We start from the raw sequence: 72,089 nt of genomic DNA on the forward strand, positions 1-72,089 counted from the left end.
TAAAGGGACCCTTCCTGAAAAGGGGTGACGGAGAGACGACTTTATCCTGAAAGAAATGCGTATCAACGGATGACATCTGTTTGTGCTCTGATTTTTGTTTTTGTGTTGTACTTCTATGTCTCTGTATTTTTACTTTTGATGTTTTTTTCCAAAGTATATAAATGTTTTCATTTTTTTATACTACACTGACATTGTAATTGTGAAAAGAAAAAATTGCCTAAGTTTCTATACTGATTTTTACAGTTCAAGGAAATTTTCATTGCTGTATGAGGTTTATTGCAGGATTCTGGAGAGAGGTAGGTACTTTCTGTCCATTGTTTCCCTGATCCAGATGGTACTGAGCAGGAGCGAGACGCATCATCAAGAGACAGATCTCAAGATACAAGTGATCTTGTTAAGTAGTTAAATTGCTGTTTAAATAAGTTGTCTTGGGTTTAACCTATATATTGGGTTATGGTTTCTACTAATAGCGGGATTAGGACTGTGACGTCTTACCAGACGTTCTCTACAGAGCCAATGTCTATTTACATGAATGCTACAAGAGTACGGTTATACTATACAGGGTTGTACATGTCACTAGAGAACATTGTGGGGATAGTAAATATGTGATAAGGACTGTATATTTGGATGCTATGTTTGTGAGTATACAAAAAATAAAATTTCTTTTTACTTCTAACCTTGGTGATTCGCACCTGTCGGCAAATTCCCAGTATAGGATCTCCGGCAGAGCTCGGCATGAGAGTGGAGTGGGGTCTACAGTAGGATCCAGTACAGACAACGGATAGGGGAACAGGAGGAATAACCAAGGAAATCTTCCATTTTCAAGGACTTGGTGAGATCATCCTTTGGAACTATCATTTAACGATATACTTTACAGAGTACAGCACTAACACTTTTGAACATTTTTCTTGCCTAATGTGGGAATGTGCCTAGTTAATGGCTCCATAGGTTCCAACCCTTATTTCCCGGGTATCAAGCTCCTGAAGATTATGATGTCAATCTCCTATAGCGCCACCTACAGGAGGAAGCAGTATGACCAGAGTAATGTAACTTTACTATAGTGCCACCTACAGGAGGGAGCAGTATGACCAGAGTAATGTCACTCTCCTATAGCACCACCTAGAGGGGAGAGCAGTATGACCAGACTAATTTCACTCTTCTATAGCACCACCTACAGGGGAGAGCAGTATGACCAGACTAATGTCACTCTTCTATAGCGCCACCTACAGGAGGGAGCAGTATGACCAGAGTAGTGTCACTCTCCTATAGCGCCATCTACAGGGGAGAGCAGTATGACTAGTTACTGACATGCTGGGTGTAGTAGTCACTACTGGGGTCTATAATTGGATTCAGTGGTGACTTGCCCTCAAAAAGCACCAGGATCATAGAAGCTACATCCATGTCAAACGTAACACTATGATTAAAGGGGTTGGCCACTTCACAGAAATCTATAGTAACTTGTATAAAAATATTGGAAAGAAAGTGTCAAAGTTAGGCCCCATTCTTGATCATTTTTGGATGTCATCTCTGTTGGGTTCTGGGTTCTTGTATTTATGAATTTTTGTTTAGTCTCTAAAAACTGAGAATCAGACTGTGGGGTACCCCTGACCATTTAGGGAAGGTTTCCCAGGACTGGAGGCTGGGGTTTTTAGGGAATAATTTGGTAATGGGATATTTGGGGCTACTAGCACTTGAATAAAAAAGGTGGTGGGTGGTTGTGCTGGGTCACTTACCCCCCCCCCCCCCTCCTCCTTAGGCGTAGGCCTTTATAAGGCTGGTTCCTTCCATGCTCGGCTTCTTGCTGATAGCGGCACCAGAGCGGCCCCCCCTCCTACCCTATTTTTGAGATGTTTTGTTCAACTAATTTATGTTTTTGCTTCACAGCTTGCGGAAAGTTGAAATGTGGAAGAGAAGACTCGGCTTTCCGACTTACCAGATGGGAGTCCATCTCGGATACAGCGGCTGAGCAAGATGAACCTGAAGCAATCAAGTGCCTTAAGCGTTTTGAATTGTTAAAATGTAGAAATAAAGCTGTGACCATTTTTCACCCAGTAAAGGATGTGGTCTGCGTTTTTTATGGTTAGGTTGTATAAGAGGGGTTCTGTTATCATTGAAGGGCCCATGGTTGTTTTATATGGTATTCTGCAATATCATGCCATCCAGTCTGAATGGTTTGGCGCCACATGGCCGGATGTCCGTCCCAACAACGGCCGTGTGGCAACGTACTATTCTGTCTGATTAGCATATTCTTATTGAGATTTTTTCATTCTTAAAACATTCTTAAACACAAGAATCTTAAAACCCAACAGAAATCACATCCAAAAATGATCATTATGTCCATTGTCACAGCGTTCCTCATTCTAGATCAATAAAGATCTGATCCATGGGCTCACAAAATTATTAATATACACACCTCAGGTTTAAAATGCCAACATCGTTGTATACCCTACGATACAACAGAGGCTGGCCCAGGCATCCTATGTGACTCGTAATATGTAAAATCACATGAGACCAGGTCAGAAGCGGGTAAGCTCTCTAGAAGCTAAGCCAGAGTCCATCCATGGCAACCAAAGTTTCTCACATTTCTTCAAGGCCCCACGTTTGTGGATATCAATAAATTCTGACAGACCAGTTCCAGCCAGTGTTGGGCAATTAGTTTACGTGCCATATATATATTAAACGGGCCACTGCCGTTTTCCCTCCCTCCGTGATTGTTAGGTCCTCTGCATATCCTAACACACAAACAAAGGGAGAAAGCAGGGCCGGCGCTATGGGTAGGCAAAGGTGGCAATTGCCCAGGACCCCCTGAAAGGGGAGAATCTCTTCTTTCAAATGAATCTTGAATTGTGTTTCTAGGTGCTATGGATCCAGAGATATTCAGGTTTAAAGTGAGAATATCAGGTGCCATTTTTATATATAAAAATCACTCCCAACGGCAGTTCAACAGTTAATATCTCCATTTTCCTAAAACTTAGAAACACAGATTCATATAAAAGAGGAGACTCTCTTCTTTCGTAGGAAAAAAGAAGTGAGGTTCTGTGTCACAGAGCCAGAGATACAGCCCCCTGAAATGTACCACCCCCCAATCCAGATTCTTAGCCATCAGGCTGCAGGGAGCATTTGCTGCACACAGGAGCTGCTGCACCTCACAGATAATGGAAATATTCACTTTATATGATACTACATTTTGAGAAGGAATAATATCAACTAATTCATGTTTTTAACCCTTCTTCATGCAGAACTATCTAAGAAGACACTTTCTCTCTTATTCCCTTCTATTTTGTGATAGTTTTTTTTGTTGGGAAAATTGACTGATACGATGAACATTTGATCCTCTTCGCCTAATGTGACTACACCGCGACCAGAACATGTCCATAAAGTTATATGTAACACCAAAAACACTCACATGTTCTGGAATAAAGTTTTTATTTCACACCATCCTCCATTACTTACACCTATGTTATGAGGTTCTCACTCTTATTCTTATGAAGCGCGGAGGGTTCTGTTATTGTGCGGCTAATACAATGGCGCACATCTAAATGTGACTTTTATTATCTCATTAGCTTGGGTTATGGATATATAGTTATTTATTTGGGTTACCATAGTGTAAGGAGCAGACAATGATAGATCTGTGTGAATTTTCTGCAGTTCCCTGTGCTGCATATTTTGGTGAATATACATATGTGGGGTCTGTATGATCTCCTCACATCTTACTGGTTTAGGAAAGTAGATTTTCTTTATGTAAGTATCTGGATTTGTACATATTTTAGAGGAAATTTTGAATGTTAATTGCCAAATGCATCACCTCTTGTCTGCTTTCAAAATGATATAGGTTTTTTTTGGTGCCTTTACTTTTTAATCTGTTTTATTGCTATATTTTGCAGGTTGTGACTGTCTAAAAATTTCTAGCTGAAAAGCAGATATCTAGTTATTACAGTTTTAGTGATATTACCGTATATACTCGTGTATAAGCCGAGTTTTTCAGCACAAAAAATGTGCTGGAAAACGTCCCCTCGGCTTATACACGAGTCAATACGAGTAAAAAATATTAAAAAATGGACTTAAAAAAAAATAAACTTATATACTCACCCTCCGGTGGCCCCGATGCGCAGCGCTGCTCCCCCGATGTCATCGCGGCTCCTCTTCTGGCTTCCCGGCTCCTCTTCTGTCACATCGTGCTGGGCGCCACCATTGTTCTCTCCGCCCGGGAGAGAACAATGGCGGCACCCAGCACAAAGTTAAGGAAGACAGAAGACTGCGCTGAAGCAAGAAGAGGAGCCGCGATGACATCGGGGAAGCAGCGCTGCGCATCGGGGCCACCCGAGGGTGAGTATATAAGTTTTTTTTAAATTCTGGGCTGCCTGTATACTACTGGGGGCACGCTGTATACTACTGGGGGCAGGCTGGGCTGCATGTATACTACTGGGGGCACCCTGTATACTACTGGGGGCAGGCTGGGCTGGCTGTATACTACTGGGGGCACACTGTATACTACTGAGGGCAGACTGTATACTACTGGGGGCAGGCTGTATACTACTGGGGGCAGGCTGTATACTACTGGGGCACCCTGTATACTACTGGGGGCAGGCTGGGCTGGCTGTATACTACTGGGGGCAGGCTGGGGTGGCTGTATACTACTGGGGGCAGGCTGTATACTACTGGGGGCAGGCTGTATACTACTGGGGGCAGTGCTGTATATTACTGGGGGCAGTGCTGTATACTACTGGGGGCAGTGCTGTATACTACTGGGGGCAGGCTGTATACTACTGGGGGCAAGCTGTATACTACTGGGGGCAGGCTGTATACTACTGGGGGCAGGCTGTATACTACTGGGGGCAGGATGTATACTACTGGGGGCAGTGCTGTATACTACCGGGGACAAGCTGTATACTACTGGGGGCAGGCTGTATACTACTGGGGGCAGGCTGTATACTACTGGGGGCAGGCTGGGCTGGCTGTATACTGCTGGGGGCAAGCTGGGCTGGCTGTATACTATAGGGGGCTGGCTGGCTATATACTGGGGGGGTCTGTGACCAATGCATTTCCCACCTTCGGCTTATACTCCAGTCAATAGGTTTTCCCAGTTTTTGGTGGTAAAATTAGGGGTCTCGGCTTATACTCGGGTCGGCTTATACTCGAGTATATACGGTATGTGGATTCATTTATGTGAACATATCAATAGGGCACATTTGTGAACTCTACACATGTCCATCTATTACATTTAGGAGATGTGAAGGTAAATATTTTCTGTTTGGAACAAATTTTTTGCCATCAAAGTTTAAGTATTTTTTATAAAATGTTTCAGTTTATATCAAAATTGTGCCTATGTCTATAAACTCTTTGATGCAATTTTGAAAATGGGGCAAGTGTCTGCTTTCAGAAAATATCGGTCCCTCTCCCCAATGGGCCTCACAGTCTAATCAACCTACCAGTAATTTTTTGGAATGTGGGAGGAAACCGGAGGACCCGGAGGAAACCCACGCAGACACAGAGAGAACATACAAAATCTTTGCAGATGTTGACCAGCGCTGTAAGGCTGTAGTGCTAACCACTGAACCACCATGCTGCCCATCAATCTTCCTATGATCTATCTCCTATAAAATAGGAGCCTCTTGCTGACTGTGACTGGTCATAAAATAGTTTTATTTTGGGGCCCCACTTTTAGTTTTGCCCAGGGCCCCACTTTGTCTAGAACCGGCCCTGGGAGAAAGCACAATCTGTACTGAATATACTTTATTAATAATCACCACCTCCCAGAAGCCCTCTAAATTTGGGCAGGACTGGATCATGTGGAGCAAATCTGCCATCTCAGCATGACAACGAGAGCAGTGGGCATCAAACCTTCCTACTATGTCAAACAAAAATCTGGGGGTCCTATGGACTCTGTGGAGAAGGTCTAGTTGTAAGGAGAGAGGGAGCGTACTCTTTCTAAGATTTCATTACACTGATCTTCCTCTATAGGTCCTATATCCTCCTCCCAACATCCCCTACTTCAGGAAATCCTTCCAAAGGTCCTTTAAATACTCATGCAATAGGCACCATACCATTCCATACCCGGGGCAAAGACATACAATGGCGAGCATACATCCATGTGAACGCAGCCATAGACAGTGTACAGTTGGACTAGACTGAACCTTATACTGCTCCAGATTTATCTCACTCCCTGTTATTAGTTATCTTCTCGCTTTTGAGCAATTTTGTGAGGAAATGATAACACTTGGTGGAGGTGGCAGACTGGCGGAGGGTTTTTCTTAAATGTATTTCTATGGTGATAACTGGCTCCCTGTAGTGTGAGGGGACGTGTTATTTACATTTTAAGGCTTGTTATTAGAGATGAGCGGACTCAAACCTCAACTTGGGGTCCAGGGTTCGGGTGTGTCCCGCGTGACCCTAACATATATATCTGGATTAGCAGCTGTGCAGCAAATCCAGCTAATTCACGCCCCTAGCTGCTAGCAATACTGCAGGATGAACCTTAATTATTAATTAAATTTGACCAATAGGGGCAAATACTGATAAACAGGGTAGGGGTGGGAGTCATCTATTTATATTTATATGCGGCCACAATCCTTTTATACTGGGGGAAGGGAGGGGGGCTGTAGATATTATATGGGGCCAGAATCATTTATACTGGGGGAAGGGGGGGGGGGGGGGTGTATATATTATATGGGGCCATAATCATTTATACTGGGGGAAGGGGGGGGGGTGTATATATTATATGGGGCGAGAATTGTTTTATACTGGGAGGGGTTGCTCTATATATTATATGGGGCCAGAATCATTTATACTGGGGGAAGGGGGTGTATATATTATATGGGGCCAGAATCATTTATACTGGGGGAAGGGGGGGGGTGTATATATTATATGGGGCCAGAATCATTTATACTGGGGGAAGGGGGGGTGTATATATTATATGGGGCGAGAATTGTTTTATACTGGGAGGGGTTGCTCTATATATTATATGGGGCCAGAATCATTTATACTGGGGGAAGGGGGGGGTGTATATATTATATGGGGCCAGAATCATTTATACTGGGGGAAGGGGGGGTGTATATATTATATGGGGCCAGAATTGTTTTATACTGGAAGGGGTTGCTCTATATATTATATGGGGCCAGAATCGTTTTATACTGGTGGGATTTGCTGTATATATTATATGGGGCCACAATCCTTTTATACTGGGGGACGGGGGGGGGCTGTATATATTATATGGGGCCACAATCCTTTTATACTGGGAGGGGTTGCTGTATATATTATATGGGGCCAGAATCGTTTTATACTGGGGGGAGGTGTTGCTGTATATATTATATGGGGCCAGAATCGTTCTATATTGGGGGGGGGGGTTTGCTGTATATATTGTATATATTATTTGGGGCCAGAATCGTTTTATACTGGGGGGGGGGGGGGGGGGTTGTGAAAGGAAAGACTTGAAACCAGCATAGCACGGCAGCTCAAAGCCCTATACTGGCATATGGGTCAAATCTAGACTGAATCTAGAGAAGCATGAATATTGCGGTTTGGATGGTCAAATGATCCTGCCCATACCAAATGTGGATTGCTATCTAGGTTTCGCATACGAAATGGATTTCTGGTGAATCTGTAAAAGAAATCGACATAAAGTCTAAAGAGTACAGGATTGCATCTAGCCTGTACCACCTACGTTTTATCTTTCTATGTTTGGGGGGAAGATTATTTATTTTATTTTTTATTTTTGTATATCAATAAAAGTTAAATTTTAATCCCTAAGAAACTACGTCAGTGAGCCCTTTTGAAAAAAGTGCGGTTGGGATAAAGTATCAGTTACGCTCTTCAGTGAATATATATCTGACATTTAGAAAAGGAGAGATGAGACGGATCACAGTCTTGAGATAGATATAAGACACAATGACACACTCAGCACTGCTATCTCACCTATAAAACACCCTCCCCTTGAATACAAAGCTTATCTTGTCTGTAGAGCTGCTGATGTCTCCTTCCCAGGCTGCTGCTGGACAGGGAGTGCCTGTGTCTGTAGTGCTCTATGCCTCCTGTCCCTGCAGAACAAGAGAAGCTATTCATGCCACAGAAATCTGACAGTCCATAATGAGGAGTTTATGGTCGTATCCAGGGACAACCAAAATTGTGTACACCAGAACTGATAGAGACAGGTTGGAATGATATCTGTAAAATGCTGTATTTTTGTTAATAACAGTGATTTAGAGAATGGGGCAGATTTATCAAGCTTCCTGAAAGTCGGAATATTTCTAGAGCACTGGTAAAATGACTCCCCATGTCCTGCTGGATTCTGGTGGATGGAGGTGCAGTGACCTGGACATGCCCAGTATACATCTGGCAGTCTGTCACTATATGTTTGGTCACCTGCATAGCTTAAACCCCTGTTTTCTCATATATGTACTCCCTTACCTAGTCTTTCATGCATCTTTTGTAAGCACATGTGAAGGTATAGGCCCAAGCCTAGTGTGGGAGTAGTTCATTCTCCATTTTAGATTTCCATGTGGTTTGTATAATTGTATTATATCACTTAGCCCCATCTTGTGGTAAAAAAATTGCTAATTGCATCTGCCATTGACACTAACGTTAGTGCCCTCCCTTCTATATTACGCAATATTACTGTAATATTACATCATCTGCACATGGTCAAGCTGTGGGAGTGGATCTTCTGAATCACCTGACCTCCAGGGCCAGTCAAGGCTTTGATTGCTCTGGAAGGAGGAGTCCCAGGAGCAGCCCTCTGGATAGAGGGTCTGTAACCCTGTAGTTCTAGAGAAGACACACTTCGGTGTGTGCAGTGTGTAGACACACTTCAGTGTGTGGTCAAGTAGGTCTGTGAGGAGAAAGAGCCATAGGCCATATCCTTTGCAAGCCTGTTCATCACCTGTTTACCCAAGTTAGCAGGGATTACTACGTGCATCCTCTTTAACCGTCTGTGGGACAATACATAATATATATACAGAGCCCATAGCAAGCTGTCTTGGAAGTTTGAGGGTCATCCCGCCAGCAGCGCCAAAGTTTGTTCGTATTTAAGCACGTACCCTGTCTAATAGGAAGTAAAGTCATTGGGAGCAGGTATTCTACTCAGCTCAAGCAAGCATAGTTATTGCTAGTCCAAGCCTCTGTGAAAAGACTCCGCTCATCTGCTTCAGAAGACCACTTACCATCAGCTACACCATCCAAAACGACTGTGATCTGGATTTCTCGTGTCCTGCCAATAAAGAGCAACGGTTACCCCCGAGACTGGGCGTCTGAAGTCTTCATTGCTACAGGTACCTACGTGGGGGCGGGTAATCGGGACACACAAGGAGTGTGAGTGCCACCTGGGATTGGGGCCCATATATTCCCTCGGATATAGACTACCACCGTGTGACACCTTAAAGGCCCAGCACTCCAAATACAATCCCGGGTCACCACATGTTCTTTTTGGCGTCCCCGAACAGGATCAGCCCAGTGCGCCTAAGAGCCACAATGAAGACTTCCGATTAATCGGTGGCGTCACGAAAAATTGTTAAAGAGACATTACAAGTTATCTAAAATCATTACTGTGCTTGTGAAAAAGTGAGGGTGCCGTCCCTTTGAGATTGAGACTGCATCACTTTAAATCTGTGTGGTGTGAATTGCAAGCATCTCCTATTGCGGATTACAATTGCTCACTGTGGATTACAATTGCCTATTGTGGAATACAATTGCTTATCTTCTGAATTGCAAGCATCCCCTGTTGTGGATTCCAGTTGCCATTGTTGTGGATTACAGTTGTTGCTGCCGCTGTGCATCTTCTATTGTGGACTGCAAAAGTTACCTATATTTGTGTGAAGCAAAGGATTGTGCTGCTGTGTTACTGTGTGACTATCTACTGCCATTGTTCATTGTGCTGCTGCCAGAAGAGCATACAAGAGGTTAATTGTCTCCCCCAGCAGCTCTGCACTGTAGCTCCGCCCACCTGCATCGTGTTCAGGTCCTCCTCTCTTCATTCCTGCAAAGTGGAACTATTCTGTGTTGTTCCTGTACTAAAGGGGAAGGATTTCTTAGCTGCACCATATACAGTTGCCAGGCACTGCCATCTTGCACAGAGTACCAGACCCTCAGCTCTGTCACCACTGCTGCATTGCTCCATTCTACTGTTTTCCTATCATTCAGTCTGCAGCTCCAGTTGTTTTCTTCAGCCTGTTTGTGCCTGCATTTTCTAGTGATTGCTGCTGTGAGCGCAGCACCTGTCATTACAGCTATACAGATAAGTGCAATTTTTCTTAAAGCGACAGCAGCCATATTTTCCTTAAAGAGCCAGTACATTAATTTTTGCAAAAAAAATGTCTACTTCTTCTCAAAATGATCAGGCTTGCCCTAGCAGCCCTGCATCTTCATCTGCTACTGCTCCTACACCACAGGTTACAGCTGCTGCACCTGTTCCAGCCCCTGTTATAGCAACAGGAATGCCTTTCTTCATAGGAACCTCTAATCTCCCAAGTTACAGAGGGGATCCTCATACCATTGAGGCATTTAAAGAAAAGATATTGCGTACCATTGAACTTGTGTCACTTTCTCCCAAACAGCAGGTACAGCTTCTAATAGGACAACTTGATGGTCCTGCTGCAGAGGAAGTCCGTTCCTGGCCATCTACAGAAAAGACCAGTGTTGACCAGATTCTCAATCTTCTCAAGAAGGAATTTGAGGTCCAATCACCAACTGAGGTTCGTCTGAAATTTTATGACCGACGTCAGAAACCTGGAGAAACGCTCAGAGAATATGCCCTCGCCCTCCAGGCTGCATACAGATCTTTGTGCCAAGTAGATACCATTGACCCTGTTGCTGCTCAAAGCATGATCACTGATAGATTTATAGAAGGCGTTGATTCCAGGCTAATACAGAGCCAACTCCGCATGCTGGCAGCCCAGAACCCAACCATGTCCTTTCTAGACTTCAAGACTTTAGCCTTACGAGTAGTAGGAACTGACTCACCCTGTGCTAGTTATACTTCTGCCACTAATTCTCCAGACCTGGCTGGTGGAATTTCTACTGCATCCCTACTACCTCCTGTTTTACCTATGCAGGCCACTCAGACTGTCCAGTCAACCCCTGTTACTACACCTAATACCACTGATGTACTTGCCCAAGTTGTTGACTCTCTGTGTCAAGCCTTAAAGGAGATAAAGGTTCAGCCCTCATCCCGTGAGTCATCTTTAGCCAGGACATTGTCTCCAGAACCACGTCCTAATCACCCGAGACCTGATAGGCCCCCTCCTGAAAGGTCTCCACGACATGAACCTCCTTATTGTACTTACTGTGAACGTCCTGGGCATTACAAATACCAATGTTACCAGTTAAACGGGCCACTCCCGAGGCCAAGGGCCGCCCCTCGGGTAGTGAATCCAAGGGCCCAGAGGGACAATCGCAATGGATTTCAAAGTTCATCTCGAAATGCCCGTACATAACTGTTTGTATAGATGGTGTACCCTTAGAAGCCTTAGTGGACACTGGTTCACAAGTCACTACCATCGAGCGACAGACATTTGAAAAGTATTGGGACTCTGACATTCTAAATCCTGTGGGTAAAGCCAAGTTACGTTTAATAGCAAGTAATGGTCAACCTATTTCCCAGCTAGGCTACTGGGAACCCACCATTCGTATTGGTGATCGTCAGTTACCAGGTCAAGGTGTGATTGTTACTGAGGCTCAGGGAGATACAACAGCAGTAGTGTTAGGCATGAATGTGATGCGTCATGTTTTTACTGAATTGCTAGCTGCTTTGCACGCTTCCCTCCCTTCTGCATCTTCCCATTACAGACAAGCAGTTCAGCGGACCATTAAAGTGCTCTGTGCCCAGCAGAAGTTCGCCAATCGCAAAGGTGAAATTTGCCGTGTCCGTATCCAGGATGTGAGACCAGTAACCCTAACTCCAAACAGCGAAACACTAGTCTGGTGTCGAGCTCGTCCAGGGATAGATAATGCAGATTATGAAGCTCTTCTTGATCCCATCCAAATTGAAGGACAGCCACTGGTAAAAGCTGCCAGAAGTATCGTCACGGTCTCAAACGGTAGAGTACCGGTACGGCTAGTGAACCTCAGCGATGCCCCTGTAGACTTGTACAAATTCAATTCAGTTGCTCAACTATATCACCTGGATCCAGAAGACATCCTGGATGAAGAAAATCTTGCACACCAAAAGTCAATTAAAACCACCCCCAAAGGTAACCACACACCAACTACCTTTTGGTGGAACGAACTCAATGTTGGAGATGCGAACACTCCTATTGAAGATATTAATGGTGTCATCAAAGTCGCTAAGCGACATAGTGAAGCCTTCAGCAAGCATCCACTGGACTTTGGGAAGACTAATTTGATTCAACACAAGATCAATACAGGTGATCATCCTCCTATCAAGGAAAGGCACCGTCCCATACCTCCTGCCAACTACCAGCAAGTAAAGAAACTGATTAAGGAGATGAAAAACACCAAAGTCATTCAAGAAAGTCAAAGTCCTTGGGCTGCACCTATCGTCTTAGTGAAGAAGAAGGATGGCAACATCAGATTCTGCGTTGACTACAGAAAACTGAATAATGTCACCCACAAAGATGCCTATCCTCTTCCCAGGATTGAAGAATCCATCACTGCTCTTGGCTCAGCTGCATACTTCTCCACTCTGGACCTAACCAGCGGTTACTGGCAAGTACCCATGGCTCCTGAGGATAGAGAGAAGACAGCTTTCACTACTCCAATGGGACTCTATGAGTTCAATGGCATGCCATTCGGATTGTGCAACGCCCCAGCAACATTCCAGAGACTTATGGAAAGATGTCTAGGCCACATTAATTTCCAGAGCGTCCTGCTGTATCTTGACGATGTCATTGTTTATTCTCGCACATATGAAGATCACTTAAATCATCTAGCCGAAGTGTTCCAAGTGCTCATTGAACATGGTCTGAAGATCAAGCCATCTAAATGTCACCTTCTAAAACCAAAGGTCAGTTACTTGGGTCATGTCGTCAGTGCTGAAGGAATACAGCCTGATCCAGAAAAGATTTCTGCTGTGAAAAATTGGGACACCCCAAGAACTGTGAAGGAAGTCAGAAGTTTCCTAGGATTTGCGGGCTACTACCGCCGCTTTATACCTAACTTTGCCAAAGTAGCAGAACCACTCACCGAACTTCTACGTGGTTGTCCTAGAGAAAATTATAACCGAAGATTTCCTATTGATTGGTCTGAGAGACAAGAAGCTGCATTCCAGACTTTGAAAGCCCTGCTGACCTCTCCTCCAATTCTAGCGTACCCTGACTACAGCCATCCTTTCCGTCTCTACACGGATGCCAGCTATCAAGGCTTAGGAGCTGTATTGTCACAAGTCCAAGACGACAAAGAGAGAGTCATCGCTTATGCCAGCCGAAGCTTGAGAGGTGCCGAGAAGAACGATAACAATTACAGTTCGTTCAAGTTAGAGCTACTAGCTCTTGTGTGGGCCGTTACCGAGAAGTTCAAAGATTACCTCGCAGCCACACCATTCACCGTCTACACGGACAACAACCCTCTCGCTCACCTTAATACTGCACGGCTAGGTGCACTTGAACAAAGATGGGCTTCCAGATTAGCAAATTATTGCTTTGATATCAAATACCGCAGTGGTAAAACCAACATCAATGCAGATGTATTATCCCGTTTGCCCATAGGAGAAAGACCTCCTGATGAAGAAGACATGTGGGAAGACGTTGAGATGCCTCCCTTCTATCAAAGGTTTGCTACGCAGAATGTTATTGCTGCTACCCAGACTGATAAAGGTCCTCAACAGAAACATGATTCACTTCAAGATCCATCTAGATGGCAAACTCTCCAGAATGAATCTCGAGTTTTAGGTGAGATCTATGATTTCTTAACTACCGGAAGAACACCTGTCAGACTCAGAAGACAGTATCCAGATACTGAACTCAAGCGTCTATGGAGACAGCGAAAAAGGCTCTTCATTCAAAAGGGCCTCATCATACGTAATACCTTGGATCCTGTCTCAGGAGAGAGAATACACCAAATTCTCATTCCCAGAAGAGATGCAAAAATTGTGCTTGACGCTTATCATGACCAATCAGGACATTTTGGCGTACACAAAACTGAAGCTACCATACGCCAGCGCTTCTACTGGATTGGAATGCGAGCAGATATTGAAAACTGGTGCAGCGAATGCCCAGCTTGCAACCTGACTAAAGCCGGAAAGAAGGAGGCTAGAGCGCCATTGCATCCAATCAACTCTCACCGACCAAATGAGCTAGTTGCTCTGGATCATGTGAAACTGGCACCTACACGTTCAGGATATACTTATGCTCTCACTATGGTGGACCACTACTCTAAGTGGGTCGCAGTTGTTCCAGTGAAGGATATTACTGCTCGCACTACAGCTGCCGTCTTTTATCGTGAGTACGTGAGACATTATGGTTGCCCTGAAGCAGTCCTAACAGATCGTGGACCTGCCTTCGAATCACAACTCTTCCAAGAGCTTTGCCAATTCCATGAGTGTAAGAAGCTACGTACAACAGCTTATCATCCACAAGGGAATGGACTTTGTGAAAAAATAAACCAAGTGTTCATCAACATGCTGAGAACTGCATCAGTAACCAAACAAGCAGAATGGCCACAACTCCTAGATGAACTAGTGGAGATTTACAATAACACCATTCATTGTTCAACAGGCTACTCGCCATATTACCTTATGTTTGGTCGCCAAGGTCAACTCCCTAAGGATCGAGCTTTAGGAGTTCAAGTACCTGATGTGATTAATCCCTTACCTAGGACCAACTGGGTCTCTGAACATCAACGTCGCATCCATGAAGCAAAAGAAATAGTTGATCACAGGATGAATGAAGCTCATCGTAGGCAAGAAGAGTGTTATAACCGAAGAGCCAATGCCACACCACTACAAGTGGGAGATAAAGTATGGTTGCGGAAATACCATCGCTCAGACAAACTTGACTCACTCTGGGAACAAGAACCCTACACTGTCACAAGTATCCCATACCCTGATTCAGATGTCTACGAGGTCAAGAAGCCGGGAATGGCTCCTCAAACAGTTCACAGGAATCGCATGAAACTCTGCACTAAAGAAGACCTTATGGTTATGTCCTCTCCTCCACAACCAGTCATGCCGGTCTACACACCAACTCCTGTAACGGAGACACCACCAAGACAGCCCACTGTGGAAGAATCAATTAATAACTCTCCATTCATAATTCCAGGCTGTTATCAATGGGTACCAGTTCCTTTTCAAGCTCCTGTACAAGTTCCAGTTCAAGTTCCTGCTTCAATTGCTTCTCCTGTTCCTGTACCAGCATCAGAAGAACTACCTCATCACCAAATTCCAGATTCTGAGGAAAGTCAAGTGCTGAGGCGTTCAGAGCGAAGTACTAAAGGAACTCCTCCTGTCCGTTACAGAGAATAAAGAACTATATCCTTGACATGTATATATAATGTTTTGCTTGTATACATATATTACTGTTTATTTAACTAGATAGTTAGCTAGTTTGCAACGGTTTAAGCCTCGAGTACCTGGTTAACTACCATGCATATTGTTTCTGGTTAACTTGCATATTAATACAGTCTATGGACTACTAAGGACTGTGTCTGTTCTCAAAAGTGCCTTTTACCAGAGCCTTCCCATGGACAATGCCTAATTGCTAAAAGAGACTCTACCTAAAGTGCACTATATCTACTGTTCATATTGTTTTGCGCATTTTCATTGTTATTTTCATGTGTTATTGCATTGCTCTATGATATATTTTCCAGATCATTCTAACTTTACATTGTCATTGTATTTCAGGTGCTACCCCACCTAAACATGTGCATTTCCTCCTCATATAGACGCCGAGGACGGCTTATTTTCAGTGAGGGTGTTTGCAGTGACCTGGACATGCCCAGTATACATCTGGCAGTCTGTCACTATATGTTTGGTCACCTGCATAGCTTAAACCCCTGTTTTCTCATATATGTACTCCCTTACCTAGTCTTTCATGCATCTTTTGTAAGCACATGTGAAGGTATAGGCCCAAGCCTAGTGTGGGAGTAGTTCATTCTCCATTTTAGATTTCCATGTGGTTTGTATAATTGTATTATATCACTTAGCCCCATCTTGTGGTAAAAAAATTGCTAATTGCATCTGCCATTGACACTAACGTTAGTGCCCTCCCTTCTATATTACGCAATATTACTGTAATATTACATCATCTGCACATGGTCAAGCTGTGGGAGTGGATCTTCTGAATCACCTGACCTCCAGGGCCAGTCAAGGCTTTGATTGCTCTGGAAGGAGGAGTCCCAGGAGCAGCCCTCTGGATAGAGGGTCTGTAACCCTGTAGTTCTAGAGAAGACACACTTCGGTGTGTGCAGTGTGTAGACACACTTCAGTGTGTGGTCAAGTAGGTCTGTGAGGAGAAAGAGCCATAGGCCATATCCTTTGCAAGCCTGTTCATCACCTGTTTACCCAAGTTAGCAGGGATTACTACGTGCATCCTCTTTAACCGTCTGTGGGACAATACATAATATATATACAGAGCCCATAGCAAGCTGTCTTGGAAGTTTGAGGGTCATCCCGCCAGCAGCGCCAAAGTTTGTTCGTATTTAAGCACGTACCCTGTCTAATAGGAAGTAAAGTCATTGGGAGCAGGTATTCTACTCAGCTCAAGCAAGCATAGTTATTGCTAGTCCAAGCCTCTGTGAAAAGACTCCGCTCATCTGCTTCAGAAGACCACTTACCATCAGCTACACCATCCAAAACGACTGTGATCTGGATTTCTCGTGTCCTGCCAATAAAGAGCAACGGTTACCCCCGAGACTGGGCGTCTGAAGTCTTCATTGCTACAGGTACCTACGTGGGGGCGGGTAATCGGGACACACAAGGAGTGTGAGTGCCACCTGGGATTGGGGCCCATATATTCCCTCGGATATAGACTACCACCGTGTGACACCTTAAAGGCCCAGCACTCCAAATACAATCCCGGGTCACCACAGAGGGGGCCTTCCACTCATTACTGTATGCACACCCCTCTCTTATAATCACTCCCATATAAGTGGTTGGTGTGTAGTACTGATATGTAGTAGGCATGCATACAGTAATGACTGCACACAACCCCCCCCCCCCTCCATTCATCAGAAACCAGCAGGACACAGGAAGACCTGCTGCTGATGGGTCATGTAAACCACATGTACAATAGGAGTGACCCAATAGTACAAAGTTTTGTACAAGTGGCAAACTCCTTTAATTAGCAAAGTCTGTGGACACATTTAGTATGTACGCTGAGAACTGTCCTGGAGTTTGCGCTAAACGTATACAAAAAATGAAATGTAAAACCAGCCTTACAAACTTTCACTCTCCCATTATTGCTGCCAGTTCCCTGTTTTTTTATAGTGAGAGTCGCTGTGCCCCTCATTTATAACAGTGTGTGTGCAAGGGCAAGATAGCATGGGTTTCAAGCCTGGAATAAAAAATGGCGGTCTCATACGTGCACCTCTCCACCCTCATTGGGTGCAGAAATTAATAGCAATGATTGCTGATGCAAATCTTAAGACTGGAAAAGTGAGTAAATCCATGCAATCATGAATATCTGAGTTTAAAGAAAATCAACTACTGCAAAAACATTAAAAAACCTATATATACTCACCTCCGCCTCTCTTCATCTTGATCCCAGCGCTGTTCATTGCTAGCCTTGACTCGCCATGATCACCTAGTAAAGGAAGCTATAATTAGCAGCCCGGAGCACAAGGACAAGATGTCCAGCGCTCCAGGCTGCTAATTATGCAGACCCTCTCCAATGCTGATTTTTTTTGTTCCTATAAAAATGTTCATAATATTAGGATTTCATGGGAACAAAGATTAACCATAAAGCTTCATAACTCTTATGCTGAGCACTGCAGACTGGATTCACCACAGATCACAATAGCCAGAAAGGTCCATTTGTAAGTAGGGGTTGTTAGTAAGCCGAATGTGTCTGTAAAGTGTCTGCGCCAGTTTTGTCTTGCGGCTGCTCTGTGTCCGACAAGACAGAAACCATGGGGCTTATTTACTAAAAGTCCCGGATTGCACTTGTGTCGGACTGCTCATGGTTTTTGGAATTTGCGCGGCTGGGACAGGTATTTAGCAGGGGACTGTATTGCAAGGGATCAGATTTTAGCGCAGCTGGGCTGGCTTTCATGTGACAGAAAGCCCAAGCACTTACATGCACCAGGAAGAGAATAGAGAAATCCGGCATACCTGAGCGGGGAAGCAACACATGCAGGATATTGTGCGCACAATCTTAGTGAATCGCGGCAGATGTGCATTCAGGCCGGACAATGCACTTTCGGGAATAGTGCAGGACGGGTAAGTAAATGTGCTTCAATGTGCACCTAAATGGGCTGTTACAGCTTTGTCGTATTCTGCAGCATGAACAAACTGCATCAAAAACAAAACTGTGCACACTTCCCGAGCAGTGTAGGGGGTGCCAGTTTAATGGAGACTGTGAGACCCCTGCACACACCACAGGCAAATTGCACTTCACTATTATTGATAAATGTGGCCCATTGATTGTAATAGTGGCACACAGGATAAGTGAATCACTTAGTTAATTGCTTGGGGTCCTGAAAGGGGGATAGTAATCATGAGACCTCTCTCATAACGGTCCAAAGCAGAGAACCTTTGAGTGGAGAGGACTGCCAGACACAGCTACATTCGGATATATGCCGCCATCCCTGGATTCACAATCAGGGGGCTATGCTGCAATAGAGCAAGCTGCAACCCCTTTATTTTCATGATTGACAGGGGTCCTAGGGGTTGGACCCCTACTGATTGAATTCTAATAAAGGTTCATTAACTGGAAAGCTTCACGTATTAAATAACACACTGAATAAACGTGTTTTCTTTCATTTCAGAGGATGCAAGAGGACCTCAGGAGTCATTTGTGATGATCTGGTGACCACCCTGTAATAAGCAACATAGGCAAAAGGGTGGTTTAAATTGTACAACTAAGTAAAACACAGTAAAAAAAAGTGACATAGTTACACGATAATCAGACTTTATCCTTGGAATTGAGTATTGTATAAATGTGTATATCTTGGACATGATGTGACTGCGCTTCCCATGCTCACAGTCAGATGCCTTTATACCCCATGAGGCAGCACAATATTAATTCCATATTAATATTCATTTACTCGTTAATACATAATAAACTTGGATGTTTCAAGCTTGGAAAACATCTTCTTATGGGCAATAATATTTTTCATAGATGCAGGGGTACAGGTGACGGCAGCCCTGGGAAAGTAGGGAGTTGTGTAGCGATTATGCATATGTGGCGTTGGTCTTTTGCTTCCTCCTAATACGATTAGTCGTGCTCTGCCTTCTCTCTTTATGCCCCTGCCTTGTGGCTGTCTCGTCACTCTCTCGGTAATGTGATTAGTTTTGGCTGTGCAGAAATTGCGAGCTGGTGTCAGGAAAAGCTGTGCTTACACGGGTGCACCTCCGCGCTGAATGCAACGTCTGCTAGCGGTCACAAGAGCGTTTGTTAACTTTTGGGCCACGACAGAATGGGGGCATTTATAACCCCCTCAATAAAAGCTAATGTCAGGGGACATTTAGGAAATAGATAGACAGGAGGCAGATGTTTTCTCTCCAGCAGATACTGCGGAGGTCCCATTGTTTTCAATGTGTAATGACTTTTTATGGCAATTTACAAACGCTATTTATCCATGGCAAGATGGTGTCTAAAGCCAAAGATGGACAGATACTCCCAATGATGTCCTTATTCAATGCAAATACAATCATTACAAACATGGCGCTTTATAGGTAACCCAACCCACACTGCATAATCCCCCCCTATTGCTTTATTTTAGCCCTGTGTCTCAAGTGGGGGCTGATTAACATTTTGCATTTGTAAGATCCCCTTAGTCATATACAACTAATACAGCGACTCCGTTTTTCATAGTGACAACCTCCGCATTCACTAAAAACAATGAGCAATTGTCCGGTAAAGCCCCCGTCTCTGTTACTTATTATGGGGGTAGATGAAGAGCGTGATGCTGGACTAATTCATTATGTTAATTCAATTACATCTTAATCCATTATTGATTATTTTTTATTTTCTATTGCATCTTGAGCACCAACGTATTCTTTGGCGTTGTATAGAGATTGTCACCATTCACATCAGTCATTCTCCCCAGTGGGGGTCACAATCTAATTTACCTACCACAAAAACATATGCAAATACACAAAGAGAAGATTTTAGATATATTAATATATTGTGTTATAAACCCCTCGGCATTGACCACACCATCTGAATAGTTAGAGAAAGGGAGGTGGTTCCCACCTGGGACACAATCGCGGGGTGCCCAGGGATTGCCAGGACAGCCAGGGGTCTAACAACAGTCAGATTTGCAGAATTTGGACATACTATACAGCTATACAATTGTATTGTACTAGAGTATATAAAGAGATAGAGGATTGCCTGTTTAAATCTCCTAATGAAGGATAAAAAGTTGGTTAAGAAAAACTATTTGGCACAATAACAAAAAACCTTTAGCTTTTTCACAAAGTTTCTTATTTAAGAGCGAATAGAAAGTACAAATTGTCTTGCCAGAGAACAGGCCTTCAAAAGAATATGTAGATACTGGGGCAGATTTACTTACCCAGTCCGTTCGCGATCCAGCGGCGCGTTCTCTGCGCTGGATTCGGGTCCGGCCGGGATTCATCAAGGTAGTTCCTCCGCCGTCCACCAGGTGGCGCTGCTGCGCTGAAAAGCATCGGAACGCGCTGGAGTTCACCGGGCTGGACCAAGTGAAGGTAAGCGCGTCCCAAGCGACACATTTCTTTTTTTTAATGCGGCGGTTTTTCCGAATCCGTCGGGTTTTCGCTCAGCCACGCCCCCCGATTTCCGTCGCGCGCATGCCGGCGCCGATGCGACACAATCCGATCGCGTGCGCCAAAATCCCAGGGCAATACAGGGGAAATCGGCGCAAATCGGAAATATTCGGGTAACACGTCGGGAAAATGCAAATCGGGCCCTTAGTAAATGACCCTCAATATCTAAAAAAAGAGTTTGGGCTTTTTAAATAAGCCAAAAAGAGCTGCGTCCTTATAGGGATAAAGAGAACCTATCACCATTCCTGATATGTCTATTTTAGTAAATACAGGCAGTCCCCAGATTACGTACAAGAAGGTAGGTTTCTTCTTAAGTTGAATTTGTATGTAAGTCGGAACTGTATTCTTTATCATTGTAAGCCCAGCCAAATTTTTTTGGTCTCTGTAACAATTGGATTTTAAAAATGTTGGATTCTCATTAGAACCGGGATTAACAATAAAGCTTAATTGCAGACACCTTTGATACTGTTACAGCTGTTTATTGTAGCCTTAGGGGTAAAGTACAGTAAATTTCACACATCCAGAGGGCCGTTTGTAACTAGGGGTCGTCTGTTAGTCGGGTGTTCTGCACGGACCTTTTGAACATAAATGAATATAGTAAGAGCTATTGTAAAAAAAAATGTTATTTATGTTTTCTGTGTTACCTTTTCTTCCTTGCCAAAGGTGTGTGTCCCTATGCAATTTAGAAGTAATAAAATCATGCAGTGTCTAAAAGGAGTTGTTTGAGATAAAAAAATATATATATTTTATATGTGGTAAAATAACAAAATTTACTTACCCCTTTTTCCAGCGGGTGTTCCAGCCATGGACCTCCCACAGCACTCTTGGTCTCAGTTACGAGTCGGGAGGCTCGATCAGAACCTCCTGACTCATAACAGAGTGCAGGAGCATCTTGAGAGGTCCAGCACTGGATCACTATCATATAGCACCCACCACTAACAGCTATTGACCCGTGGAGTGATGTGGTTGAGATGGCACCTAAACATAAGCACCCAATAGATGTCATTGAGGGATGGGGGGGGGGGGGGGGTCGGCGTTCAGTGGCCATTAGAGCCTCGAAGCAGCAAATTGACAATATACTGCAATACTGTATGTTAGCAATATTGAATGATCAATGAGACCCAATAAAATGTAATCACCCTAGGGGGCCTAAGAAAATAGAAATGTTTAAAAAGTTTTGTGCCAGAGTGCCTGGAGAAGTGGTAGATGGGGTATATAATTGTCCCAGGTACCTGTCCTTGCATTAGGGTTTGGCATTAAAAACCTATTAAGGGCCTGTGTTACTGTGGTAGGTGCGGAGCAGCCTAACTTATTGACCTGTGTTTCTTGGAGTCACAGGGTACATATCCAAGGTATGTATTGTGTGCAGTAGCAGATTTTATGGCTTACAGAAATCGAGGATCACTTTAATTCTGCCAAGGTCTGGAGGCCTCTGTACAAAACAAGTTGTTTTTGTGAGGACCTGCACTCTGCACTTTGGATATTACGGTTACCCTTTGTGGACGGGAGAGTAGCCTACTACAGCCAGCTCTTTTTAAATCTTCATTGAAGGATCCTACTTCAGGATACATGGTCACCATCGAAGTTGATTTGTTCTTCATAAGTTACCTTCAAACATTTACCTTAAGATTCAGATTTATTAGTAAAAGTTAGTACTGATTTTCTCATGTTTCTGTGTCATAATTTGCACCTAACAACCCAGAGCCTTATAGACCAACACCAGCCAAAATGCTCAAAAATGAGACAAAGATCAGATTTAGGGGCACAAAGGGGCAGATTTACTTACCCGGTCCATGCGCGATCCATCGGCGGGTTCTTCGTCGTGGATTCGGGTCTTCCGGCGATTCACTAAGGTAGTGTGCCCGATGTCCACCAGGCGGCACTGCTGCGCTGAAGTCCGTTGGAGTTCACCTTCTATTTTTCCTATGGCCAAACCCCCCATTTCCGTCGCGTGCATGCTCGCGCCGATGCGCCACAATCCAATCGCGTGCGCCAAAATCCTGGGGCAATTCGGCGCAAATCGGTAATTTTCGGGAAACCCGACGAAAAAAAATTATTCGGGCCCTTAGTAAATGACCCCCAGTGTGTTCTCATCACTACAGCAGCTACCAGGGATGATGGGAAGGTTAGTTGAGACATTATGCAGACACCATGACCCTACTACTTACACCTGCCTCCAGTGGCAAACTGAGGTTCCCTGGGTCCACCAGATAAAATGATTTGGGGGGTCAACCATTTAATCTCAGGGAACAGACCCCTGTAACCACCAGGTTAGTTGTCTTCTTACTAGATCTCTAAGATCCATTAATGGGTTAGATCCAAGGCCCTTCAGGATTGTCTGATGGGCCAGTCCAACTTTGCCAATCTCCATGTAAGTACTATTCCCATCAATTATCTCACTGGGTAGCTGCATTGCGCACCCTAATTTGGACTTGTCATGCTTTTGTATGTATATTTTCAAAAGATAGACCCTATTTTCCTAAAACTGAAATCTTATTTTCATAACAGATATAATTAACACCCACATTGAATCAAAAAGTACTTCAGTGTGTTTCATTTATCAAATTCGGATAGCAAATTACATGGAGAGGCAGTAAATGACAAAATGTACTTAATGGCTTGTAAAGTCATCGGCATAATTAGTTTAGAGCCAGGAACATTTTTGACCTACTGAGTCGTATGGAAAGGCTGCAATTTAAGGTTAATGATTTCATTAATTTGATATGTGCTCATCGTGTGTTCAGCATTCCTCAGACTGCACAAGGTAGTCCTCCTGGGAGAGACAAGTCCAAGTTCTGGCCTAAGGGCTGAAAATAAGCTTTTGAAAAATGTCTGATTGGAGATTGCTGGTAAAATACACAAAAATGTACTGAACACATAACAAATCCTTTGTGCAGTGCCCGGGTTAGGGGTGACCCCAATGCAATACAGGGCTTGCTAGGCACCTTTGAGGTGTTACTACGTGTTGCTGCTCTCTAGAAGGGATGGATAGGCGTTGGAAATATGTCCAGAGAGTCAGGGTCTGCAGTGAACAGTTTTCTTCTTCACTGTAGAAATTCAGGTGCAAAGCAATACCAGCAAATCAAAGGGATAAAGAAGGGTCCTGTGCTGAGGAAAGGCCTGACCTAGATGTCTCTCTCTTCCACTGAAGGCTGGTACCAGGGGCGTAACTACATCGGCAGCAGCCATAGCAGCTGTTATGGGGCCCGCAATGTCAGGGGCATAAAGTTGGGGGGCCAAGAGCTGAGCAGTCTGCAGCACAGACAAGTCACCTGTTGTTTTGCACACAATAATATTGTAACACAAATATTTAGAAAAGACAGATTTGCAGTGCAGCTGTGATGGGCTTCTGTAACCTTTAGTGAAAATGAGGTCCCTGGTGACAGGTTCCCTTTAAGGACTCCCTTTAATGCAGTTTAAGCCTCACCTTTACTATTTATACAGTGCCTACCCATACCTATTCATATATCGCCTGCCCCATAACTATTCATGTAGAGCCTCCACAGCACCATCCATATTGTGCCTCCCCCATTACTATTCAAATAGTCCTGCCATATTACCATTTATATAGTACATCCCCATTCCTTTTCATACTGTACCTCCCTATAGTTCACGTAGTGCCTCCCCATACCTAGCCATATAATGCCTCCCCATAACTATAATGCCACCCCTTTCCCATTCACACAGTGCCACCCAATAACTATACATATAGTGCCTCCCAATAACTATACATATAGTGCCTCCCAATAACTATACATATAGTGCCACCCAATAACTATACATATAGTGCCACCCAATAACTATACATATAGTGCCTCCCAATAACTATACATATAGTGCCTCCCAATAACTATACATATAGTGCCTCCCAATAACTATACATATAGTGCCTCCCAATAACTATACATATAGTGCCACCCAATAACTATACATATAGTGCCACCCAATAACTATACATATAGGGGCACCCAATTACTATACATATAGTGCCTCCCAATAACTATACATATAGTGCCTCCCAATAACTATACATATAGTGCCACCCAATAACTATACATATAGTGCCTCCCAATAACTATACATATAGTGCCACCCAAAAACTATACATATAGTGCCACCCAATAACTATACATATAGTGCCTCCCAATAACTATACATATAGTGCCTCCCAATAAGTATACATATAGTGCCACCCAATAACTAAACATATAGTGCCTCCCAATAAGTATACATATAGTGCCTCCCAATAACTATACATATAGTGCCACCCAATAACTATACATATAGTGCCACCCAATAACTATACATATAGTGCCTCCCAATAACTATACATATAGTGCCACCCAATAACTATACATATAGTGCCTCCCCATAACTATAATGCCACCCCTTTCCCATTCACACAGTGCCACCCAATAACTATACATATAGTGCCTCCCAATAACTATACATATAGTGCCACCCAATAACTATACATATAGTGTCTCCCAATAAGTATACATATAGTGCCTCCCAATAACTATACATATAGTGCCACCCAATAACTATACATATAGTGCCACCCAATAACTATACATATAGTGCCTCCCAATAACTATACATATAGTGCCACCCAATAACTATACATATAGTGTCTCCCAATAAGTATACATATAGTGCCTCCCAATAACTATACATATAGTGCCACCCAATAACTATACATATAGTGCCTCCCAATAACTATGCATATAGTGCCTCCCAATAACTATACATATAGTGTCTCCCAATAACTATACATATAGTGCCACCCAATAACTATACATGTAGTGCCTCCCAATAACTATACATATAGTGCCTCCCAATAACTATACATATAGTGCCACCCAATAACTATACATATAGTGCCTCCCAATAACTATACATATAGTGCCACCCAATAACTATACAAATAGTGCCTCCCAATAACTATACATATAGTGCCTCCCAATAACTATACATATAGTGCCACTCAATAACTATACATATAGTGCCACCCAATAACTATACATATAGTGCCTCCCAATAACTATACATATAGTGCCACCCAATAACTATACATATAGTGCCTCCCAATAACTATACATATAGTGCCACCCAATAACTATACATATAGTGCCACCCAATAACTATACATATAGTGCCACCCAATAACTATACATATAGTGCCACCCAATAACTATACATATAGTGCCACCCAATAACTATACATGTAGTGCCTCCCAATAACTATACATGTAGTGCCTCCCAATAACTATACATATAGTGCCTCCCAATAACTATACATATAGTGCCACCCAATAACTACATATAGTGCCACCCAATAACTATACATATAGTGCCACCCAATAACTATACAAATAGTGCCTCCCAATAACTATACATATAGTGCCTCCCAATAACTATACATATAGTGCCACTCAATAACTATACATATAGTGCCTCCCAATAACTATACATATAGGGGCACCCAATAACTATACATATAGTGCCACCCAATAACTATACATATAGTGCCACCCAATAACTATACATATAGTGCCTCCCAATAACTATACATATAGTGCCTCCCAATAACTATACATATAGTGCCACCCAATAACTATACATATAGTGCCACCCAATAACTATACATATAGTGTCTCCCAATAAGTATACATATAGTGCCTCCCAATAAGTATACATATAGTGCCTCCCAATAAGTATACATATAGTGCCTCCCAATAAGTATACATATAGTGCCTCCCAATAACTATACATATAGTGCCACCCAATAACTATACATATAGTGCCTCCCAATAACAATACATATAGTGCCTCCCAATAACTATACATATAGTGCCTCCCAATAACTATACATATAGTGCCACCCAATAACTATACATATAGTGCCTCCCAATAACTATACATATAGTGCCACCCAATAACTATACATATAGTGCCACCCAATAACTATACATATAGTGCCACCCAATAACTATACATATAGTGCCACCCAATAACTATACATATAGTGCCTCCCAATAACTATACATATAGTGCCACCCAATAACTATACATATAGTGCCACCCAATAACTATACATATAGTGCCTCCCAATAACTATACATATAGTGCCACCCAATAACTATACATATAGTGCCACCCAATAACTATACATATAGTGCCACCCAATAACTATACATATAGTGCCTCCCAATAACTATACATATAGTGCCTCCCAATAACTATACATATAGTGCCACCCAATAACTATACATATAGTGCCACCCAATAACTATACATATAGTGCCACCCAATAACTATACATATAGTGCCTCCCAATAACTATACATATAGTGTCTCCCAATAACTATACATATAGTGCCACCCAATAACTATACATATAGTGCCACCCAATAACTATACATATAGTGCCACCCAATAACTATACATATAGTGCCTCCCAATAACTATACATATAGTGTCTCCCAATAACTATACATATAGTGCCACCCAATAAGTATACATATAGTGCCACCCAATAACTATACATATAGTGCCTCCCATTCCCATTCATTTAGTGCCTCCCCATTACTATTCATAATGTGCCCCTCCCCATTACAATGGATATGATGCCCTCTATTGAAATTCATTTTGTGACCTCTACCTTAAATTAACTTTGTGCCTTAGCCCTTACCTCTACTGTGCCCACAAAGTGTTATCTACATACTCTATATTGTCCTCCTTAGAGGTCTCTAAATATTATAAAGCCCTGTTAATGTAACCACTGATTAGTAATGTCCCCCTTTCAGTAGCCTCCACTTATACTCCAGCTTTTTTATACCCCTTTTATAATGCCCCCATCCGTGTTGCCCCCTTCACATCCTTTATTTACTATTTGCAGTCAAATTTAAAAAAGAAAATGAGAGAAATCCTTCCAATCCTCTCTGCTCTGCCGTGCACAACGCTGAGGCCAGCAGGGGAGATGACGGATATACCATGCTGATCATTCATTACAAGAAAATATTATTAATGTATCAGACTCAGGCTTAAAGTAATAATGAAATGTAAGACATGATGGCTAAAAAATTAGTATTTTATACTGAATGTATTTTTACAATACTAAAGCATTCGAATAGTATGGTCAGGGCTGGGTGTTCTTACCTTTAGCTAAGACGACCCCTAGTTACAGACAGGCCCCTCTGCCTACTGTGACCTCTGGTGAAGCTCTCTGGATGCTATTACAGGCAGCCCCTGGGTTAAATACAAGATAGGGTCTGGAGGTTTGTTCTTAAGTTGAATTTGTATGTAAGTCGGAACTGTATGTTTTATCATTGTAATCCCAGCCAGAACTTTTTTGGTCTCTGCGACAATTGGATTTTAAAAATGTTGGGGTGTCATAAGAACGAATATTAACAATAAATCTTCATTACAGACACCTGTGATAACTGTTACAGCTGATCATTGTAGCCTAGGACTAAAGTACAATAAATTACCAACATCCAGAGGGCCGTTTGTAACTAGGGGTTGTATGTAAGTCGAATGTTCTTAAGTAGGGGACTGCCTGTACTATAGTCCCAGGCTGTAATGATCAGATGTAAGGTGTCTGTAATGAAGCTTTATTGATAAACCCTGGTCTAATTACAGCAAAATATTTTGAAACTCCAATTGTCACTGGGGCAAAAAAATAAATTTTGTCTGGATTTACAATTATAAAATATACAGTTTCGACTTACATATAAATTCAACTTAAGAACAAACCTATCTTGTACGTAACCTGGGGACTGCTTGGTATACTTTTATGTCTATGAAGGTTAATAAAGGAATACAGGCAGTCCCCGGGTTACATACAAGATAGGGTCTGGAGGTTTGTTCTTAAGTTGAATTTGTATGTAAGTCGAAACTGTATATTTTATAATGGAAGTTCTAGACAACTTTTTTTCTTTTGCCCCAGTGACAATTGGAGTTTCAAAATTTTTGGTGTAATTGGACCAAGAATTATCAATAAAGCTTCATTACAGACATCTTACAGCTGATCATTGCAGTCTGGGACTATAGTAAAGCATCCAGAGAGCTTTACCAGAGGTCACATGGGGCAGAGGGGTCCGTCTGTAACTATGGGTTGTCTGTAAGTCGGGTGTCCTTAAGTAGGGGACCGCCTGTATCAACACTTATAGGGTCTTCTTGCCTGCTTAGATATTGTCCATTCTTATAGGCTTCTTCATTGTCCCTTGGCAACTGTATAGCTAAAGACATCTTCATTATCAGGTATCTCATTCCAGGAGAAAGTACAGGCAGTCCCCGGGTTACGTACAAGATAGGGTCCGGAGGTTTGTTCTTAAGTTGAATTTGTATGTAAGTCGAAACTGTATATTTTATAATCGGAGTTTAAACATTTTTTGCTGCAATGGGACCAAGGATTATCAATAAAACTTCATTACAGACACCTTACAGCTGATCATTGCAGTCTGGGACTATAGTAATGTATCCAGAGAGCTTCACCAGAGATGAGAGGGGTCTGTCTGTAACTATGGGTTGTCTGTAAGTCGGGTGTCATTAAGTAGGGCACCACCTGTATAACATTTAATAGCAACGTACAACATATAAGAACACCCAGCGGAGGTAAAAAGGTGACACGTATCCTAGACACCGGAGGAGATGTGAAGTGATTCCTGGAGATTATAACCTGCCTATACAGATGAACCATGAGATAATTCCAGAGGGAAAATATTTCTACTGTTTCCAGACCCAAAGATAAAAACCTAAATATAAACCTGTTTACTAACCTAAATACACTCACCGGCCACTTTATTAGGTAACCTATCCAACTGCTCGTTAACACTTAATTTCTAATCAGCCAATCACATGGCGGCAACTCAGTGCATTTAGGCATGTAGACATGGTCAAGACAATCTCCTGCAGTTCAATCCGAGCATCAGTATGGGGAAGAAAGGTGATTTGAGTGCCTTTGGTTGGTTGTTGGTGCCAGAAGGGCTGGTCTGAGTATTTCAGAAACTGCTGATCTACTGGGATTTTCACACACAACCATCTCTAGGGTTTACAGAGAATGGTCCGAAAAAGAAAAAACATCCAGTGACCGGCGGTTCTGTGGGCGGAAATGCCTTGTTGATGCCAGAGGTCAGAGGAGAATGGGAAGACTGGTTCGAACTGATAGAAAGGCAACAGTGACTCAAATCGCCACCCGTTACAACCAAGGTAGGCAGAAGAGCATCTCTGAATGCACAGTACGTCGAACTTTGAGGCAGATGGGCTACAGCAGCAGAAGACCACACCGGGTGCCACTCCTTTCAGCTAAGAACAGGAAACTGAGACTACAATTTGCACAAGCTCATCGAAATTGGACAGTAGAAGATTGCAAAAACGTTGCCTGGTCTGATGAGTCTCAATTTCTGCTGCGACATTCGGATGGTAGGGTCAGAATTTGGCGTCAACAACATGAAAGCATGGATCCATCCTGCCTTGTATCAATGGTTCAGGCTGGTGGTGGTGGTGTCATGGTGTGGGGAATATTTTCTTGGCACTCTTTGGGCCCCTTGGTACCAATTGAGCATCGTTGCAACGCCACAGCCTACCTGAGTATTGTTGCTGACCATGTCCATCCCTTTATGACCACAATGTACCCAACATCTGATGGCTACTTTCAGCAGGATAATGCGCCATGTCATAAAGCTGGAATCATCTCAGACTGGTTTCTTGAACATGACAATGAGTTCACTGTACTCAAATGGCCTCCACAGTCACCAGATCTCAATCCAATAGAGCATCTCTGGGATGTGGTGGAACGGGAGATTCGCATCATGGATTATGATTACATTTCTCTGTCTCTGTGCTGTCTGTTATCAATCCCATGATGACTCAGCACCGCATCACATGGGCATCGAAAGCAAGTACCAGCAAGCAGCTTTGGCCTGATGTTGGAAGAGAGCATAGATATGGTTTGCCAACTCAGAAACCAGGACTGCCAAACCCTCCATCCGGTTCACAAGATCTGGAAAGATGGTCATACTGAATCAGCCCAGGAGAAGATTTTACTATATGGAAGATATTTGCTATAAAGTAATGAAGGATCAGCAAATGGACTGGTGAAACAAACACAATGGGGCTCATTTACTAAGGGTCCGAAACGCGCCTTTTCGTCGGGTTTCCTGGCGATTTCCGATTTGCGCCAAATTGCCCCGGGATTTTGGGGCATGCACATCGGATTTTGGCGCAATCGCGCTGGCTTTCACGCGGCAGAAATCGGGAGGCGTGGCCTTCTGACAAACCAACGGATTCGGAAAAAACGCGGAATTTAAAAAACAAAATGTGTCGCAAGATCAAGCACTTACATGTACCGAGAAGAAGCAGGTGACCTCTGGTGGACCTCGGCGCAGCAGCAACACCTACTGGATATCGGGCGCACGACCTTAGTGAATCCAGACAGAACCCAAATCCACGTCGGACAACGCGCCACGGGATCGCGACAGGACCGGGTAAGTAAATGAGCTCCAACGGGTTTTAAGACTACACCCCCTTCTCAGCTGTTGCCCTAAACAGTATTGGATTACAATATAGGCGGATTGGGCGGCTGCCCTGGGCCCAAGGCTTCTAGGGTGCCCATGACCACCTGAACCAATCCCTAAGTTTGATATTATCCTGTAGATGTAATAAAGAGATTGACCTCCAGCCATGAAATATTCTAGCTCTCAACACATATCTATACAAGGGCCCTAATAGGACTTTGGAAGGTCCTCCCAACTGCAGAACTAAAAGTGGACAGAAAGGACTCCCCTTCTTTCCCAACCTGTTTGATTCTAGTACCATATGATGTAAGTAAATGCCATTAAAAAATTATTCTTGTCCAACAATTTTCATGCAGCTCAGGGCCCATGGTCATCTTAATCCACCCCTGGGGCAATCTACCGTAGGCGGTAGGAGACTTGTCAACTTTCCTTCCTGTGCCAAAGTGCAAACACTGAGAAAAAGATGAGACAGTAAAAACAGAGAAGGACAGTTGCTGAATATGGATCAGAACCAGGAGAACAATACAGTGTAAAATCACAAGGCAAACAGTAAGAGACAGAGACTCAAACAGAGGGTCACAGATGCCAGAATACAGGATGAACACAAGTACAAGACCAAGCATAGAGCACGAGATGCCAGAACCCTGGTCAAGAAGTTGATTGGATCAGATCTCTGACATTAGACAGGGTAGCAATGAAAACGGATAGAGTTTCTGTCAATCACAGCAGATTAACTGTTAGTGATCCAGAGCAGAGTTTGCAGGTGACAGGTAAGTGTGGTGAAATTCAATCAACCTGGGAACAGGTCATATGTATTATAACAAAGCACTAAAATATCCTGCACAGCCTTTCTTATATCTCCAGGAATAATGGAGCAATCAGTAATTCTGATTCAACATTATCATTGTGGGAGGTGGTAATCTAAGTTCATGGTGGCATTATTTTCAACCACTTGAAGCACTATGGTTATTTAGGCCTAACAGGTCTAAAATGTGGTGGCTCCTCCTGGCAACACACATGGGGGCACATTTACTAAAGTTTGCAAACCACGTTTCCCGACTATTTCCGATTTGAGACGCATTTAACAGGGTTTTTTGGTGCATGGGATCGGATTTTGGTGCAATCATGCCGACTTTCATGCAACACAAATAGGGAGACGTGGCCGTCGGACAACCCAACTGATTCTGACTAAGCGCTGAATTTAAAATTCAAATTGTGTTGCAAGACATGCACTTACATACACCGGGAAGAAGAAGGTGAATTCTGGCGGACCTTAGTGGGCAAGATACAACTGCAGGATATCGGGTGCATGATCTTAGTGAATCGCGCCGGACTTCATCCACGTCGGACAACGCACCTCGGGGATCGCGACAGGACTGTGTAAGTAAATGTGCCCCATGGCAGTGGTATTGATAGTTTTTTCTATATTTTTCTACACGTGTATCATTTCCTATCCCTGTTGCCAGTGTGCGTGATTTGGTCCTCATTTGGACCTCAGCAGGTGGTAGTTTTCAGCCACCTGCATTCTCCGGTGGCTTGGATTTGTGCGCACATCCTATGTATTTGATGTTTTTAGTGCATACCAATACATTTGTAGGGGTTTTATTATTCGGAATTGATTGTCATTGGCCTGTTTTATTAACACCAGATCTTGGTGGTCTTAGGTCTTTACATATTTGCTGGAGTTAACCCTTATTTATTGTGGCCTAACAATATCTGTAATCTTTATCGTTTATTTCTACCACCGTGTTCTTCTACTTTGTACAAACATTTGTAAACTTCTATTACGATAAAGGACAAGTGCAGATCTGGAGATGATATCAGATGTCTATTTTCTTCTTTCTCCTGAATTAATAGGAAACGTGCGGTGTCTTTAGAATAGAGCACTCGCCCTCCGTATTCTCACACAAAATTGCAGGACTGCTCCTGGAACATTGCCTGAAGAGATGACTTTATTCTTCTTTGATTGTCTTTGCAGTGCGCTAAATGAAAAAGTCTTTTGCATGTTTCAGAGGAGAGCCACAATGATGAAGGTGACTTCTGGCCTTGAGTAAGGAGCCGAGGCAGAAAGACGAACAGTTTGTTAAACCTTCATTATAGCCGCCAGACACAGAACGATCGCTCCGTATTTTTATCTATGACTCAGACAGATGCTATTCAATTTTTAGTATAATTAAATAGTGAAGAGATGTCACTGTAATTGCTTATTATTATGCATCATATTTCAATTGCTTTTATAGTTACACAATGTAATTAAAGCATTTGTCTGATTGAACATAATCTTACAGTTTATAAAAGGATTTAATCTACGGAAAAAAAGTTTAGTCGGTTTGCAAATATATTGCGTTACCACCTGTATTACAGTCCGGAATTTTGCTCCTAATTCTAAGGGCTTCAGAGTTGAATTCTCAATGTTGTTTTAGAACATACATGTACTTACACAGTAGTGTGAATATATAAAACTTACTGTCAACAAATGTGTTGAAATCAAACTAACAAAAGGCAACTAACTAAAGAATACACCCTCCACCAAGCATTGTAATTTGTTAGCATCATGATGCAGAAAAAATGCACTATGATCTAAAAAATACCCATTTTTGGACTATAAGACGCTTCTTACTATAGGATGCACCCCAGATTGAGGCTTTCAAAAAAAGGAAAAATCTATTATACAGCAATTAAAATATCCCTGTTGGTTGCACTAAAGCACAACACACACGGATCTGCTTCATCCATACAATTACACACACAGCTCTGCATCATCCATACGGTTACACACACAGCACTGCATCATCCATTCAGTTGCACACACACACAGCACTGCATCATCCATACAGTTACACACACAGCTCTGCATCATCCATACATTTACACACACAGCTCTGCATCATCCATATAGTTACATACCCCCCCCCCCCCCACACACACACACTTCCCCCATTCCCCTCTTCTTCATACCCAGTCACAGGGCAGCAAGTCCCCATTCTCCGCAGTATGTGGTCATGTAAGAAGCATGTGATCTGCCACATGATTCTGACATCACCGCAGGTCCTGTAGGACACCCGGGAGAGGGGACAGCAGTGCAGAGGCTCTCCTCTCTGGAAGATCAGGTGCAGCTCTATGTCAGGGCATCACCCTATCTGCATAACAGCGGTCAGAGGGTCTGACAGTGCTGGATCCTCCTGACCTTTGGTCTATAAGACGCAGGCACTTTTCAGTAAGATTTTTTCTTGCTAAAAAGTGCGTCTTATAGTCCAAAAAATACGGTACTTTTAATACTATTATTTCACTAAACCTACCAAACACAACAGAAAGAGGGCAGAAAGCCGCACCATAAGATTAAAAATTTGTTTTATTGTTGCAAATGTAGGCGGTCCCCAGGTTACATACAAGATAGGTTCCATAGGTTTGTTCTTAAGTTGAATTTGTATGTAAGTCGAAACTGTATATTTCATAATTGTAGTTCCATACTAAATTTATTTTTGTCTTAGTGAAAATTGCAGTTTCTCATTTTTTTGCTGTAATGGGACCAAGGATTATGAATAAGATATACACATTTATTCAATTGGATGTTGACATGTTAGGGGCTATCTTGCTTATCAGTGGGGGTCTTAGAAATGGGACCCTAGAAGATCATAAGAACGAGTTACGCCATTGTACCCCATTATACCCAGAGATGAACGCAGTGGCTGGTTGCACATGCATCGGCTGCTCTATACATCTCTATGGTGCAGGCTGAGATAGCTGAGCGTCAATCTGGCTATCTTTAAGTCTGATTCATATGGGACGCATCCAAATTTAAAAAGGAATCCTGCTTATGTCTATTTTGATGGTAGATTTCCATGGGTTTGCTCATGAAAGTTCTCAAATCCCCAAGTGATGTTTACACAATAAAGACCATTTTTACCCCTTGCTTTGCAATTTTACTAAGTTTTATTGCTCAGTGGTGGTAAGTGTAAAATTCAGCAGCATGGGTGAGGACTCTCTAAGCAGACACTTCATGATTCCTCTGTGCTATGAGATGCTGTGTGCTGACAATGTGCTCAGATTATCAGCTTACACTCTCATATAGCTTCTGAACATTCTACCAATATCTGACACATAGAAAGACAGAGATAAGACAGATCAGAGTCATGAGATGGATATAAGACACAATGCCACACTCAGCTCTGCTACTTCCCCTATCAAACACACAGTCAGCACTGCTATGCCCCCTCCCCCCTCAGATCGAGAGGTTATCTTATCTGTAGAGCTGCTGCTGTCTCTTCTCTGGGACTGCTGGGCAGGAAGTGGATCTGTCTGTAATGCTCTCTGCCTCCTCCCCTCTACCTGCAGTCCATTCCAGAGGATTCTGCCCAACTATAATCAGGACTATATATGTAAACACAAAGACTGATGGAGACAGTTTGGAATTTTATCTGTGAAATGCTGCAATCATGTTAATAACAGTGAATTAGAGGATGTGTTATTTTGTTTTTCTAAGTATATTTAAGAATCTTGTCTTTGTGGGAATACCTACGAAGAAATCAGGAAGAGGGTAATTACTTTTTCACATCACTGTATGTCCAAGAGTGTCTTTGCTATCCTTTTCAGTTTAGCCCAGGAGATCATGCTATGCTGCTCTGTGTAACCAACAGGGGAGACTTGTGTCTGGTCAGTTTTGTGAGTGCAGAAGTCTCCTGCAAGGAATAGGGCCTCCCACTTCCTTATCAGTCTCTACATTGCAGTCTGTGATTCTGCATTACTTTCTGTGCCTCCGTCTCTCACGCTGCATCATAGACTCATCACTATATACTCAAGTATATATATATATATATATATATATATATATATTAACATCACATGATCCTAAATATAAATGAGAAAAATTACATACCCCACACATAAAGACGGCACACATATACTTAACCCATCCGCCCCCAAATCACCGAATTCGGTGCGTGTGCCATAAAGGAATACAGGTTCGTTCACAAAACCAGCACTTTCTGTATGTACAGAACCGATCACAAAACTAACACTTTCTATATCCACAGAACACAAGTTCCAGTACACCTCAAACAGGCCTCATATAATAACATCTCCAACTTGATGAGCTGCAGGCAGCTGTTAATCTAAAGTGCTCACACAACATAAACTACACATCATGTAACTATTTTACTGCTGGTTTCTACTACTTACTCCATGCTCCGTGCTCCTCCATGTGATGAACGCTGCCAGGCTAGTCACCATATTGATCCTGCATATATAGACTATACTGGATTCGCTGCCATGCTCCTTCATGAGAGAACACGAGCCATAATGGCAACTATGGGCAGCATGCAATTGTCTCAGCTTTAGAACAAAGACAGACAATTAGACTCTGTCCACTTCACTGCTGCTAAGAAAGATTTCTGACAAAAAAATTGAGCTATTTGTTTAGAAAGGGTCAATTTTTTGGGGTTCATTCTGTGATGAGGTGACCCAACAAATAGATGATTTATCTCATTATACACATATATGTCTGTTCTATTTAATAGTACTGTCATTTCTATGTCTAGCCAAAAACATAAAAGCACAAATTCAACAATTTTCAAGGTTTCTCAGGTCACAAAGTTCTCATTTAACAATCACTTACCGGCAATCACTATGACAACAAATTGATTTGACTTCCATCCTTCTCGATGATGTTCTGCAGGGATTTAACAATAAAAGTCAGAAACCTTTAACCAAACTTTCTAAGGCATACATAATACATATGACGGCTGGATTGAGATAAAAGCTTCACATAATTGGGTCTTACATTTCAGGGCTACCAGGGATGTCTTGGGTTCACCACAGGAAACAGTTATAAAAGGCAAATATCCATTTATGTATAATGGCATAAACAGGTGATTATGTTAGAATTGTTTATAGTTATTCCTTTTTATTACAATATACATAGGGTTTTAAAGGATAATAGTACACTTTAGTAAAGGAATCTGTCCCTGTGTCTATCTTATTGCTTGGCCTTTCTCCTTTATTTTAAAAGTTTGTGTAAATCAGCTTTCTGTTCTGTATTCACTGACAGCTAAGCTGTATCTAATGACGTTACTTTTTACAGACAATCCATGGATAGTCTAATCTTCTCCGAGAGTCAGATCAAAAAGATACAGAAAGAGTCAATCATCAGCTTTCTGTCCTGATCACTATTGCTAAGTACAGGACTTCAGATTCACTGCTCACTACAGGAGAAAATAGGAGCAGAAAAAGGCACAGAGGAGCACGACGTTACTTAAATAGTACCTGCCAGTTTAATTTGGGACACTAAACAACTCACAGATCAAGGACCTGTGGTTTTGTGTCCCAAATCGCCCTGTATAACTCATTTCTGTGGGCACTTGTGGGCTCATGAGAAAAAAAACAAACATTTACATTTATTCCAGAGATCTCTGTACTATGAGATTCTCACTATGAGATTCTCATAGTACACTCTGGATTCATCATGCACGTTCACGGAATCCAAGGTATTTTTATGGCTTCATTGAAGCAAAAAGAGAGGAGGCGCCAGCGGCAAGATCTTTAAATATGGGCCTCATATGAATCACTTCTAGGTGACTAAAAAAATGTTTTTTTAAATTGAGGTCATAGAAAGCTCTCATACAAGTAGATTTGGGACCCTAAACCACAGGTCCTTGCGGACCTGTAGTTGGTAAAGAGTCACAAATTAACCTGTTCTCTATATTAAACATTTTACAATTAGCACCTTCTCTATTCATTTGTGCAATAGAAACTTGCAGTGCAGTACATACAGAAATATGATGGGGTGCCGACACTTTAACTCCTTTCTGCTCGTCCCCTGACTTTAGATGTCAGTGGGCACAGGTTCCAGATTCTGTAGCAACATCTTCAGATGCCCGGAGACCCTAGGGAGAAGGGAGATGCGGTTTATTACTAATTAGACCCAGTACAGCTCTGATCAGCACCACCAGTGACAGGTGGTTGTTTTCCTCTGTAACTGAGGGTTCTTATAGATGGGACATATAAAGTAAAAACACACACACACAAAAATTGTGTGGGGGAAGGAGGATAGGTGCTACAATTTGAAGGGGGGAGGGGATGTATCACAATATGAGGAGTGGAGCTACATTGTTATAGGGAGGCGGAGAGGGGCTACAATATGGGGGGAGAGAGGGGAGGAGGAGAGGGGCCACAATGTGAAGGGGAGGAGAGGGGCCACAATGTGAGGGGGTAAGAGATAGGTTACAATATGAGAAGGAAAGGGGTCACAATATGAGGGTAAAAGTGGGGGCACAATATGAGGAGGAGGGGGAGAGGGTCCACAATGGGAGGTGAGGAGGACTGGGACCACAATGTGAAGGGGAGGAGGAGATGGGTCACAATATGAGGAAGAAAGAGTGGCTATAATATGAGAGTATGAGTTAAGAAAGCTAGGGCATTGTAACTAAGAACTGGAATAAAGTCTGGAGGGGGCAGAAAGGGGGATATAATTAAGTGGCGGCATTATGTGTTACATTAGGGGGTAATGTCTATTATGGTCCATAGAGAGCTGGTCACAGGGAGGGGGTTATACTATGTGGGGGCCATTATGGTGAATTTTAAACTATTCTGGGGGTGGGATCAAGAATGGGACAATGTGCATGCCATCACATGTCCCTCTTTTTCCTATCCCAAAAGTTAGGAGGTATGTATAAGGAAGTGGATAAGGCACCTGTCAATGGGCAAGGTTTATGGTAAAAATATTTTGGACCCATTGTAAGCACATTTTTTGTCCCTCTTTCTAAACTCCCCCACTTAGTGCGCCGCCCTACTAGATAAAACAGGAACACCTCCGTGTTGGCCCAATCCACCTCCAGCCGTGACCCATTTCACACACCTCCTTGGGAAAATCGAAATGCCTGGTGGTTAACTATACCTCCTAGCTGTCCCAGCAGCTCCCTGCACTATGACTGTTCCTCCGGTTCTTCTGTATGTAGCCGAACCAGCATGTGATGACATTGCGTGATGATGTCGGCCCTGCCTGCCTTCTTTACTGCTACATGCAGCAGAAGCAGATTAGAGAGGTGCTGCTGCGGGGAGTTGTGAAAGGTGAGTATCTGAGTTTAGTATTTTACTGTGGGGCACAATTAGAGGGGGAGCTGCAGGGGGGGGGGCATTATAAGAAGGGGGAGTCGCTGGGGGGCAATATAAGAAGGTAAGCAGCTGGGGGCACAATAAGAGGGAGAGCTGCTGGGCGGACACAATAAGAGGAGGAGCTGCTGCGGGAGCACAAAAAGAGGGGGCTTTAATTTGAGGGGGAGCTGGGGACACAATAACGGAGGAGCCACAATGTGACAGCAAGATGGGGCACAATGTAAGGGGGGAATGGAGGGCACTAAACCTGATGTGTGGGGGTGGAGTAATGGGCAGAGCAAAAAGCATGGTTTAGGTAAAAAAAAAAAACTTTTTTGTCAGTCTTTGTCTCTGACAAAATTTGGGAGGCTTATGATTCATAAATCTCCCCCAATATAAAGTGTCAGAACGGTTCTAATTGCCAATGGCAACCAATCAGAGCTCGGCTTTCATTTTACCACAGCTGTTTATAAAACTAAAGCTGAGCTCTGATTGGTTTCCATGGGTGACTAGAACAGTTTTACCTCAGACATTTCTGATAAGTCTCCCCCAATTAGTTTATTGATCTCTCCATAAAAAAAAAAAAAACATTCTGGGTTGCAAAATTTTAGAGACACAGAATCACTAATTCTGTTTTAATAGCCATTTCTGGAACTTTCACATTTCCAACCTGTCATCTCTGCCTTCAAAAAATATGGCGCGCACGGACTTCAAAGCTTTCCACGTGATCTGCCAAGCACGAACCATTAGAGACTTGTTAGGGGGGGGGAGGCGGTGAGTTGATACTGCGAGAGCTTAAAAACTAATGTACGATTTTAATAAAAATCACTTACAACACTAATAAGCGATCACATAAAATGATGTTAAACGTAATATTGAACGATGTGTAAATTGTAACTTGTCCGCGGGCCGACTCGTCCCCCCCTCACATAATGTGTTGTGATGGTACGGTCCTCTTAGAGAAAGCCGGACAATGGCGGTGTCCGTAGCTTCACGGTGTAACGTGATTGCGCCGCTGGAGCCAAGGGGCAGAATGGGGGAGACAGCGCCGCCGGTGGTGTATAAGCGCTACATCTGCTCCTTCTCGGATTGTAATGCCACGTACAACAAGAATTGGAAGCTGCAGGCCCATCTGTGCAAGCACACGGGCGAGGTGAGGCACGGGGGTAACTCCCTGGCACCGCCAGGGGGCGCTACAGAGGCACTGGGGGGGCAGATGGAAGTTGCAGCTATTTGGGTAATTCCCCTATATGGCACAGCTTTGGGGCGTCCATGGTCATGTCAAGGCTTGTCCACTGGCTGATCTGATCCAGCCAGCAGTCAGGTGGTGTTGGTTGTGTTCACATGTTGCGTTTGAATAGCGTTTAGAAGCGCAATTCAAGTGTATGTGTGTGAGAGAACAGGAAGCTGCTCCTGAACGCAGCAGTCTAGACCTAATGGCTTACACTCAGGAACTAGTAATGTAGGGTCAGAATACAGTTGTTAGTGTCTGATTGTAAGTGTTGGGTTCAAATGCATCAATGATCAGGTGCAACACTTTTAGGGTCATGCCACACGTCCGTTTTTGAAAACTCATCAGTTTTTGACCAGTTTTAATTGAGATAATTGAAATTTAAGTGGCCCCCTACTTAAGGACCTGTGACCTCTGAATCTCTCTGGATGTTACTATAGCCCAGACTGCAATGATCAGCTGTAAGGTGTCTGTGGTGAAGTTTTATTAATAATCCTTAGTTCCATTATAGCAAACATTTTTGAAACTCCAATTCTCACTGGGCAAAAAAAATAAACTATGAGCTACAGTTATAAAATATACATCTTGCCTTGCATACAAACTCAGCTTAAGAACAAACCCAAGTTCCCTATCTTGCGGTGGTGTAACTAGAAGCTGATGGGCCCCAGTGCAAAGTCTGTGCCAGGCCCCAGACTATAATCTATACTTTATAGTTCTAGTCTCCTCATATGGGAAAGTGACATCTTATGGGCCCCCTAAGCCTCTTGGGCCAAGGTGCAACCTCTGCACCCCCTCAAGTTACACCCCTGATATCATGTATGTAACCTGGGGACTGCCTGTAGTTGATTTTAAAAGGAAGGAAGCCATGGAAATAAAATATTACTAGTCACGTTGACCTGGATCTTTTGAAGTTTTTTTTTTTTTCCCGCTGTGTCAACAAAACCCGGAAGATTTACCATTGCTTTGAAAACCTAATGCTCTACTACTTGTGCCCCCATAGACTTCTATTGCCTTGTGTGATTTTCATCAGTGGAAAAAGGAGCAGGTTTTAAAAACAGTTTCCCCACGTTTCAATGGGGGGGGGGGGGGGGGACTAAGCAGTACACGGAGTGTTTCATTTTATTGTTAGACCATCTGGGGCCAAAATTACAAAATCTTGCAAAATTGTACAGCCCCTTCTAAAGGACACTAAACTCTTAATTTTATTTATTTTTTTTTTTTTCCCAGAGACCTTTCCCTTGCACTTATGAAGGCTGTGATAAAGGCTTCACATCTTTGTTTCACCTCAATCGTCACATTCTCACTCACACCGGGGAAAAACCTTGCAAGTAAGTGGCCTGCCGCCATGTCTAAAGGGGTTGTCTAGGAATTCTTTAAAAAGCCATGGGAGGGGGGGGGCGGGTTGTACATTAATTTATTTTCTATTTTCTATTTTTTTTTTTTTTTTTGGGCATACTGGTAGTTACACAAAAAGTTGTTTTTTTTTACCATCTCAAAGTTCTCAGACAGTTTTCCAGTGATTTATCTTTATAATGCAGATATTGGGGTGTATTTTTATTTTTCCAAAAATACAAATTCCAGCCATAGGGAAAATTGGAAGTGGTTGCTTAAATATTTAACTTCTCCAACTTTTTTAAGTTATAAAAAAAAAAAAAACTTGTATGCCAGATTAACGCCTTCCAACAAGATCAAAAAGATGCAACTTTTCCGACTCGAGAGATAAGTGCAAGCTGTGGGGGTTTGGGCAGTTGTAATGAAAGTAAAGTAGCCTTGTTCTGGTGTGAACAGGCACAGTAGAAAGCTTTGGGCCAGAGCAGGGTAAGTACACTATTCATCACTATTCATTCCCTCTAGTGGGTGGAGGGTCGTGTTGAGCTAGTTCAATACTATGGTAGGGTTGGTTATTGCAGAACACAGCGCTGGGGTATCTCCAAGGTTCCCAGTCAGAGTGCCAGAGATGGCCCAAACTGTGCTCAGTAACTTCCAACAATCCCATGGTATTAAAATGAGTAGCAGGGTGCCCCTTCTTTGTTCAACCCATTACTGAGAACAGATCTCCATTCTCTGGGCAGTTGGCGATACAATTCTTGTGATTGGGGGGGGGGGGGTAGTATAGCAGTCAGACCCTCTTAGGAGAACTTTGCCCAAACGCTTTTTTTATGGTTCTGTAATTGGCTGTATGATTTTCCCTTTTTTTTTTTTTTTTTTTTTTTCTCTATAAATCTTGTTGCTTTTCAGATGTGAAGCAGAAAACTGTAACTTGGCCTTTACTACAGCGTCCAACATGAGGGTGCACTTTAAAAGGGCTCATGCTACCCCTGCACACGTCTACGTGGTATGTTATTTTGATTTCGAAATGGAGGGGGGGGGGCGGAGAGAGAAGGGTCAAGCATTTTGGCAGATAAACTGTGTAAGTCATTTAAGAAATGCCCAGTTTGCTATGTATAGTAAATGTTATGTATATGTATTTTTTTAAGCCATAAGTGGGTGTGGATCACAATGGGTGAGGACATATCATTGAGAAGCTGCTCCTCCTGTTTTGGACATTGAAAACTGCTTCTGAAAAACAGAATGCAGACTCTTCTGGATATTGAACGGTTCCCGATTTATTTAAATACAGAAAGGTTTTCAGGTTGCCACCCATCCATACTCCACTTTTAAACACCTAAAAATTTTCTGGGTTAAAAGGAGTGATGTCTGCTCTCAGGTAAGAGCTGACTCCTGTCACTTATATTAAACGACAGGAACAAACAATCGCTAATAACTTTACAGTTTCATAATGATTGCATTAAAATTTATACTTTGACAAGTAAGCTTTTGGGAGCACTGAAGGTGTAGCCGTGCTTCATGCAGCTCTGGGTTTCTTCTGCCTGTGAGTTATGCTGTTTTCTATGTTCCCAGTGTTATTTCGCAGATTGTGGACAGCAGTTCAAGAAACATAACCAGCTAAAGATTCATCAGTACATACACACCGACCAGCAACCCTTCAAGTAAGTTAGCAGCAGTGTAGTAGTAACAGGCTTAAGCCAACCATTATACTGCGTGCACGTCAATATACTTCCAATTTTATTCGAGCTAAACTCCGCAATGCACCTCACGGCATTTCTCTGCAAATTATTGAGCAGGTCCTATTCCTGCAATATGGACAAGGGTGGCGTGCGCCATGCTCACAGTATACCCTGGCCACAAACAGGGGATCACTTTCCTTTGTTTGTGACCTGTAATGCACACACCGTCTTGTGCATGTAATTTCAGATAACTCTGGTCACTCTGACCACTGTGTTTGGGACAGAACTCCATGCATCATGGTGATTAGTTTTCACGCTGCTGTTGTATCATATAGCATTATGATGCCTCAGGCATTGTGATTGGCCGGTGGAATGGGTGGACTGACCACAGTTTGAAGGCAATATATGGATGAGACTTGGAGGACCTGTCACCAGATTTTGACCGCCCCCAAGACTAACAATCGCGGGTCTCTCGCCTTTCAAACAATGGGAAACTATACACAATGTATGTGATTACATTAATCGACAGCAGGCTCCATGGAGGATGGAAAGGAGTAGAAGTCCATGGAGGCAGCTGTGATTTCATGTGGTCAGATACATGCATGGGGTACAGTTTGCTATTATTAAGAGACTAAAGGACCTGAGATGATGTCCCACTGGTAACATGACATAAACTGACCAGTAAGGAGGCATAAGGCATGGGGAGGATTAGATGGGAGGGACTAGCCGAGCAGGACATGCCCTCTTTGATGCCAGATAATATAAGATGAAAGGTAATTTATGTGGATGTAAGCGAAACAATTAGTTATTAGAGCTCTATAGGAACCTGTCGCTGGCTTTATGTGCCAATGTGGTGACAGGTTCTCTTTGAGAATCTGAAGCAGGTCTTTTGTTTGTGCTCACTCCCATTTGAGTTGTTTTTGTTTTTTTTTTTTTTTGTTTGCCAACAGATGCATTCATGAAGGATGTGATAAAAGCTTTTCTTCACCTTCAAAGCTCAAGCGCCATGAGAAAATTCATGCAGGTTTGTCAAATGCTATGCTCTTTTGGCAATCATTAGGGTGCTTCCACACGTTCAGTTTTTCACATGCAGTTTTTGATGTCCAAACCAGGAGTGGAGTGCAAATGGAGGAAGAGTAGCACTTCTCAAAGATCTGTTCTTGCCCATTATGATCCACACCTGGGTTCAAAAACTGCATCTGAACTGAAAAAAAATAAAAATAAATAAATATTAATATTACTTTTTACTATTATTGTACTTTTTGTGCTCATACTTGTATTATATGAAGGGACATCAATGGTATTAAAACATTTGCAAAGAGAAAAAAAAAAAAAAAAACGTGTCGATACACCTTGAGGGTGCGGTCTCATGTACCGCTAGGGACCGGGCTCTGGCCTGATGGCAAATGCATTTCTATGGAAATGCAAGCTATCGGAAACCAGAACCCAGTGTCTAACCCATTGTTTTAATGCAAAACACCAGATTACAGATCGCTTGCGTTTCCACTAAAACGCATATGCGATCAGGCCGAGGTGCTTTAAACTCAATTATGTATGTGTTTTTAATTGCCCCTTAGAGATGGCATGTGCATAGATGTCATGATACTGGCCCACTTCAAACCGCTATATCTTGCACCTTGCAAAAAAATGTTTTGGTCCTATTAGAGGATCCTTTTCTAGTTTCCCACTCCCAGTTCTCTGGATTTCTGTGCTACCTAGAAACACAATTCTAGTGATGTATATTATATATCAGTTTTGCAGGTCAGAACTGTATTGTACCATCTCGGTGGCCAGATCAGTAACGTAGCACCCTGGCCTTTCAGGAGCCCTCTCCATCGTAACTTGCTATGCTGTAGTATGTCCTGCTCATAAAGACATGGGAAATGTGAACTCCATGTCTAAATTTTTTCCAAATTTTCTTTTCTTCAGGTTACCCATGCTTAAAAGATGATGATTGTCCTTTTGTTGGAAAGACTTGGTCTGCGTACCTAAAACATGCTGCAGCTCTTCACTCAGGTAAACTCTATGGCTTCAGGTTGATTAACCCTTTGACATAATGAGGTTTTGCATTACTGTGCTGCCATAGAGCCTTTCTTTACATATCATAAAGGCAGTGCAGAACTTAAAGTATGTATTTTGGTAAACTACCTTATATCCTGCACCCCACATTTACACACATTACAAAAAACATGAGGTAAGGTAGCTAACACCTCTCCCTCTGCTTGTACTGTGCAAGTATGGAGCCTGGTAGATTGCCCATAGTGATTTACTTCCAATGTGCTTTGGTACCCTGGCATTTAGGAGTTTTAAAAGTAGAGCCAATGCCAAAAAATACTGCTTGACCTCTAATATCTAGCTTGAATATTTAGACTCCACTGTGAAATTGTTAAAGCCAAAATGGTTCTAATGGGAATTGGCAATTGTCCTGAAAGTGGCTCAATTATACATATGTAAATTTGAAACAAAGGAAAAAACTACATTTGGAGGATCTGGGGTATCAGACATGGAATATATACTGTACACAAACTATTCTTGGGGAGAATCAATTTCTTTATCACTTTGTAATGTGAATTACTTGCATTTAACTATAGTTGCTTGTCCTTGCGTCTGATTCTGGTATCTGCCTTGCATTTTCTTCAACAGAAATGACCTGTGACATCTGTAATCGTCAATTCAAAAGCAAATCAAACCTGAAAGATCACAAGAAAACCCACAGAGAAGAGAGAATAGTCTATCGCTGCACACGAGAGAACTGCAACAGAACTTACACTACAAAGTTCAACCTTCAAAACCATATTGTTTCTTTCCATGAGAACTTGAGGCCTTTTGTCTGTGAACATGAAGGCTGCGGAAAAAGCTTTTCGATGAAGGTAAGGTGATGTATTGTGTAATGGGTTACAATGACCCTCGCAGTGATTGGTCATTGATATTCTGGAAGTTAAACAAATCTGCTACAAAGGTAGCAAATAAAACTACATTCAGTGCCGGGCTTTAACACCTGACTTACAGACAACCCCTAGTTACAAACAGACCTCTTGATGTTGGTAATTTTATTGTACTTTAGTCCAAGGCTACAATGATCAGCTATAACAATTATCAAAGGTGTCTGCAAATAAGATGCATTGTTAATCCTGGTTCTGACAACCCAAAAGCTTTAAATCCAATTGTTAGAGACCAAAACATTTTTAGCTGGGGTTACAATTATAAAATATACAGTTCCGACTTGGATACAAATTCAACTTGAGAACAAACCTACAGAACCTATCTTGTACCCAGGACTGCCTGTGTATGGAATGGAAAATTTGGGCTGTTCCGTTGTTCAACTTTAATTTTTATATCCCGCTTTAGTTCAGGTAGAGGTGTATAGCAAAACTGTAGAGATCTGTAACAAACAAGTGTACAACCGTATAATATTGCACAAGTTCATTACATACTGTAACATTCACTTTCTTACAGCAAAGCCTGGCAAGACATGTCAATACCCATGACCCAGAGAAGAAAAAGATGGTAAGGATTACCATTGCCTTTACTTGTTTCACAAGGTGGTGCTGGTCTAAAGAACCAGACTTGAAGAAGTTCTGAGCATGCCTTACTTTTATTCATGGATGGCTAAATAGTCACCAAGCTGCTTGTTGAGCTTGATCACTTTCAATTTGCAACAAAAATTTGCATGTTTTGTACAGTGCTGACCCAGCATGGTAAGAACTTAAAAGCATGGATCATTAACCTCTCAGATGAGGTGGTCCATTGTTGACCACTGCATCTGAGTGGTTACTTGCATTTCTTTTAATGGTGTACTAATGGCTCTTAGGCTTGTCGGTCATATCTCGCTATTGAGAACTACCTGATGCCGGAATTGGCATAGACTGCAATACAATTACCTTTTACATAAATGATCTCTGTGCCACACTATTGCTGGGCCTGTCTGCTAACTTTCTGTTTTTACCTAGGTAAAAGCACCACGACCTGTTAGAAGCCTTGCATCTCGCCTCTCTGGATACAAGCCAAGGAAGTCAAAGAAAAAGAAACCCAATGCTCCTTCCTCAAAGCCAGCAGATAAGGTCCCTAATGTCAAAGCACCGGACTCTTTGCTAGTATTGGAAAACCTGACCCTTAAGTAATCCTCCAGTGTTTGATACAGTAAAGCAGAATATATTATGTTAATATTCCTTTATGCTCCTTCACCCATTTCTTTGGGAGGCTTATGTTATGTTTCCTCAGTATGGTTATATTTCACGTTGTTTTTTTGTATTCAGTTTATAGCACTTTTCCTTAACTGCTGGATGAAGGTTTGGGGCATTGAAAAGTGAGGTTGCCCTTATATGCTGCTGTATTAAAGCAGTGATGCAAATGTAACCCTTTGACTTTCATGGAGTTTGTTATTCCACTTTTCCATGTGGATATTCTGCATCATAAACTGGCACATGATGGATGCCACGGCTTAGACCTCCTTATCCCATCAGGTGGCCATGACAATGGGCAATCTATGCCATGCTCTTCCTGGTAAAGATTTGTGTAAATACCTGTCCCCTGCATGTCCTCCTGGTGTGAAGGGAAAAATTGCAATTACTACAGGTTCACAAACTTGAAATTTCCTAAATGAGCCACAATTTTTACATGCTATGTTTCTCTAAAACCCCCCACTCCATAAGTGGGGGGGGGGGGGGGCTTATCTTTAAAGGTTGTCAACTTTCAGCAAACAATTGGGTTTTTTTTTCCCTCCTAATATACTTTCTGTACCAATTCCTCCAGGGTTTTCTAGATTTCTGCTTGGTCCTTCTATATGAAGCTTCACTGTCTACTTGTGGATAGAACCATTGTCCCTTGCTTTAAAGGGTTTTTCCCACAGGATAGGGCCTAACTTGCTGATTGGCTGGAGTCCGTGATTAGACCCCCAACAGATCATGAGAACAAGGGGGGGGGGGGGGGGTGTAGTAGGTACCTCTATCAGATCCTTTGTCACTCCCCCAGATGAATGGAACAGACGGCCGCGCATGAATATTCTGCTCCGTTCATCTCTATATGGAGCTGAGGAAGGCTGCTAAGTGTGGGACATGGGAACCCATTGGACTGGGTGATCTGTGGGGGGGACGGGACTCATCAGTAACTTAGCCTAACTTGCTCTGTGAGGAAAACCCCCTTTACAAATTAAGCAGAATTTCAAAAAGAAACGGGGCTGCAACGTGCTTCTTACTTTGTGCATCTAGGGTGCCTAGAAAAACAATGCCACCACATAAATTGTAAATGCAACTCTACCAACCAAATACTGCATTCAGACTAGACCGGAGACCCTTCATCTCAGATTATCTTGGTAAGGAACTTTAGAAAAAGTCTAACCTAACTTGCATTAAACAGTGTTAATCCAGAGGGAGGCAAAACCCTGCAAGGCTGACTCCAATTGGCCCAAAGCAGGTAAAAAATGTCTTCCTGATACTCTGAGCACCATATGATTGGGTTACTCCCTGGATCAACAAACTACTTATACACACCTCAGGTACACAAGTAAAAAATTCCCTTTCCTGAATCCCACTATTTCTGTGTACCACGATTCATTCTCTTCTCCATGTGTTGCTCAGCTGTCACACGCTGTTTGTATCAGGACCCAGAGCAGGTGAGGACCTCCTAAGCTGCACTCGCTGCTTACCAATCTCTTGCACCAGTGAACGCTTCCATCGGTGCAGACTGCAGTTCAAGGCTTGACCAGCTGCATGTGGGCTGTGCACCCCCCATCTAAGATTTTAACCCCTTCCCGACATTTGACGTACTATTACTGCATGGCGGGAGGTGCGTTCCCGCAAAATGCAGTAATAGTACGTCAAGCTTCTGGCGCCGGCTCCTAAACGGAGCCGGCGCCAGAAGCTGCGGGTGTCGGCTATATATTATAGCCGACACCTGCCTCTAACACCCGCGATCGGAGATTTCTCCGATCGCGGGTGTTAACCCCTAACACGCCGTGGTCGTGGGCATTTTAGCTGGAATCGGAGTGCCCCCCCCCCCCCCCGGCACTTACCGGGGGTCCGCTGCTCTGATCACAGCCCCGGGACTGCGCGATTATTCTTCCGGGGGCCGGGTCCGTGCCTTCTGGCAGGACCTGGCTGTGACACACTGAGCATGCGCAGCATGTCACATAATACAGTGTAATACATCTGTATTACACTGTATTAGGTGAAGAATAGCTTGAACAAGTGATCAGTGGATCACTTGTTCAAGCGAACCTGTAAAAGTAAAGAAAAAAAGTAAACACTAATTCAACACACTTTTGAATAAAAATAATTAATTAAAAAGTCCCCTAAACAGAAACATTCCCTATACACATCTAATAAAGTGAAAAAAACTGAAAATCACCAAAATACCCCACATATTTGGTATCACCGCGTCCGTAACAATCTGTACAATAAGTCAGAAACATTATTGGACCCGTACGGTGAACGCTGTAAAAACTAAATGCAAAAAACTCACCAAAAATGTAAATTTTCATAAAATCCCTTCACAAAAATGTTCCAAAAAGTGATAAAAAAAAAAGTTATGTGCACCAAAATGGTACCACTGAAAAGAACAACTCAACACGTAAAAAATAAGCTCTAAACTAGCACTGTCAACCAAAAAATATTAAAGTTATATCTCCGAAAAGATGGTGATGCAAAAACAAATGAGATTTTCTTTATATTCGTTTTTCCTGTAAAATATATAAAAAAACTATACAAATGAGGTATCACCGTAATCGTAGTGATCTAGAGAATAAAAATATTATAGTATTTTTAGTGTACGGTGTACGACCCCCAAAATATACAAAAAAAAGAACCCAAAATTGACAATTTTCTTTTCCTCCATACATTAAAGAGTTAATAAAATCTCATCAAAAAGCTACAGGCCCACTAAAATGAAGTATTTGTAAAGTGCATCTCATGTCGCAAAAAATAAGCCCTTATATGTCCAAATTGCCAAAAAAAATAAAGATTGTATAGCCAATAAAATGTGACAATGCATAATCTGCTCTGAATGGCGCCATGCCCTGGCGTGTGTCCATACAGCAGGTTACCACCACATATGGGGTATTGGCGCCATGCCCTGGCGTGTGTCCATACAGCAGGTTACCACCACATATGGGGTATTGTTATACACGGGAGGGATTGGGTATCAAATTTTGTGGAGTGTTTTGGTATTTTATCCACTGAGAATTTGTACATTTTATGAAAAACACATTAATTTAGTAAAAAAAATAAATTTCAAAATTGCATCCGATTGTGTTTTAACCCCTGTAAACCAATTAAAGGGTTAACAAACTTCATAAAAGTTGTTTTACGTACGTTGAGGGGTGTAGTTTCTATAATGGGGTAATTTATGGGGTTTTACTTTTATTTAGGCCTCTCAAAGTGACTTCAAACCTGAGGGGGTCCCTCAATAGCAGGATTTTGCTTTTTTATGAAAATGTGAAAAATTGCACCTAACGTTCAAAGCCCCATAACAGCTTACAAAAATGATAGTATGTATAAAAAACCATGGAGGCATAAAGTAGACATTTGGTGAATGTTAGTTATTACATTTTCTGGTGTTATGACTCATGTGTGGAAAAAGTAGAACATTTTGAATTTCAAAAATTGAGAATTTTTCCAAATTTTCACCAAATATCTGGTTTTCTCATAAATAAATGCAAAACATACCACCAAAATTTTGTAACTAACATGAAGTAAAAAGTGTCACGAGAAAACAATTTCAAAATTACTTGGATATGTTAAAGCGTTCCAAAGTTATAACCAGTTATAGTGACACAGGGCAGATTTGAAAAAATGGGCCGTGTCAGGAAGGTGAAAAGTGGCTTCAGCGTTAAGGGGTTAAACAAGATGGAAATGGCTGCACTCATATTCTACAGATCAGAAGAAAGGCACTGGGAAGGATTCCCTGCATTATCTCTAGAGTGAGTAGGGAAACAGGGCTTTGGGGTTGGTGAACACTTTGGTGGAGTTGGCAGTATGGCTTACTGACCCCACAGCCCTGTTCTGTGCAGTAACTTATCTATATGTGCCCCTGAATTTTGGGGCATAAACTGGTGATTTAGTCAAATACAACACCAGATTTATCCAGCTTCAGATACACTGGAAAATGGGCAGTATAAAACTCGTCTGTGTGCAATCAGTTATTGTAAATCTGCCCAACTTTTCCAGAAATGCTGTTTGACCAAAAGATACAGGGCATCTGTAAATGGCTACATCTGCCTACATGCACTATATTGTAGCATGCTGGCTTTGGCAGTAGAAAAACAGGTTTTCCTCATCCACGTGATATGGTTTCTTTGTTATACTATCTCAGTGCTGCAGTAGCTCCTTCCTCTGCCTTTACTGACAATCCCTGGAGAGTGTCCTATAAATCTGCTCTCACAAGAGGGGAGGAACTGCTGCTTCCTTCTCAGAGGAGGTCATCATGTGACACTACTCGCGGTATGTAGCAGAGCTCAGTGTATTCAGCACTGTGGATGCAGAGGGCTCTTGCACAGAATGAGGCACAAGATCTCCCGTTTCTTATCAGTCCTTTCTCTGCACATCATGCTGCTCCCCTCCCCTACCTTGTCATTGGCAGTATCTGCTCTGTGCAGTGAAGCTATTAACCCTTAGTGCTCACAGCACAGGCTGTAGACTTCATGTAACTGTTTTACTTATGATCTCTTTCACTTATTACATGTTCCCTGCTCCTCCATGTGATGGAAGCTGTCAGGCTAGTCACCATATACATCCTGTGTGTTCAGTGGATTTAATGCTAAATTATATTGGGAGACCACAAGGCATCATGGGTTCTGTGGGCAGAGTGTATTGGACTCGACTTCAGGACAGGAAGACATTAGTCTCCGCCCACTTTACTCCTAGCTTGAAAGATTTTTGTCAAGCACTTTCAGGGTGTAGTTGCACTTACTACTAACATGGCATTTACAAACGTAGCACTAGGGGACGGGGGTAGGTCTCGGTGTGCATGTGTTTCGGTAATTAGAACCCAGTTTCTTGAATTAAAGCAATGGAAGACGCCTAGTTATGGTTACTGATAGAAACGATCAGGCTGAGCCCTGTCCTCATACTCTAGTGCTACTTTTGTGAATGGAAGTACAATTTAGAAATGTTTTTTTTTTTTTCAATGTGCCATAAGGCTGCAACTAGGTGTTCCCCTCTGTGTGTGCCCCATCACTCCAAACTCTCTCTCTCTCTCTTGCTTGATTGCATCTATAAAGAAAATTGTGGAGAATAAGTGGTGTTTTTTTTTTTTCTTCTTCTTCTTCTCCCTGAAGCACCAACACACAAGGTCATGATTTATTTTCGGGTTTTGTGGTGGCAAGTTCTCTTTTAGACCGTCATGGACCCTTGATTGTAAAAAGATTGTGACCTCCCCAATGATCTAGAAGTTTTAAGGAGATTAAATACTATCTAAGTTTTAGGGGGAAAAAAGTCACGCTTCTTCATGCCTCCAGAGATTGAGGGAGATTCAATGGAGGCTAGGTTCTCCGATCCATGGGCTGGCTTCTCCCCAGTCAGATCCCACCTCTGTACAATTACTTATAAATGAGGAGAAGGAACACACAACTAAATGTCAAGGTCATTCTGTGGATTATATCTTAACATGATTTAAATAACAGTATTTCAAGCTTATTTCATAATTTGTTCATACAGTATTCTAAAACACAGAATAAAAATGTAAAAGAACACTGATTAAAATTAGAGAACACTTTCAGATACCTGCAAGTTGTTGGCATTAATCAGGTACCTGGTGCTAATTTCTTTATTTTATAAACCCTATGTGGCAGCCTACTTTCCAATTTTTACCAACTGTAAAAAGGGTGTAGAGTTCCAAAGCGACTGAAACCCTCCAGCAGCAAGTTGTCCAGATGAAGGCTAAAGGGGGTGACCCTACCAGCCATAGAAGCAAAAGTTGGTCAATCCAAGTCTTTTATTTCTAGAATATTGTATCTTTACAACACCATTCAAGTTCCCCAAGAAGGCTTGTCACCCTATAAAGAGAGATGCAAGAGAGGACAGGATAATGCAGAGAATCTCCATTGGTGATTGTTTCAACACTGCAGCTGGAATTTTGCCAGTTCAGCACTGAACAGTGTAAGGATCAGTCTCAACAGCGTCTCAGCAATCGAGCATTAGAACTGAGAGAAACTCTTTAGTTACCAAACTTCTCATTAGCAGAAAGAATCAAAAGGCTAGATTCACCTTTGCTGAGGAGCATGTTGTGTGAACAGCAGCAAGGGGTGTATAGTTCATTTTAGTGATGAAAGCAAGTATAATTTACTCAGTCTGATGGGAAACATTGGGGTAGATTTACTTACCCAGTCCGTTCGCGATCCAGTGGCGCGTTCTCTGCAGTGGATTCGGGTCCGGCCGGGATTCATGAAGGTAGTTCCTCTGACGCCCACCAGGTGTTGCTGCTGCGCTGAAAAGCATCTGAACGTGCTGGAGTACACCGGGCCGGACCAAGTGAAGGTAAGCGCGTCCCAAGCGACACGCTTCTCTTTTTAAATGCAGCGGTTTTTCCGAATCCGTCGGGTTTTCGTCGATTTCCATCGCGTGCATGCCGGCGTCAATGCGCCACAATCCGATCGCGTGCGCCAAAATCCCGTGGCAATTCAGGTACAATCGGTGCAAATCGGAAATATTCGGGTAACACGTCGGGAAAACGTGAATCGGGCCCTTAGTAAATGACCCCCATTATTTTCATCGATAAACTGTGGAAAAACCGAACCCAAAGTATCTAAAGAAGTCAGTGATAGGTGGTGGAGCAAGTGTCATGACTTGGGGCATGTTATAAGCAGCAGAAATTGGACCTCACACACCTGCATTCACTCTGCCATGTAGCTGTATGAATCAGATCCTTCTTCAACAACACGTGGTTCCTTCCTTGTGATCATCACTCAATCACCCAGCATATTTCATGCAGTACAATGCCCCCTGTCACACAGAAAAATGGGTAAAGCAGTTCCTTAAAGAAAATATTGAAACAATGAAATAGCCCAGAGTCCTGATCTATACCCAATAGAAAACCTCTTTATAATCCTATGGCCAAATAACCCACAACAGTCACAGAACTGTGGAAGAGACTAAGAGGAGTGGAGCAGAATCCCAGCAGATTATTTGTGAGAGTCTAGTGATGTCCTGTGACCGCGGATGTGCTGAAGTCATTTACAGCAAGGGCCTGTACACATCCAAACTGCTTGTACATGTATTTATAAAGTGTTAGCGCCAGTTTTGTGTCGCGGCTGCTCTGTGTCCGATAAGACAGAAAAAATGTGCACCTAAAGGGATATGTTACTGCTTAGGCATATAACTATGTTTTTTCCTGTTAAAGTTGTATCTTGGCCATAAATACAGGCCGTTTTTTTACCTGTATGAGCATGTATGGCAAGGTATCCGTACCGCGGGGGAGATTTATCATAAGTCTCTTAGAGCAGAACTCTCTCAGAGCTCAGCTTTAGTTTCATAAACAACTGTGGGAAAATGAAAGCTGAGTTCTGATTGGTTTCCATGGGCAACTAGCACAGTTTTACCCCCAGAAACTTGATGATAAATCTCCCTCAGTATCCATATAATATATGGTGGGCTGGCAAACGATGGCAGGCTGACAGAATGCACCTCCCACTGATTCTGGTCTCCCTGGATACTGCACGTATATATACAGGAGCACACTGTGCACACCTGTATACAGCATGTATGTATCCCGATGATCTCCAGTGAAATATCAATTCTACGGGGCTCATTTACTAAGGGTCCATGGAGCGCATTTTCGTTGGGTTTCCCAACGATTTGCGCTGCATTTAACAGGATTTTGGCGCACGCGATCGTATTTTGCATGCGACACAAATTGGGGGGCGTGGCCGTCAGACAACACGGCGGAAACTAACTTCGCGCAGGATTTAACATTTCGAATTGTGTCGCAAGACACGCACTTACAAGCACCGGGAAGAAGCAGGTGAACTCCTGCAGACCTCAGCGGGGAAGCAACCGATGCAGGAACTCGGGCGCACGAGCTTCGTGAATCACGCCGGACTTCATCTTCGTCGGACCGTCCGAATCGGGGATCGCTACCTGACCAGGTAAGTAAATGTGCCCCTATATTGTCATGACATTGCTCTGTAAAAGGTCATTCAATAAAGGATTTCAAGAAAAATTTTACAGATCTTGGCATCACGATCCCTAATTCCATCCAGATACGCAATGGATTCTGAGCGCTCGTAGCCGCTTCTGATAGACCTACAAATAATAACATGTTACACGTTAGTTCATGGTCATTTTCAGTGCGTCTTTCGGATGGGTTTAATGGCCGTTTTATTGGCAGTCATCTAGCGAGCGGCTCGAAAATGACACTTTTTCAGGAAGCCAGAATCCGGCTGTGTACCGGACAATACAACTTTTAACACAAGACGCTTTGTGCGACAGCCTCCCTACAATTAAAGTTAAAATTCCCCAGTGGGCAATGTTATTTTTTTAATGGGTAACTCCCAGCCCCGTCTCCGCAGGAGGGATATGTTTTTTTTCTCTCTGCACATTACATAGCCTGCAGCTTTCTACACGCTGCCAAGTTCAGCTGCAGAGATTGTGAAAGGTGCTTTGTCTGGCAGTGCGGGACATATCTATGACCTTATTAAACAAGAAGAGAAATCTTTTTTTCCCCAAGTTTTTTTTTTTAGCAACAGTAATTCCGCTAATTTTACAGTCAGTTGAACAAGAATAGATTGATTTGTTGAAGTCTTCACAAAGGAGATCAGGACTATACTGTCTCCATTGGCATAACCCACACTTCGATATTCGGGAGGGCTATTAGGGATGTGTAGAATGGGGGGGAACGTCTTGCCGTCACCTGCCTGAGCTCCCAGGTGCTGACCCCTCTCTTTTTCCAGGCTTCCTGTCATAGGAAAAACCAAGATGTGCCATTGTGCAATACAACAGAACGTTTTTCCAATGATTGCGTTGTTTGGCTTCTGCAAACACAGGACCCGGGATAATACGAGGGGGAAAAGGCCAACGGAAGGTCACGATGGGTTAAATTTAGCTAACATCTTAAGGTTATAGCTTAACAAGGGAGATTGCCCAGAGACATGTCGTTTGTTTCTTCTTTCTCTTCTTCGTTCTATTCAATGTGACAGCTTAACAAAGTTTTTATATGTTGGGGTCTTTCTCCCCTTTCAGGCTAAAGAAAAGTGAATTTAAAAGAGATGCAGGTGGGAAAGTGCATGATTTTTGCATCGGGGGTTGGAAATTGGCCCCCTGCCTAGACGAATGAATGCAAAAATAATTTGTTGGGGTTTCTCCAGGCAATTCGGAGGTGAAGTTACTGCTGGAAGGTAAATAAATTCAGCTTTTTAAATGGCCCCTTTGTCTGGTGTCTGGGCAGCGCACGTGTTACCGCAGATTAAAATTGGACTTTAAGAAGATTTATTTCCTAGTTGTTTCCCATTAGCTTTGCCTCATGTTTGTGGCTTTACCTAAACATCAATGGACCCATTAATAGTAATAGTAATGTGTTTTTTGTAGTTAATACTTTTGGTTATCACATGGCTCGGATGGTATTGTAGTGTTGCCATTGGTGTATTAGATTTTTATCTGTTGTTTTGTTGAGTTAGGGTTATGTTAGTTTAGCATTAGTTAGCAATGGCATCTAATGAAACATTTATTTCCTATTAACTGTATGTGAAAGGGAAATCCCATTCATACAGAAATTTTGAAAGTGATTGAAATTATACATAATAAGATAGGAGAAAAATCCCAAAACGCCTTACAAAAATATCATTCAAAGAGTATATATATCGTACAAGATATATATTAGTGTTACGTACAACATAGGTTCTGTTTGTTTGTTCTTAAGTTGATTTTGTATATAAGTCAGAATTGTATATTTTATCATTGTAATCCCGGCCAGAAGTTTTTTGGTCTCTGTGACAATTGGATTTTAAAAACATTGGATTGTCATAAGAACCAGGATTACTAATAAAGCTTCATTACAAACACATTTAATAACTGTTACAGCTGATTTTTGTAGCCTAAGAATAAAATAAAGTCATTTAACAATATCCAGAGGTCCGTTTGTAACTAGGGGTGGTCTGTAAGTCGGGTGTTCTTAAGTAGGTGTACTGTGCACTTAATAAAATACACTAGAAATGTGGTGTTATTCACACAGAAAGAAATTCATACATCTTTCAAACTAAGGCACCTAAGGACCACTGGATCACTGTTTTGATATCTTTCTTCCATTTCATAAAAAAAATTTAAAATAATAGAAATGGAATGTATTTGTTCAATATTGATTTTAATAAATGTATTTAATCTTTTATGTTGTCATCTGCTGTTACCCTTGTTACTTCTGCTGTTACCCTTGTTACTTCTGTTGTTATCCTTGCTACTTGTACTTTTACCCTTGTTACCTCAGCTGTTACCCTTATTATCTCTGCTATTACCCTTGTTACCTCTGCTGTTACCCTTATTATCTCTGCTATTACCCTTGTTACCTCTGCTGTTACCCTTATTATCTCTGCTGTTACCCTTGTTATCTATGTTGTTACCCTTGTTATCTCTGCTGTTACCCTTGTTATCTCTGCTGTTACCCTTGTTACCTCTGCTGTTACCCTTATTATCTCTGCTGTTACCCTTGTTACCTCTGCTGTTACCCTTGTTACCTCTGCTGTTACCCTTGTTATCTATGCTGTTACCCTTGTTATCTCTGCTGTTACCCTTGTTACCTCTGCTGTTACCCTTATTATCTCTGCTGTTACCCTTATTATCTCTGCTGTTACCTTTGTTATCTCTGCTGTTACCCTTGTTATCTCTGCTGTTACCCTTGTTACTTCTGTTGTTATCCTTGCTACTTGTACTTTTACCCTTGTTACCTCAGCTGTTACCCTTATTATCTCTGCTATTACCCTTGTTACCTCTGCTGTTACCCTTATTATCTCTGCTGTTACCCTTGTTATCTCTGCTGTTACCCTTGTTATCTCTGCTGTTACCCTTGTTACCTCTGCTGTTACCCTTGTTACCTCTGCTGTTACCCTTGTTATCTATGCTGTTACCCTTGTTATCTCTGCTGTTACCCTTGTTATCTCTGCTGTTACCCTTGTTACCTCTGCTGTTACCCTTGTTACCTCTGCTGTTACCCTTATTATCTCTGCTGTTACCCTTATTATCTCTGCTGTTACCCTTGTTATCTCTGCTGTTACCCTTGTTATCTCTGCTGTTACCCTTGTTATCTGTGCTGTTACCCTTGTTATCTCTGCTGTTACCCTTGTTATCTCTGCTGTTACCCTTGTTATCTGTGTTGTTACCCTTGTTACCTCTGCTGTTACCCTTATTATCTCTGCTGTTACCCTTGTTATCTGTGTTGTTACCCTTGTTACCTCTGCTGTTCCTCTTGTTATCTCTGCTGTTCCCCTAATTCAGTGATGGGCAACCTTTTGAGCTTGGTGTGTCAAAATTCGCCAAAAAACCGAGCATAACTCGTTTTTTTTTTTATATTTATAGTTCAAACAACAAATATGTATACTATTTAACTTCTAGGGTACTTTAACCGTGCATTGTCTGATTGATCCTACCATGTACTGCCATACAATCAGACAGGTGTGAAATTGCTTAGTAACCTGCAAACTTTCAGTCATGAAAGTTCACAGGTTATAGCGAGGGCGCAGGCACCGATGTCCGCATTTCCTTCATGCCCTCTTGGCATGGAGAAGGTGTGCGGAGCAAAGTAATCGCAATGTCTGGCGATTTGCAAGGCGTTGCGATTATTTCAGGGCTTGAATGTCACAAAACTGACACACAACTGATACCTGTGCTGACTGGAGACACTAGGCACAGCTCACACATGGGGAGGGGCCGGCCCGGGGGAGGAGGGGGGAGTGCTGGAAGCTCAGTGCAATCTCTCAGCCTCCCGGCTATTGCACCTGATCATGTAGGATGAAACTTAACTCTCAGGCAGCCGCGTGTCAGTGAAAATGGCTACGTGTGTCAGCACTGACACGCGTGTCATAGATTAGCCATCACTGCCCTAGTTATCTCTGTTACAATGTTAGCGTTCAAACTGTCAACCGTTTGCAAAAACAGGCCGTAGATATGTAGAAGTGCAAGCACAAATAGGCTCCACTCTATGTTTTGGGCATGGCCACCCCTCTTGGTCACAGAGAATAGTGTACACATTGCCAAATAGTTTTTTTTAGTAAACTGTCTTTTTACCAAAAAAAGCTAAGTTAGATGAAAGTTTACCTTTCTGTATGCAGAGCTGTGTCCTAAGTTCCTTGGGAGTGGCCAGTGAGGAGTGGTCAAAACCCCCCCCCCCCCCATCCCCTCGGCTCCGTCATGCATCGATTTTAAATTTTAAAAAAACCTCCCATGCCCCCCTTCCAGTGCTCCCCCTTCAGGACGTCATGCATGTCTGTTTTACTATAAAAACTCTTTGGCAACGTGTACACTATTCTCTATGGGGAGATGTGGGAGCCCTTTACAGGTTCCTATTACATTTTTAGACTGCTTAACCCCTTAACGCTCTGCGCCGTAGCTCTACGGCGCAGAGGTATAAGGGATGTATGAAGAGGGCTCACGGGCTGAGTCCTCTTCATACAAAGGTGGGGGTCTTTGCATAATGCATAAAACCCCCACCGCTAATAACCGCGCGCGGGCGCCGCCATCTTTTTTTCGATCGCCACGCCCCCGAACGTCATCGGGGGGCGGCGATCGGTTGCCATGGTAGCCTCGGGTCTTCTTTTGACACGAGGCTATCTGGCAGCTGCAGATTCGTTACAATGAGCCAGTGGCTCATTGTAATGAATGTGCTGCAAAAATGCCATATATTGCAATACAGAAGTATTGCAGTATATGGTAGCAGCGATCTGACTATCTAGGGTTAATGTACCCTAGATGGTCTAAAAGATAGTGAAAAAAAAAAGAAAAAAAAAAAGTTTAAAAAATAAAAAAAATTAATAAAATATTAAAAGTTCAAATCACCCCCCTTTCCCTAGAACGGATATAAAACATAATAAACAGTAAAAATCACAAACATATTAGGTATCGCCGCGTCCCAAAATGCCCGATCTATCAAAATATAAAAACGGTTACGGCCGGCGGTGACCTACGAGACGGGAAATGGCGCCCAAATGTCCGAAATGCGACTTTTACACCTTTTTACATAACATAAAAAATGAAATAAAAAATGATCAAAATGTCGCACAGACGTCAAAATGGTAGCAATGAAAACGTTGCTTCATTTCGCAAAAAATGACCCCTCACACATCTCCGTGCGCCAAAGTATGAAAAAGTTATTAGCGTCAGAAGATGGCAAAATTTTTTTTTTCTTTTTTGTACACATTCGTTTAATTTTTGAAAATGTATTAAAACACAATAAAACCTATATAAATTTGGTATCACCGCGATCGCACCGAACCAAAGAATAAAGTAGGCGTGTTATTTGGAGCGAAGAGTGAAAGTCGTAAAAACTGAGCCCACAAGAACGTGACGCATGTGCGTTTTTTTTTAAATTTTTCCACATTTGGAATTTTTTTTCAGCTTCGCAGTACACGGCATGTTAAAATAAATAACATTACGGGAAAGTAAAATTTGTTACGCACAAAATAAGCCCTCTCACAGGTCTGTACATGGAAAAATGAAAAAGTTATGGATTTTTGAAGTTGGAGAGCGAGAAATGAGCCGAAAAACCCTCCGTCCTTAAGGGGTTAAAGTCCCAGCAGATATGAACCAAAGTCATCTTGTTGTCATCTTATTGCTATATTTGGCACATCGTACCAGACATCTGCCCAAAGGAAGCTCCATCCACTCATGTATAAGTGTTCCCATTTTATAGGTACGGTAATTCATTGAATTATACATGGTACACGATCTCAAGGGAGGCCCATTGCATGGCCGCTGCTTGGTGTTTCCGCTTCACTTCTGTTTTTATGTCCACATTTGTTTTTTTTTTTTAAATCTTGTTATGCTTCTGTTATTCTGTTTTTTGTTTTTACGTCCTCAAAAAAATCTGAAGGTTCAGCATTGATTAGAATAGACCTTGCTCCCTAGCATCATTAGTGAAGAAAAAGGGACCATAGACTTCTTTTGCCTTCTGCGATCTCCATGAATGAAAAAAAAAGGGAAAGGTTCTAAAACTTTTTTTACAGACCATGAATCAGTGGAAAAAACTGAAATGTGAAAACACCCATAGAAAAGAATGGGTCAGTAAGGCTTCAGTGAAAATCATGGATGAGATAAACGACCTTAGTGTGAAAAAGCCCCTTCCCTTCCTTTTTTTTTTTTTTTTTCATCAATTACTTTTTTATTTTTCTGTGTACAGAGCTGTATGAAGACATGTTTTCTGTGCAAAATTGTACTTCCTGGTGACAATATTTCATATACCATGCCGTGTACTGGGAAGTGGAAAAAAAATCCAAATGTGGTGAAATTGACATTTTTTTGTGATCTCGGCTTTAGGACTTTTGGGACACGGCGACATGTTTAGGATTTTAAGCCACCCCCGCTCCCCAGGGTCTGATCATTCCTACAATATACTGCAACAGTACTGTATTGCAGTATTTGACAGTTTCGCTATGCACCTGTGCCACCGACACATATACAGACGTTGAGTTGTTATGGTTACAGATCTTTGCTCGCCATGACGTCATCAAGTGAATAGGGCACATTTACTTACCCGGTCCGCGAAGTTCACCAAAAGTGCATTGTCCGACGATTATGCACTGTGCCGCGATTCACTAAGATTGTGCTCCCGATATCCTGCATGGGTCGCTACCCTGCTCAGGTCCGACGGAGTTCACCTTCTTCTTCCTGGTGCACGTAAAAAATTTTTTCCTGGTGCACCCAATTTTTGTCATATGAAAGCCAGCGCAGCTGCACCAAAAACAATCGTGTGACACAATCTTAGTGCAGACACCTGTTAAATACCTGTCAAAGTCGTGTAATCCCAGAAAAAGATGGAAAGTCTGATAAAAGTGCAATCTGCGACCCTTAGGCCCCTTCCACACTAGCGAGTGTGATGCGATGAACTCGCATCACACTCGCAACGCAAGCTGCCGGGAACGCACGGCCCGAACGCTGCACCGCGGGAGTGAACTCAGCATGTCAGTTCACTCCCCCGGTGCAGCGTTCGGGCCGTGCGTTCCCGGCAGCTTGCGTTGCGAGTGTGATGCGAGTTCATCGCATCACACTCGCTAGTGTGGAAGGGGCCTTAGTTAATAAGCCCCAATATGTTTGTGTCCACAGGGCGCCAACTTTTAAATGCCTCTGGCAGTAGGTGTTTGCTGCTATATGCAGTAAACACCCATGCTATATAGAGAGAACCCGTAAAGCCTATCCATACTCCCCTTGCCGCCCATAATGTACTATTACAGTATTTTGCAGCAAGGGGTCAAACATTTAATAAAGGTACTAATAGAGAACATTAAAGGGGTTGTCCAGGATTAGCTAACATGGCCAGCCTTGCTTGAAGGATGTGCTTACTATTGTTTTTTTAGTCCCACTCACATTTTGATTAGATTGTGAGCCCCATGGGGACAGTGACCGACGGTAATCTGTTTGCGCTATATAAATACAGGAATTATTAATATTATTATTGTTACAGAACTGAGCTGCAATACCAGACATGACCTCATGAACAGGAGTAGAGCTGTTTCTAGAAGACAGCAGCCGTATGTTTAGAATTTTGGACAATAAGAGACATTCTGCATTGTATTCTCAACCTGTTATTTCCTATCTTATCTATTTTATATCCACTATAAAATCTGCGCAGGGTGTAGGACAGTAATACAGGGCAGACAATTACATAAATGTGATAGAAATGGGCCCTAGAGAGAATGCAAATATACTTACTATATTACATCAATCTACTTCTTCTACATCTCTGACTGGTGCAGGTGCCCCAGCCAAGCCCCGAGACCCACTTGATATTTTAAAGTACCTTGAAAGTGCCAAGAAAGAGCATTTTAATCTGTTTATGCTGCATAATACTGATTATAGAAGAGCCGATGTGATGATTGCTGTATATTTCTCTCCTGCCAGGTAGCATCACTTTATAATTTTTTTTTATTATATGAGTCATGTATTACTTTTCTTTATAAAAAAAATGTCATATACTGAATGTTCAGTTTATGTTGCCAGATATACACTGGCTTTGCTCTCTATCACTTCAAAATCATAATTTAAAGGTAGGGGTTAAAAGGGTTGTACCAAATTTTCGACTCCTGTGGAAGGTAGGATAACATGCTGGTCAGTGAGGACCACCACTGAAAACAAGACCTCCAGCAATCTGGAGTACAGGTGTCTCGATCTCACTAATCGGTGGAGCGGTAGATTGAGCATGTGTCCTGCTGATGACATTCAATAGCATGGAAGTGCAGAGCACAGCGCTCAGGTATCACTGTCGATGTGAGTGCTAGAGATACCTTAGCGCTACGCTCAAAATATTTCCAATGCTCCCATAGTATTGAAAGGAGCAGCAGGACGCTTGCTCAGGCTCCTGTTCGTTGGATTTCTGGGGGTCTCACAGTTTGTTGATTATTTGCAGTCTTGGTACAACTCCATTAATGAAGATAAAGAGGTTAGTTGTTTTTTTTTTTGTTTTTTTTTAATTGATTTTTATAATTGTACATATACACAGAAGCATATTATATTATTTCCATACGCATCATATCATCTCCAGATCATGTTATAGCAGTTTTGGATTGAATCCATCTTTTCTTGTTATTTGTTGGAATCTGCTCTGGAGAGATCTTGGTACATGCTATCAATTAACAGAACAATTATCATCCACACTTTAACCCCTAGATGCACCTTGACGTTATAGTACATCCCTGCGGGTAAATACTTCCCGCACCGGGACGTGCTATAACATCCAGCTTCTGGTACCGGCTCACGAATGGAGCCGGCATCAGAAGCATGGGCTGTCAGCTGTCTATTACCAGCATCGGTGATTTAAGTTCAAGTATGGAAAAGTAAAAAAAATTAAACACAAAAGTTTACATATTAGAAGAACTTTTAAAAAAAATACATAAAAAATATAAGCCCCAAAAATGTCACTTTCCCATAAAAACACTTAATAAAGTATAAAAACCACAAAAACACAAAATCTGTATTATAAAACAGAATTGTTACTGGACCCGCACGGTAAACGCAGGAGAAAAAAAACGTAAAAAACTTTCCGTTTTAATAATTTTTAATTAATACCTTTAAAAAAAATGCTCTAAAAAGTGATTAAAAAAATGTTCTGCACTCTAAAATAAGCCCACTAAAAAGAACAACTCTTCTCGCAAAAAAGAACCCCTTAACCAGATTTGTCAGCCGAAAAATAAAAAAGTTCTGCATATGAAAAGATGGTGATGCTAAAATGTTCAAGATTTTCTCCAAATTAGTTTTTATTCAGTTAAATTGAATAAAATACACAAAACCCCCACATATTTGGTATCCCTGCGTCCGTAACAATCTGCATAATAAAACATAATGGTTAATTGCTAAAATTACCAACATTTTCGCCAAATTACTTTTTATTCAGTAAAAATGGAAGAAAAATAAAACATCTATATAAATGAGGTATTTTTGTAATCGTGGCGACCCATAGAATAAAAATAATATACTATTCTTATGGTATGGTAAACGGCCAAAAAAACCCACAAAAAAAATCTTCCTTTAGCTATAGATTCCCCAAAATTATGTACCAAAAAGTGCATCTCATGTGGCAAAAGAAATAAGCCCCTATAGGTCCACATTAAAAAAAGAAAAAAATTATAGCCTGTACAATGTGACATAGCAAATCTGATCTGGATGGCGCCAAAAATGAATGTATTGTCAAAAAATATTACAATTTGTAGACCACACCTCCATTTTGTTTTAACCCCTATAAAACACCTAAAGGGTTAATAAACTTCTAAAAAGTGGTTTTTCATACGTTGAGGGGTGTAGTTTCCATAACGGGGTAAATTGCGCGTCTCGCTATTATTTAGGCCTCTCAGTGTCAATTAGAAGTTGAGTGGGTCCATCTAAATACAGGTTTTGGGGCTTTTCCAAGAAATTTGAAAAATGATACCGAAATGATACCTAAATTCTGAGCCTCATAAAAGCAGCAACATAAAGCAGACATTTGGGAAATGTAAGTTATGAATTTGTTTGGGTGCTATGACTATCTGCATCAAAAGTAGAGAATTTTGAAAATAAAGAAGTTTTCCAAATATTTGCCAAATTTAGTTTTTTTTCATAACTAAACACAATAGATATCACCCAAATTTTTAAACTAATTGGAAGTACAATGTGTCATGAGAAAACAATCTCAAAATCCCCTGGATATCGCAAAGCGTTCTAAAGCTATAACCACTTAGGGGCCACATCCTAAAGGCCAAAATAGGCTGAGTCCCGTAGGGGTTAATAGCTACCAAGCTTGAGGTTAGTTGCTTTTGATTTCCTAATACCCAAACCCACCATTTTTAATTATTAGTTTTGTATCTGACATAAGATCATTCGGGAATCTCCTTTCCAAGTTATTACATTGGTGGGAAATGCTTCAAACTAGGTAGCAAGTTTTAGACAAAGTGGGGCCCTGGGCAAAACTAAAAGTGGGGCCCCAAATTAAAACTATTTTATGAACAGTCACAGTCAATAAGAGGCTCCTTTATCCCTGCACGTATCCCTGTATGTAGTAAAGAGAGGCTGCAGATATTACTATATCCATGTAAAGAAGACGGATTTCCATGTCCGGAAGGGATTAGAAATGTTTATCAGCACATTCTCATTATTACTACACAGCTAATTAAACAGGCCGTGGATTTCCCATGTGACATCCTATTGTCTGTATGTTCATATTGTTCATAAACGCTCATAATGAAAAGTATTTGACAAGCTGGTGACACTTCAAGGTCATTTATGACCAAAATAACCCAGGTTTCAATGGAAAGATATTGATGGCCGATCCTTAGATCCTCACCCCTTATGTATTGATGACCTACACCACAAACCCGATGTGATTCAAATCTATATAATAGAATACATAACACAATTCATACATTTAAAGAAAGAAATGATAGTTCTAAGGCCTCATCCAAAGTAACGTGTGAGGGACTGATATCCGGCTGCACAGTTTCCCCACATGCTTCTGGAATACAGTGAGGTAATGTGATATAAAGTTTTATGAAGTACTGAAATGATTCAGAATCAGGATAGCATAGGCCAGTGGTGGCATACCTATGGCACGGGTGCCAGAGGTGGCACTCAGAGCCCTTTCTATGGGCACTCAAGCCAGGACCGGGCCGAATTCACCAAACAGTACCAAATTCCTTCAACTCTTCCTGCAGTCCCAGGCAACCTATGAGATGCTGCTCTCAGTGCTATATTACAGCGACACTTCATTGACTGTTTGGAACTGCTTGAAAAGTGAGAAGGTGTTGAAAGAAGTGCATTATCTATGTAGGTCCTCCTGCTGCACCCACCATTCTTCATGTACAGAGAGACCCTGGTGAGAAGCCACAATGAGAGTCTGAATTTGGCCACCTTCTTTCAACTTTATTGGTGGCCTCAGGCGACCAATACAATTGAAAGATGTGGAAGAACAGGCAGCAATAAGTTACTGCTTAAAATGCCACGTTGGCACTTTACAGTAAATAAGTGGATTTTGGTTGTAGTTTGGGCACTCGGTCTCTAAAAGGTTCACCATCACTGGCATAGGCTTTTGGAATCTGTCACCATCTATAAATGACATTCCTGGTGACAGGTTTCCTTTAATACCAGTCTACTGCATAAAGGCTTACAGGAGGAAATTCTGTAATGGTAAAGGTATTGGTTCTGTGTATCGGGAGATAATGAATAAAACCTGCCATTGTATAAAGGACACCAGCAACACTCCACAGACTCCAATTACTTAACAGGGTCCATTAGGTAGAATAGAAGAGTCCAGATTTCTTTAACAGAATCTGCAATTTATCCTATGATATACTATGGTAGTCTACCAAATCCCAAATCACTTCTAAAAGTAACATCATTATGTAGGGCAGATACGAAGCTTTAGTCTACGTTCAGGAGACCATTGGGGGACGTATATACGGTGCCCGCATATAAGTCCCCCATAGGCTGGCAATGGACGTACGGCACGGTGCCGTACCGTTCCGTACCCGGGAAAAGATAGGACATGATAGGGCACAATATAAACCAAAGCTGCTTAGAGAGCTAGAAGAGCTACTGTGGGGGGCATAATATGAGTGGGAGCTGCTAAGTGGGTACAATACCAGGGGGACCAGAATATGAAGGGGACATAATGTGAGGGGTAGCTGGGGGGACACAATATGAGGGAGATATGGGGGGGATTATATTGTGTGTGGTGGAGGTATGGAGTGGGGAAAATTCTGTGCTTAGAGGGATATGCGCTGCATCTTTTGTCCCTCTTTCAGCTCTGCAGAAGTTGGCAGGTGGGGATATGACTCCACCTTCAGGTATCTTTTCCCTCCAAAAAAAGTTGGCTGGGAATCAGGAAAGATATGTCTAGAAAGCTTATAAATTGTCTACACAATTCTGCTTTTATTTGTGGAGTGACTTAGTAACTGGGAATTGAGTGACTTTTTATCTACTTGCATCGGCTACAGAAATTAACTCATAAGCCACATTTATCAAGACATTATAATACATTTGACATGCCAAATACACCTAAAGGGGGATATCTATCATTGTATGATAGCCTCGCCAAGCCTCTAGGCACAGCCACATACAAAGTCACCAACGCAGGTACAGGAACGCTCCGAATTGGCCCACTTACCCGCCGGCCATGCCTACTCCCAGGCCAGCCACGCCCCCTTCACACCCCTCCCTGCCCCTTAAGCTAGCATTGGCAATTATTTCCGGGCTCAGGTGTGAACTGAGCCTAATTCATCTTAAACTATTAGTTTTGTTTGCGGATGTGAAAAAAAAATGGATGTCTTATGGACATTTAAACAAAACTGTGCAATGTGTGAACAAGCCCTAAAAACACAAAAACTACCGGGTCAATACCTATTGCACCCTCCGAGAAGTAACACACATATATAACGTCTAAATCCACCAGCCGAGCTCTAAAAATAATAGCAAAAGAAGAAGAAGAAAATTGCTAATTCTGGTTTATTTTAATATTGTTATCAATAGTATCAACATTTTCCTCATTCTGTATTTTTTCAAGTTTAAAAAATAAAATATCTCCATAAAAAATAACCAATATATCGACTATCCAATCACACACCTACTATGTACCTTTTGTTCTTGTTACAATTAATTGACAAACCATTGATTTGGTTATTAGTGTTAGTTATTGTTAATATCCAAAACCTATTGTTTTCTTAGATTTTTCTTGATACACAATATATTAATTCTGTTAGTAAACACGTCATGTTTAATGCCTATTCCCTGGGTCTAAAAGTCCGAAAACTGCCTCCTAATTGGCCTATTAAGGCTAATGTTGCACAGTGTTGACCGATTCGTTCCTTCATATTGTGTACAGAACTAATTGTGGTGAAAGCAAATGAATGGGGTAGATGGGGAAACAAGGCACTAGAAAATAATGATTTGGAGTGTTTCTTTATAGTACCTGTACTGTCTATTTTATTTTAGTCAACAGCCTCTGGAGCAGGCGGAAAAAGTGGTATTTGTCATTTTCATAGAAACTTGATAATGGCGTTAATTTATCTTAATGGTCTGTTCTATTGTTATAAATAGTCAAATTAGCTGAAATTGTCTTGCTTTTGCTGGTTTGGATGGCTCCAGAGGGCCCCACGCAGCAGATGAGTAGATAATTTGGTGTGCTTGACAGATATCCAATAATTTGCTATGTGGAACATGAGTAATGCTAGTACCATTAATGTCCATTTTCCTCTAAATTCATTACTGGCCTTTTCCCTTTTATCTCTTTAATGCTTAGGCCATTTCTCTCTGTTTCAAGTGGCACCACAAAGCCTATTCATATTATTCAGCTGGCTATTAGCATTCTGTACATGGGGGAGATTTTATGGAAAAACAACTCTTTATGGAATGATTAGGATGGTGGCGGCTCATGGCAGCGAGCGGCACAATGGTGCGCACGGGTATTACAGCTCCTAGTTAACACTGAATAGGCAAATGAAACTTAAGATTCATTTAAATACCCTTTTATGTCGGGGGAAAGGGCTGCCGTTTGCCTAGAGGATGTAAAGTCCCTGAATTTTTCTATGCCGAAAAATTACAAATATACAAAACCGAAAACAAATGACAGAATGAATTATTGAAAGAAAATAATCAATAAAAATGTAAGTTACATTCATCGATTAAGTATGTTACCAAAGTTTACGTGGGGTCTGTTTTTGTCAGGACGGGAGTTTTGATGGGATAATAGGGACATCTGGAGAACCAGGGCAATTCGGCAATATAGGACCTAACATGGTTTCCGATTGTACCCTGAAACTCTACACCTGACTTGGTAAGACTGCTCCTTTTTTAATAGTCTTTGTGCAAATTTTGTATTTAGTTTGATCATTTCAATATGTGGTGAATGAATTGAATAGTTTTTTTAAATGTAAATAGTAAAAGTTAAAGGGGTCGTCCACTTTCAGCAAATAAATGATATGGTTTGTGTAAGGAAAAGTTATACAGTTCCCAATATACTTTCTATATCATTTCCTCGCAGTTTTCTAGATCTCTGCTTGCTGTCTTGCTATAGAAAGCTTCTATGTTTACTTCCACTGGATAGAAATCTGTCCCTGGTGATGTGATGTCACACAGGTGCACGGCTCGTTAGTATCTTAGAGAGTAATCAGAGCCGTGTGATATAACGAGCCGCGCACCTGTGTGACCATGGTCAGATTTCTATCCAGTGGAAGTAAACATAGAAGCTTTCTATAGCAGGACAGCAAGCAGAGATCTAGAAAACTGTGAGGAATTGATGCAGAAAGTATACTGTGAAATTGTATAACTTTTCGTTACACAAACAATATCAATTATTTGCTGAAAGTGGACAACCCCTTCAAGTTTTATAGCCGATAGCATTCTTCTTTGATCATTTGATGTTACCAAAGTTTAGCCAAAAACCCCCCAAACATTCCAGTAAAATGGCACTTACTCGTTGGCAGGCGACTTTGTATTCTGAATTATACACAGACTTGGGTAACATTAGGAGTGTGCATGCTGTGTGTCTCACACTGTTCAAGTCAATCCCTTTTTTGTGCCCCCATAGGTTTGTCTTTTAAAGAGGACTTGTCACCCCCCTCCCAAAAGACCCGCACCAAATATGTCCCCCATAATCCTCCCGCAGCCCCTTTCTAGCAACAACGTTTTTAAAAAAAATTTAGGTTGGCAAAGTTAGTTTTAATCGAACCGACCTCATACCAAATAAGAGGTCAGATCCTCGTATCCTGTCCCCTTGCAGTTGGTCTTATTCATGAGGGGGCCTGCTGACACACCCCTCCACGCTCTTGTCAGTCAGGAACCTGTAAGAATAGCCGGCATATATTGCGCAATCGCTGCCGGCTCTCTGCAGAGGGGCTTATTCACAACTCCGGCCGAATATATAACACAGCTGATGGCTATTCCTACAGGTTCACGCTGACAGGGGCGTGGAGGGAGTGTGACAGCCAGCCCCCTCATGAATAAGGCTGACTGCCAGGGGACAGGATACGAGGTCCACTACCCCTGGTGCCTGACAATAATGATTAATAAGTGGAAGGAACCCTAAAACATAATAGCCATGATAGTTACCTAGAGGAAATTTCTTATATAGAAAGAAATATGGAGATACTGCTGTGTGCTAATTGACATAATAACCCATTAAGCGCCAAAGTATATAAACATGCACATTAATAATCCTCATATAGAAAAAATTATTATATACTGATCGGGTGACATTAACATATGTGTAAATAATTAAGACCTAAGATATACACCTCATATACATATACAGTTCCATGTGCATGTTTAAATACTTTGTGTCTTAATTGGTAATTATGGTAATTAGCACACAGCATTATCACGTTGACCAGAATATGCCTTTCGATATAAGAAATTTCTTAAAGGTAACTATCATTATTTTTAAGGGTTCCTTCCACTTATTAATCATTATTTAATACATTTTTCAACCGATATTTATTGATTTATATGAACTGTTTTATGAAAGCGGATTTTTGTCTGTTTTTGAACCTGAAGAAACACTCAATTTGAAGTGCTAACCCATAAACTTTTTTAAGCACCATTTTTATGTTCCCAATAAATGGACACCATTTTGGAAACATTTTTCGATCAGCGCCATTTCTAATACATACATTTTACACTCCTTTGGGAACATCAACGACCTACCCTAGGTTTATTTATATATGTGGCCCTGGCCGTCTGGGCAATTGAGTGTACACTTAGCTCTGGCAGTCAATGTAATTAATTTCATTGAATAATACATAGTGCAGGGCC

The 72,089-nt window shown here is 42.0% G+C and overlaps 1 protein-coding gene across 1 annotated transcript; it reads left to right on the forward strand.

Moving 5' to 3' along the window:
• The first annotated feature begins 40,398 nt into the window (after positions 1 to 40,398).
• GTF3A (general transcription factor IIIA) lies at positions 40,399 to 48,051 on the forward strand. Its single transcript, XM_072134340.1, has 9 exons — positions 40,399 to 40,609; positions 41,915 to 42,015; positions 42,926 to 43,022; positions 43,589 to 43,677; positions 44,646 to 44,719; positions 45,625 to 45,711; positions 46,339 to 46,565; positions 47,152 to 47,202; positions 47,646 to 48,051. The coding sequence occupies exons 1-9, from the start codon at positions 40,430 to 40,432 to the stop codon at positions 47,814 to 47,816; spliced, it is 1,077 nt and encodes a 358-aa protein (XP_071990441.1). The 5' UTR covers positions 40,399 to 40,429; the 3' UTR covers positions 47,817 to 48,051.
• The last annotated feature ends 24,038 nt before the right edge of the window (positions 48,052 to 72,089 follow it).

Source organism: Engystomops pustulosus, chromosome 2 (assembly GCF_040894005.1).
Source record: "Engystomops pustulosus chromosome 2, aEngPut4.maternal, whole genome shotgun sequence".
NCBI classification, from domain to species: domain Eukaryota; kingdom Metazoa; phylum Chordata; class Amphibia; order Anura; family Leptodactylidae; genus Engystomops; species Engystomops pustulosus.

What these genes read in the sequence shown, in the direction of transcription:
- GTF3A (XM_072134340.1), top strand. Translation starts at nt 40,430, where the DNA reads ATGGCGGTGTCCGTAGCTTCACGGTGTAACGTGATTGCGCCGCTGGAG. An exon ending in ACCGACCAGCAACCCTTCAA is followed by an intron (nt 43,678 to 44,645) that starts GTAAGTTAGCAG and finishes GTTTGCCAACAG; the next exon opens with ATGCATTCATGAAGGATGTG. An exon ending in CCATGAGAAAATTCATGCAG is followed by an intron (nt 44,720 to 45,624) that starts GTTTGTCAAATG and finishes TCTTTTCTTCAG; the next exon opens with GTTACCCATGCTTAAAAGAT.